Source organism: Quercus robur, chromosome 1, assembly GCF_932294415.1.
Source record: "Quercus robur chromosome 1, dhQueRobu3.1, whole genome shotgun sequence".
Lineage (NCBI taxonomy): Eukaryota > Viridiplantae > Streptophyta > Magnoliopsida > Fagales > Fagaceae > Quercus > Quercus robur.
Window position 1 is genome coordinate 49,505,769 of NC_065534.1, and position 72,089 is coordinate 49,577,857.

General features: G+C 41.6%; 2 protein-coding genes across 2 annotated transcripts; both read right to left on the reverse strand.

Moving 5' to 3' along the window:
• Window positions 1-6,440: 6,440 nt before the first annotated feature.
• On the reverse strand, window positions 6,441-8,046 carry LOC126712827 (uncharacterized). Its single transcript, XM_050412314.1, has 2 exons — window positions 7,250-8,046; window positions 6,441-7,182 (listed from the first exon to the last, which is right to left on the reverse strand). The coding sequence occupies exons 1-2, from the start codon at window positions 8,044-8,046 to the stop codon at window positions 6,441-6,443; spliced, it is 1,539 nt and encodes a 512-aa protein (XP_050268271.1).
• Window positions 8,047-37,171: 29,125 nt separating this feature from the next.
• On the reverse strand, window positions 37,172-41,005 carry LOC126691154 (tyrosine-protein phosphatase DSP5-like). Its single transcript, XM_050386222.1, has 5 exons — window positions 40,606-41,005; window positions 39,939-40,032; window positions 38,467-38,524; window positions 38,289-38,332; window positions 37,172-37,616 (listed from the first exon to the last, which is right to left on the reverse strand). Exons 1-5 carry the CDS (start codon window positions 40,758-40,760, stop codon window positions 37,359-37,361), a joined length of 609 nt encoding a protein of 202 aa, XP_050242179.1. The 5' UTR covers window positions 40,761-41,005; the 3' UTR covers window positions 37,172-37,358.
• Window positions 41,006-72,089: the final 31,084 nt, after the last annotated feature.

Here is a 72,089-nt window from a genome sequence, read left to right on the forward strand (position 1 = left end):
AATAGATCTTTTCCCCTCTCCCCACCACCAAACCATACCCCCTTTACCTCTTACCTCTGGCCCATGGCCCCATCACGTCCTATATTGGCTGGGTACAGGCTGGTGGTGCCTAGGCCTTGCGCATGCTTTCCTTTCAGATATGTCCAAGAGTCTGCCTGCTGCTCATGCGTTTGCCGTGATCTGGAGACTCTCCATCTGTGTTTTCTGACCTTTTATGTGGGTTTTTCTTTGGTTTCCAGCTCCATTCAAGAGCTGGGCTTTATCTGATGATGGGCCTTACATTTCTTTGGTCCACTCTTGATTTTCTTTATTTCTTACAACGTTGAATTGTTATTCCTGCCGTAATAACTTAATCCTACTGGACCTCTTTTGGGCCAACTGTTTATTCCTTTTCTCAGTGGCTTGTCATGGGCACTGCTTTGCTTTTACTTATGGGCTCCTATGTCCTTTTGGGCTTTCCTTTGGGCATCCACGGCCCGATCACTTTCTTTGGGCTTCCTTGGCCTGTTTGCTTAATTCCACACTCCCTTGGGCTTTTTACTAACTTCATTGGATTTCCCCGGCCCAAAAACCTTATTCTCATCCTTGGGGTTCATGGGCCTGCCATAAACCCCTTACTCTCTTAGTTTGCATTGCCTTGGGCCTGCGGCGGCCCTTTCTCGCTTTTCTACCTCATACACTGCCCATGGGATGCTATTTCTTTCTTTCCTGGCTTCTTTGAGCCCGCTTGCCTCTTCAAGACCCATTTGTTTATTTGTTGGGCCTGTGATCCATTATTCCTACTGCTTGGGCCTAATGATTTTTTGCTATCTATTTTGTCAATTCTTTGTTACCCTTATTATTGGGCTTTCTTTCTGTCTGCCTGGGCTTCCACAAATGGCCCTCAACATTTAGCCCCCAGAACATACGAAACGTTACTGCGATGCATATGTGAATGAAAAGGCGTTTCTGCCCTTCTCTCATCTTTTTTCTTCTTCTCTTTTTCGCGGGTCTTTTTTAAGCTGTGGACCCCTTCTTTTTATATATATATATATTATGTAGGTTTTCCTTCTTGCCGCGAACAGGGTTGTCTCTTCGAATTTCCCAGTTTGGTAGTTATTTTCGAAACAGAGCCGTCGCTTCATTAATTTCATCCCATTCTGATGGCTGACCCATCACCTTCTTTCGTGCTGTTATTAATGACTTGAGTATTTAAGGAAGAATCCTTCTGCACTTTAAACACATACTCTTTCTTTTCCCAGAACATACACTCTCCGCCTCTTACTCTCCTTTTTCTTTTCAAACACCTATACCCATTTTCTCCGACTAAGCCTCCTTACCATGTCGCCGGTGAAAAGCCAAGGCTCTTCCCGCCACAAAGGGAAGGCGATTGCTTCCGATTCTCTCGCCGTTCCTGATGTGGGCGAGGAGATGGAACGTTCCAATTCGGAGCGGTCCGCTGAGGAAGAGACACAGTGCGACCCCAACAGTGAATGCGCTCCTTTAATCGACCCGTGGTACGAAGTCAAGCCTTACTTCCCAAAAGTTCCTGGTGACTATGTACCGCCGCCGCCAGGCCGTGTATTGATTGCCCTTGTCCAGCGAAACCCCAACGTCTCTTGGGCTCCTTTAGCACCTTCGATCCCCGATCTGTCCATTCGCCAAGGTACCTCGCTTCCTGTACCCCTTCATTTTGAATTTGGGTCCGGCACAGCCTCGGGTTGGAAGGAATGGGTTGACAGTGAGCTTTCTGATACGAGCTTTATGGGTTTGTTGCAACGAGCCGGCATCTTGAAGGCTACAGTTTCATCTCGCTGCTTGTCGAATTTCCGGGACCTCTATAACCTCCGTCATTTGGTCCGACGTTGGTGTACCACCACCCACACCTTCTTTTTCTCGTGCAGCGAACTCACTGTGACCCTTGAAGATGTGGCTAACCAGTTGCTCCTGCCCATTCTTGGTGATGCCGATCCTGCCGCCCTAGAGCTTTCTCCGGAGGAAGAGGCCATTGAGGTTGAATTGAGGAAAAGGATGGCCGGAAACGCCAAGTTGTCATACTGGGTGAGTTCTTCCTCTAAGTTTTCTGTTGCTGCCCACCGTGCGGCTTTTATTGCATTTTGGCTTTAGAAGTTTGTTTTTGGGTCCCACCCCCACTACGCCATAAAGCCTTTGTACTTTCATTTGGCTATCAAAATATCTTCTGGGGTGAGCCTGCCATTGGCCCCTATGTTCCTGGGGCACTTGTATGTTCAATTAGATATTCTCCGTAGTGATGAGAGTCAGGCTGGGTCCTGCCACATTGTTACCTCTTCCGTTCACTGTACCATACTTCAGCAGCTGTTGTTTGAGCATTGTGCTCAATACTTGACTAAGTGTAGATCCGCTCGATTTGCCAGAGAGAAGTACCAGACATGTTCGAGAGTGATTACTGACTTTTGTGGCAAGTTTGAATCCTATTTTCCGCTTGCTTTTCGTTGGTCTGGTTTGAAGCCGATTGGCTATTCTGTGGTTGAATCTTTTGATGAGGGCGTCGGTTTTTCTTGGAGAGCCTATAGAAACTTGGGTGCAGATTACACTTGTAAGGATTTTGCCATGGGTTCGTTTGTTGACACCATTGGGACCACTACCCCATTGGTTAGTTTTGATGAAACAGGGATCACCTATCTTGCTGCAACCAATGCCGGATGGCTGCCTTACCTAGCCGATGAAGGCATTAGGTTTGTTCACTATCCTGCCAACCGGGTGAGGAGGCAGTTTGGGTTGGATCAAGACATCCCCGATGACATTTCTTTCCTCATGGAATCTCCTACTTCAGTCCGTCCTTTCCTGCGGCACACTGCCTTCGAGTTTTGGAGGCAGCGTTTCAACGCCATTACAGTTCCCGGTTCACTAAGGGAGGGTGTTTGTACTTTTCCCATGCACGGTTATTGGTACGCAGTGATGGATACATTTGTGGATGAGCTAGCGGATAGCCGTGGCTTCTCCCTTATTCCTCCTAATGGGCTAGGTATGGTTGTCTCAGTTAACCCTCGCCTGCTGCTTCCTTCTAAGTCTGTTTTGGTGTATGCTAGAAAACAAAGCCGGTCAGCCATCTTTGAGTGGGACGCAGAGAAGAAAGGATGGTACTAGCACGCTGGTGATTATCCCCCTGGTTGGGAGAAAAAAGTTAAAGTAATAAACATCCCTGTACCGAGCAAGAAAGCTCCTGCCAAACCCAAGTCCCCCGGCAAAACCAAGCCTGCCACCCCACTACCTCCTACAGGTGCTCCTTTGGCTAGCAGAACTCGTGGTAGCAAAAGAAAAACTACTCCTCACCCTGTATCTGCTGTTGAACGGAGGGTAAGTTATATCTCCCATTTTTCCTTTTTTTGACAAAACTTCTTAACTTTCTTGCGGCTAACTTGCTAATTTCCTCTGCCTCTTTCCTTTTAGTCCAAGCATAAGGAAGACTCGTCAGTTACCCGCCCTATGTTGCTTGACGAGCCTGAATCTGAGGTAAGCCTCTTTTCTTCACTTTTTTTTTTTTTTTTTTTTTTTTTTTTTTTTTTTTTTTTTTTCCGCATGCGCTCCCTCTGTCACGTGTCTTTTGTTTTTTGCTTAATAATAATTTTTTTTTTAGGAGGAGCCTGAGCCTTTATCCATATATCGCCCCACTGCCGAGGAGATTTCCGCCTCCATGGGTGTACCCATGGAAGGCTTTTTTGATGGGGCCGATGCAGTATTCGCAATGCTCGCTCCTTCTACTGCTGCACATAAGGCTCCTGCCAAAACTCCCGCCCCTTCCGTCGAGCCGGTACCTAGAGAGGGTACTCATGTCGAAGGGGTTGGTGAGACTACACCTTTGCCTGCTGAGAGACCCATTCCTTCAGAGGGAGCTATTCCTCCTGCCGCTGTTCAAACCAAGGTCACTCCTTCCATTCTGCCGCTTGTTATTTCAACTAGTGACCATTTTGCAGCTATCTCCCAGGCTGCAAAGGGCGGTGCCTCCCTTGTTGTTACTCCTTCCTCCATTCTCGGCTCCGTTACCTGTGGTCCTGATTCGGACTTATCCTCAGAGGGATCCGATGACATTCTTGAGGATCCCGATGATGCGCCCATCCTGAAGAAGAGGATTTCTGATTCCGATGAGGAGGGGAGTGCTTCGCCCGTGCCTGACTTCATGGGTATGTATATCTTTCCTCCCCTTCTTTTTTTTTGTTGTATTTGCGTTTCATTTGCATACTTATCTCCCCGCTTGCAGAGACTTCTGAGGTGCCAGAAATTGCAGCAGGCGTGGGAATGACTACTCCTGCCACACTTGTAGCGCCTATTACTGCCGCACCTTCAGCACCTGTTTTAGCCGTACCTATTACTCTTGCTTCTGTTGTGCCTATAGTACTTGTTTTTGCTACACCCGCAGCCCCCATTCCTGGTAACTTTGGCAAGTTTCCTTTTCTTTTTTTTTTATTTCATCCTTTTTTTTTTAAGTCTTTTCTTCCCGTGCCATGGCTTCTCATTTTGCCTTGCGTTTCCTCTTTTTTTTTTTTTTTTTTATAGGTCCACTTCCTACTATCCCTTTTTAGTTTGAGGCGGGTAGTAGTTCTACTACCGTCCTGGATGATGCTGTGACCTTCCTTACCTGCTTTGACTAGCCGGAGGTTAACGACCTTGGTCCGGCAGACTTCTAGGCTTCCAGTCCTCCTTACGTAGACTTTTATGGCTTCCGAGTCCCAGAGGATTGCGTTACTCACTTGGTGATGATCTATAGCCGTCGTGGCAACTTTATGCAGGAGTTTCGTCTTGGCCGTTCTGCTAGGGAGCATTTCTTGAAGATGTTGGGGTGCGTGCTGAATGATCTTGAGCATAACTTCATCGACTCTGTTTCTGCCGAGAGAATCCTGTAGTGGAGGGTTGTGATTCAAGAACTCATTAGTGTGGGTTTTGCCGTGGAGTTTGTTCTTGATCATCTTCGTGAGGTTGCTCGAGCCCTTTTTATGAGGAAAGTTCAGCCAGTCGTTGATGCCATAGATGCCCGTATCAAGCTTTTGAAGAAAAAAGTGGCAGATTTGAAGGGTCGTCGTAAGCGCCTTCTTTCCAGCGTTAGTGGGCCTAGTCATTTTGGAGATCAAATTCTCATTTCCAGACTTCATTGATGATGGTGTGGTTCCCTTTCCTTTTTTCTGCTTCTCTGTTTTTTTTTTTGTCACACAGAACACTTATATGTTTCCTACAGTAGTTATTTGGCGTGTGTTTGCCACAGTTTGGGTTTGTAATGATGCTACACTTTGCTACTCTTTTTTTTTTTTTACTATTACTATGACATGATGCTAATACTTCGTACTTTTTCATTGCATACTTATGAAAGCACGTTACAACTTTTTCTTCTGTGACATAGTCGCTTGGAGGAATAAAATAGAAAAAGTGAAGGAAACATAAAAAAAAAACAAAAGAAAGGGACAACCACATAACTTTCTTCTCTAGGCAAAATAACACTTCAGCCATTTTCCGTTGATGGGGTCCATCAAGTCCCTGCCATCCATTTGAGTTAGGCGATAATATCCACTTTTATGCGCTTCCCTTATCACAAGGGGTCCCTCCTACTTTGGTGCAAACTTGGATGGTCCTACCAGGCCTTGCCTGACATAGTCTGCCACCTTTAACACTAGTTGTCCTTCTGCAAACACTCTTTCCTTGGTCATCCTGCCGTAGGCTTTAGTCATCTTCTGCCTATATCTTCGGCTGCGTTCCTAGGCTTCTTCCCTCTTTTCATCAAGCTTTTCTAGGTCCTCAAACCTTTCTGCCGCGAAGACTTCTCCCTCTTTTTCTTTTTCTCGCATTTGCATGACCCTCAGGGACGGTGTCATTATTTCTGCCGGACTCACTACTTCAGTTCTGTAGACTAAGGAAAAGGGTGAAAAGCTCGTGGCTGACTTTGGTGATTTTCTGTAAGCCCAAAGAGCATCCGGCAGGTGCATCGCCCATCCTCCCGTATACTCTTGGCTCATTTTGCTGATGATCTTTATGAGAATTTTGTTTGTTGCCTCTGCCTGCCTATTCCCTTGAGGGTAATAAGGTGATGACTTGTGGTGCTTGACTTGGTAGAACTCTAGCATTTTCCTTACACCACTGTTGACAAATGGTGTGCCGTTGTCACTGATGATCCTGTGGGGCACCCCAAACCTCACAATTATATTTTCTTTGATGAAATTTGCCACTGCTCCCCCTATGGCCTTGCGGAGTGGCACTGTTTCTTCCCACTTAGTAAAATATTCTGTAGCCACTAATATCCATATGTATCCACGTGATGTTGGGTTGACTGGCCTTACCAAATCTAGCCCCCAAGTGTGGAAGGGCCATGGGGTGACCATGCTGTGCAATCCTTGTGGATGGGTATGAATCAAGTTGGCTTGTACTTGACAACTGTGACACTTTTTTACAAATTCTGCCGTATCTTTCTTCATGGTTGGCCAGTAGTAGCCCATCTACAGCAGGCATCTGTAAAGCTTTTTCTTCCCCTGATGTTCACCACATTCCCCTGAATGTACTTCTTTTATCATTTCTTTTGCCTCTTCAGGGCCCAAACACCTCAAAGGGTCTTCATCATATCCTTTTTTGAAAAGGACCATGTTATGCAAGAAGTAACGTGTTGCCAACCTCTTAAGCTTGTATCTTTCACTGTGCCTTTGCGGCAGGACGCCTTCTGTTAGGTACTGCATGAAAGGGCTTCTCCAATCCTTGCTAATGAACACAGCGTAACTTTCCTCCCTTTCTGTCGCAAGCTGACAGGTCCCACATTGGGTTTGGACTTGATCTGCGTCTTTACCCATGCTTGGCCAATAGAAGCCTGCTCTTTGAAGTTTGTGGTAAAGACTGACTTCTCCGCAAGACCCGCAAGTCTTGTCGTGTATTTCTTTCAATTTTCTCTGGGCTTCCTCCTGCCTCACACACCTGGATAAGACCTCACCTGGCATCCTGCGGTACAACTCTTCTTTTACCAAGGCATAGTCTTTTAATATCTTCAATTCTGTTGCATCGTCTCCCTTCACCAAGGTTTCTTTTATGGGGATTCGCCAATCCCCTTCGCCTTGTTCCTCCCGGAACTTTTCTTTCAACACCTCAATGATGGATTCTTCCCTCTTACTGACTTCTATGTTAGTGCTATTCCCTTTGAAGATTATTTGTGAACCCAGTGCAGCTAACGCATCCGCAAACCGATTTTCGTTTCTCGGAGCATGTTCTATTTCAAAGGTTGAGAATTTTTTCTTCCATTCTCTGGGCTATTGCTCTGTACGGGGCTAGGCTAGGCTCCTTTAAGGAAAAGCTTCCTTTGGCCTGGCGGACAACCAAGTTCGAATCTCCCAGTACTTTCAAATGTTTGACTCCCATTTCGAGCGCCGTGGCAAGCCCACTTAGATAGGCCTCGTACTCCGCCGTGTTGTTTGAACAGGGGAATTCCAACTTAAATGACAGCGCCACTGCCTTGTCTTCTTCACGATACAGAACTACTCCCACCCCTTTGGAATGGGTAGTAGAAGACCCATCGAATTTCACTACCCACTGTTCCTTGACTTCTTCTGCCATAGCTACTTCCCCTGGAACTTCATCATCCAGTGGGAATTCTTCCTCTCCTGGAAACTGCGCCAATAAATCTGCTATAGCCTGACTTTTCACTGCCCTAGGTGTCCCCATTCTCAAGTCGTATTGTGATAACTGCAGCAACCACTGGGATATCCTGCCGGAGAGGATCGGCTGTTGTAATAGAGCTTTAATGGCATGGGACTTAGTCATCAGCCATACTTCGTAAGCCAAGAAATAGTGACGCAACCTCTGCGAAGCGTATACAATGGCTAGGCACGTTCTCTCTGCCCTTGGGTAACGAGTGTCTGCATCTTTTAAGGCGCGACTAATGTAGTATATTGGCTGCTCGATACCACCTCCATCTTCCTGAGCGATTAGTGCGCCGATGGCGTACGAGTTGGTGGCTAGATAGAGTAGCAGTGGTCTTTTGTGAATGGGGGCCTGCACCGTGGGGAGGTTCATCATTATCTGCTGTAGCCTTTTGAAGGCCGTCTGCTGCGCTTCCCCCATTCAAAACTTTGCCCTTCTTAAGCAACTTGGTGAAGACAGAGGTGATTGATGCCAACCCAGGGATGAATCTCTAGATATATGAGACTTTTCCTAAGAAGCTCTTCAATTCTTTTACTGTGGCCGGAGGTCTTATAGTTGCTATGGTTGTGGCTTTGGCCGGATCCACGTCTATGCCTCTGCTGTGAACCAGGAAACCCAAAAATTTCCCAGAGGACACTCCGAATGCGCATTTGAGGGGATTCATTCTTAACTTAAAAGCTCTGCATCTTTTGAATACTCTTTTTAACACACGAAAGTGTTCTTCTCTCCTCCTTGACTTAACCACTATGTCATCCACATAGTCTTCTAGCTCCTGGTGCATCATGTCATGAAATATGGCCGTCATTGCTCGTTGATAAGTTGCACCTGCATTTTTTAACCCGAAGGGCATCACAGTATAGTAGAAATTGCCCATGGGTGTTCTGAAAGCGGTTTTCTCTACATCCTTTGGCGCTATCTTGATCTGATTGTATCCGCTGAAACCGTCCATGAATGAGAACATGGCGCTTCCTGCCATGGAATCTATTAGTAAATCCATGTTCGGCAATGGGAATTCGTCCTTTGGACAAGCTTTGTTGAGATTTCTGAAATCTACACAGCATCTTATCTGGCCGTTCTTCTTCTTTACCGGTACTATGTTAGATAGCCAGCAAGGATGCTGGATAGGCTTGATGAATCCTGCGGCTAGCAACTTCCGCACTTCTTTGACTGTCCGCCCTTCTATTTTTGTGTGAAATATCCTGGCAGGCTGGGCCACCGGCTTGGCCTCTGGGTCCACATTCAATGTATGCGCAACAAGCTCAGGATCGAGCCCTGGCATTTCATTGTAATCCCAAGCAAAAACGTCTTTGAATTGTTTCAACAACAGTATGAGTTCTGACTTCTCCTTTTCTGTCAGGCTTGCACTAATTGAGATAGGCCTTGGTTCTCGCGAATCAGACCCTAGGTCAACTTCTTCCAACTCTTCCTCTGCCATAATCTAGACGTCCTTTTCTGCCGCAACTGCCTCATCCTTCTCTTCTTCTTTTCCCAAACTTCCTTCAGCAACGCAACACGCCAAACTCTTGTGTTGCCCTTTTTGGGTGGGACCCACTAGCATCTCACCCGTGGGCCCCACGCACCTTCATAATTTATACACAATCCTACCATCAAGGTCTCGGACCCTGATGCACTGAGGTATGTCTTTTGGCTCTACGACAGGCGTTTTTTTCTTTTCTTCTTTCGTACCAGTAGTTCTCTTAAATTGAGTTCTGGGTCATCTTGAACATCTTCCCACCTAGGCACAAAGGTGCCTCGTGGCTTTGAAACCGAATTTTCCCCAGCGGAGTCGCCAATTTAATGTAGGGGCCTTTTGTGCGTATTGGGCTGGGCTGCCTCCTACGGTAATGGGCCCGAATGTTTTCTGAGTAAGGGAGTTAGGGCCGGTCCAATTATAACTCAACTTGGGCCGGTTTGTGCACAAACTTATACCTTGTCTATCAGGAGTAGCCTTACGGCAAGCAGAACTGTTTCAGATGAGTTACGGCAGACAGATATAATAATAATAATCAAAACAGAGTATTCTGACTATTTAAATAAATGACTATGTAATCCCTACTAATAAAGCATGATTATAGTTGTGATAATGTCATTCATAGAGAAAGTAAAGGAGAAAGAAAATAATATGAACTAATCAAGAATGGGCATAAATCAAGTTTTAAATTTAGTTTGCTGAAGCAAAGCCAAAGAGGGGAGAACGCCTCTTCTTAATGCAAATAATCTCCCAGGAAAAGATCCTGCCGTGGGGATTAATGGCTTTGAGGGAGTCGGACCTGAATGGTTATTGTTCAAAAAGGAGTCCTTGTTACGTTTTGGAAAGAGAGCAGAATTTGAAGGGGGAGAGAGGGAAACCGACCTACTGGTGCATGCCCACTGAACTATCTCTCTTTTTTCCTCAATTTCCTCTCTTTTCTTCTCTGTTTTCTTTGTTATCTTTTTTCTTTTCTTTTTACTCTATTTTTCTTTTTTACTCCGTGAATGCTCTGTTTTTCGATCTCCTTTTCAGGGCATGGCAAGGGCCCTTTTATAGTGCCTGCTGTGACCAATGTTTTACCACTTTGCCCCTTAACCGCCTTTATCTGGTCTGGGCGTACTTGCCGACCACCAAGTCTGTGCGACATTCACCCTTGCCAGACAAAGGCAGGTTTGTTTCGTTCCTCAGTCTACCGTAGCACTTCTTTCCTGCCACGGTATAAATGCTTTCTCTCTCTTTCCCTCAAGGCATGCACCCAACGGCTCCCCCCTCAAACTTGCCTCTTTTGGGTGGTCTGTCATCCTAGCAGGACGTATCTCCCAAAAAGGCTTGGGTAGGAGCTGCAAAATAGATTTTTTCCCCTCTCCCCACCACCAAACGATACCCCCTTTACCTCTTACCTTTGGCCCATGGCCCCATCACGTCCTATATTGGCTGGGTACAGGTTGGTGGTGCCTGGGCCTTGCGTGTGCTTTCCTTTCAAATATGTCCAAGAGTCTGTCTGCTGCTTATGCGGCTGCCGTGATCTAGAGACTCTCCGTCTGTGTTTTCTGACCTTTTATGTGGGCTTTTCTTTGGTTTCCCGCTCCATTCAAGAGCTGGGCTTTATCTGATGATGGGCCTTACATTTCTTTGGTCCATTCTTGATTTTCTTTATTTCTTACAACGTTGAATTGTTATTCCTGCTGTAATAACTTAATCCTGCTGGACCTCTTTTGGGCCAGCCGTTTATTCCTTTTCTCAGTGGCTTGTCATGGGCACTGCTTTGCTTTTACTTATGGGCTCCTATGTCCCTTTGGGCTTTCCTTTGGGCATCCACGGCCTGATCGCTTTCTTTGGCCTTCCTCAGCCTGTTTGCTTAATTCCACACTGCATGGGCTTTTTACTAACTTCATTGAACTTCCCCGGCCCAATAACCTTATTCTCATCCTTGGGGTTCATGGGCCTGCCATAAACCCCTTACTCTCTTAGTTTGTATTGCCTTGGGCCTGCGGCGACCCTTTCTCGCTTTTCTCCCTCATACACTGCCCATGGGATGCTATTTCTTTCTTTCCTGGCTTCTTTGAGCCCGCTTGCCTCTTCAAGACCCATTTGTTTATTTATTGGACCTGTGATCCATTATTCCTACCGCTTGGGCCTATTGGTTTTTTGCTATCTATTTTGTCAATTCTTTGTTGCCCTTATTATTGGGCTTTCTTTCTGTCTGCCTGGGTTTCCACAAATGGCCCTCAACAGTCCTAATTTCAAAGACGCTTTCACTCCTCTTGGTCTCTCTTGCGTTCCTTTCTAACACCAAATTAGAGTGGACAATCCCCTTCTACGTGCTGCCACTGAATTTTGGATCCCTACACAGTATATTTTCCAATTCAATGGCATGGAATTATGCCCTACTCTTGAAGAATTTGGTGTGATCATGGGTGAGCTTGACCTCGATGCTATTATTCTTCCTACTCTTAAAGAAGATCTCTCTGACTTAGCTCATCAACTCTTGGGTTCCTCTAGCTATGGCCAAAAGATTGTTCATGCTTGATAAGTTGAATGGTCACATGGTTTTCAAGTATTTTTCTTAGTAGGATGTCCCTTTGGCTGGGGTGAAGCGTTCTCAGTATCTCAATGCTATTTGTCTTTACATCCTTGCAAGGCACTTCTTGGTGCATGAGACACCTCAAGTAGGCCCAATAATTCTTCAAGTGGTTAACAATCTAGGGAGGGAAATTCCAATTATCATTATCTTAGCTGAAACTCTCAATGGCTTGGATGTCGTTCCTAAAGGGGAAGCAACATTCTTTATAGGGAATCCTTTCCTCCTTCAAATACAATCCCTAAATTTTGCCTAGCTTTTCGACCTAGTAGGATTCCTCTAATTTTGGCGGATTGCCTTTTAGTTTTCAACCCATTGAGACCCCTTATATCATCTTTGTATACACATTTATTTCTCTTTCTCTCTTTTATTTTTATTTCTCATTTTTTCCACTCAACACTCATGCTTTCTTTTCACTCTCTTTCAGATATGGCTATATAAGAGGCTCTAGTTACTTTATCCTCTCACTGTCTCTCCTAGTCAATATTAGTTGAAGCATTATCATGATTGGAAGCCCAAAAATAAGGAGATGGATCATGTTGAGTTCACTGAATTCCTGAAGCGTCTCTCCCCTTTAGGTATCCAATGGGTGGTGGAATGGTGGCACATCACGAATATGGTCAACCATGGTGTAGACACCACATTTTGTACCCCTTAGGACTCGGGCCCCGTTCCATAGTGATGTTGAAATTCTAAAGTCCAAGGTTGGTTTAGGGCCTAATAAGGTTGAAATTGACTTGAAGAAAATATTTTTGAAAAATATAACTCTTTTTATGAATAAAATAATCTATTTTTGAAAAATATAACTCTTTTTATGAATAAAATAAAAATTAAAGACCACGGAAACCCTAGGGCATGCTTACGCATACACGCGTATGCGCATGCATGCTCAAGCTTTGCGTATGCATGCTTCATGCATGCGTATGCATACATAGGCATGCATACGCATGTTAAGGTTCCAGAAACTATGAAAGACAAGTTTTTTTGCACTATAGATTGGTTTTGGAATGCATCCCACATCGTTTAGGAGACATTCTAAACCCTAATTTTCAAACTATAAAATGGACATAGTAGCTTTTCAAAAGACACAGAAAATCCTAAGGGAAAACATAAGATTCACTAGAAATAGTGAATCAAAGAGGGTGTTTTTCACAAAACATTCTCAAGTCAATATTTTTTTGATTGGGGCCTTTGCTGGCCTTTATCTTGGAGTTTTAAGATTACTAATCACTTCCTTATTTGATTGTGAATAGCTTTGGCTATGGGGATCGGTCAAAATCAAGCTAAGGAGCTTTATGTTTTGAGGTATATTTTCTAAGTCATTTTCTTTTCTTTTCCTGCTTTTCTTGCTTTAATCTTTTTGTTTTCCTTGTTTTTCTTGTTTAGTTATATTATAATATGTTTGTGTAGTTTAGGTTTTCTTTTTCTTCATTGTTTTAAGTTTCTATTTTGCTGTGTTCTTGTTTTTTGGGTTAGGGCTTAGGGCGTGTATGCATACGCATGCTTATTGCATGCATAGGCATACTCGAAGTATGCATACGCATACAACTGGGCTACGTACGTAGATCCTATGTATGCGCACTCATACTCATGCCCAAAACCCTTAATCTAACCCTTTTGCTTCTATTTCTTTATTCTGTTTACACAATATGCTTTTGTCTTGATCTAGTTTTATGTTTTTGAGTCTTTGCTTCCATATTTTGTTTGTTGTTTGTCATTTATATGTTAGATTAGGGTTTTCTTGCTTTGGTATACCATGAACATGCATATATGAATATAAACATGCATTGATATATAGGTGTTGTGATGCAGTAAGGTAAGTAAGTTAAGGCATGCATTTACATGAACATGCATTTGTTTGTGATCTCGTCTTGTCTTGATAAATATGATCTTGTTTTGCGTGAGCATGAATATGCAAGTTAGTATGCCATGCCTTGGACTTGATAATATGAATGTTTGAATCTGCCTTGTAATGTTTTTGCTCTTAGGAATATATGTTTAATGTCATGATAGATGTATGCTAGGGTTAAGATGTGAAATGCATGATAGATGTATGTTAGGGTTTGGGATGAAAATACCATGTTGTTTGGTTAGATGTATGCTTGTTTGTGTGTGAGTCTAGAATAACGATGTTTGAATATGACTTTAACAAGATTAAGACATAAGACACAATCAGTGGAAGCCGACCTGCAAGTCGTGTGGAGTTGGGTGCCTAACACCTCCCCATCCCCATAATTAAACTCTGGACATGTGCTCTTGTAGTATGATTAGTCCTTCCATGAAGGACATTATAAATATGGTTCCTAGACCTAATCTAGGTGGTGACTCCATCTTTTCTCCGCCTCGGTCCACTCGGCCAAGGCGTACTCCCTTCCTGCTGACCCACAATGGTGACTCCTCTATGGATAGAGAGTTTGATTCCATGAAGGACACTATACATATGGTTCCTAGACCTAATCTAGGTGGTGACTCCATCTTTTCTCCACCTCGGTCCACTCGGCCAAGGCGTACTCCCCTCCTGCTGACCCACAGTGATGACTCCTGTATGGGTAGAGAGTTTGATTCCATGAAGGACACTATACATATGGTTCCTAGACCAAATCTAGGTGGTGACTCCATCTTTTCTCCACCTCGGTCCATTCGGCCAAGGCGTACTCCCCTCTTGCTGACCCACAGTGGTGACTCCTCTATGGATAGAAATTTTGATTCCAATGTGTCTTATTTCTTAATCTTGATAAAGGCTTATTCAATATTTGTTTGCACACATTTCACTTGGTTCTTTTATCCCTTTCACCCCGGTTGGTGATGAGTGGGAAGATGAGTACGCTCCATTTGGGCCAAAGTCTTCCAGAGTTCATCCCACCAACTCACACTCTGTGACATTGCCTATAATGGGCTTTGAGTATGTTAACGGTTTGCCATCAATCCATTACAGTCCATTTAGGCCCAAGGTTGGAATCATGACCCATCTAATTGTGAGTGACCTACTGATTTGTCATTTTAGCTCTAGGGAGCTTATCAACACTTAGAGAGATCCTAGATCCTATCAATAAGAGGGTACCCTTTTATATCTCGTGTTCGTTCAACCATATATCTCGTGTTCACCTAATTCTAAAGGACAAATAAAAGATGTAAAAATTTGAGGATGACCCAAAAGTTTTGGCATACCCTAAGATGTTGGGATAAAAGAAAAGAAATTCTCGCATGTAAGAGGCTTATACTAAAGTCCAAAAGTATGTCTTAACTTGAAAGGTTCATAAGACCATATCCTAGTTGCTATCATAAGCCCAAATCAAAAGGTCTCTTGAAAATGAGAACCTTGGGCCTAAGATAACAAATATCCTATGGACTTAGCATCGAACATCCTACAAAGCCAATATGAAATTCTCTAATCTTGGGCCTTTTTGTATGCCAAGACCCAAAATGATGAGAAATTTATGGACTTTGAAAGGAAGGCTACAATATATTCTAGCTAGATGGCTACTTCAAAAAAAAAAAAAAAAAATGATGACAATGGAAAAAGGAAGAGCCCAGAGCCCAAAGGTGATGGGTACGTTGTAAGCCTATATTTAAGGCAAAGGGTTAAAAATCTTTAAGTACGTTCTAATGAAAGCCCACGAGAGTAAGATGAGAATTTTGTTGTAAATGGACTAAAGCCGAATGAAACAAGGGTAAGGTTCATAAGAGGAAAGCGAGTGATTTTGTAATGGGGCCTTTATTAAAATGGACTTAAATACTTTCTAAGAACATCTAAGTTAATGAAAAGAACCTTTTAATTGGGAAATGGGCTTAATAAAATGGGACTTCTTTTTAGGCACCATTGCATCACCAAGATTAAGAAAGCGCGTACCCTCTCCAATTTGGGTCCGAGAAAAGAACAGAATGCGTTTGGTCAAATTTGAGGAAACATATCAAGAAGAGGTATTTCAAGAAGAGACATTGCAAGAGTAAGTATCACAAGAAGTAAAGGCTACTCCAAGCAAAGTGATGCCCTCAAGAAGATAGGAGGCCATCTCTCCAAGCTAGAGGGAAGCAAGTTTAAGAAGCCCATACATGTGGAGATAGATGATGAAGATGAAGGAGAAGATCAAGATGAAGGGGATAAGGCCGAATATGGAAGGAATAAGCAATTTGAGAAACTCACCGCGAATACCGTGGCCATGAAGAAAAAGATGGACAAGATGCAACTAGCCTTTCACAAGGCTCGATGAATGGATGATTGTCTTTACAACATGGGTGGAATGGGCTCCAAGATTCCCATTACATTGCCTCCCAAGTTCACAATCTTGAATGCGAAAAAATATGATGGGACTGGAGATCCTAAGCAACATGTTAGGAGATATCTAAGCATTGCTGAAATGAAAGGATTGGATGAGAAGCAAACTTTGCATGCCTTTCCTCTCACTTACGGGAGGTGCATCAAGGTGGTACTATAGCTTGGACCCAACTAAGACCGAGGTGTGGAATGAGCTAGTGGAGTTATTTATGGATCAATTCATCTTCAATACCATGATTGATGTAACTTTGAGGGACTTGGAGACTACCAAGCAAGGAATAGGCAATACATTTTTTGAATACATGACAAGGTGCAAAGGAAAGACGTATAGGATGGTTAATAGGCCAAATGAGAAGGACAAAATCAACATGATTATCAAGAATTTGCTTTCGGCATATAATAGTAGGCTTCTGTCATCGCCTATTAGCTCTTTTGGTGAGTTGTATGATTATGGAACTAGGGTCGAGGATGCCATCACTAATAGGCAATTGGAGAAAGGTGAGAGCAAGCCTCTAACCAAGAAGACATATGGGGAGGAGCTGCTGCTTCTAAAGCACCTAATCCTATGAATGTAAGTGCCATCATACCTCAACAACCCCTAGCCTACCCAAGCTTCACAAAGAAAGCCCATGGAGAATTCTTCGACTTAGGAATGTCCCTTGCCCAAGCATATGAGAATTTAACTTCTAAAGGATTCATCGAACCCTTAGACCTTACACCTATGCCTAATCTTGTACCTCCTACTTAGAACCTCAATGAATATTGCCATTTCCATAAAAAATCTGCCCTAAAACCGACAATTGTTTCTGCCTTAAGCATGAGATACAAGACCTAATAAAAAATTGAACCCTTCCAAATCCAAACATCATTACTAAGCCTAACATTAGAAAGAACCCTTTGCTTTATTATCATAAATTCCTCCTCCATATTAGAATTGGGTGCAAGTGGAAGAGATTGATTGGGATTGTTCAAAGTTGATAGAAATCGTAGAGGTTAACGTGGTGGAAGTCTATGGAATAGAGGATTAGGAAGATGAGATGTTGAAGAGTGCGGTGGCTATGTTGGGAATACTCCTCAAAGGAATGACTGAATTGAAGAAGAGTGTCCTAGAAGACAATGTGGCAAATATCACTAGGAGTGGGAAACACTACAAGCCATCCTTTTTAGAGAAGGATCATCTTGGTAGGAACATGCAAGAAGGGTCCAAGCCTGTTGAACCCAAAGGGAAGGAAGAAAAAGAAGAGGAAGATAAGGTTTTGACTCAATTGAAGAAGACTCAAGCTCATGTGTCCATGTGGGGCTTGTTGATGGCTTCTCACAAGCATCGTAGTGCTTTCTTGAATGCTTTGAATGAGAACAAAGTGCCCATCAAAATTACTCCACAAGAAGTGCTATCTCTCATGGGAGTTAAGGTTCCATCTCATCCTTCCCTCACCTTTTCAGATGAAGAACTTCCTCCCAAAGGGGCCACTCACACTAGACCTTCGCAAATCACCATCGAGTGCATGGGTGCTAAGGTTCCAATGGTGCTTATTGATAATGGATCCGCATTAAATGTATGCCCTTTTAGGACCGCTCTTAAAATTGGCATAGATGTGGAGACAATCATCCCCTTTCCTTTGATTGTTAAAGCATATGATAATACTTGAAGGAAGGTTATGGGAACCTTCAAAGCTCCTTGCAACATTGGTTCGTTGGAAACAATTGTGGAATTTCACATGATGAACATCACTCTTAACTATACAATTCTCTTATGAAGAGCATAACTTCATCCCATTAGAGCTATCCCTTCTACTCTACACTAAAAGATGAAGATCCCATGGAAAGGAGGAACTGCTGTAGTGCTTGGTGATGGTAAGATCCTAGCTCCTGTCTATTGACTTGAAGGAGGAAATGAGCTTCAAATTAGTGGCTTTAAGTTTGTAAACATGGCTAATTATGGATTAAAGGATGAGAAGTATACTATAGATTTACTCCCATATTGTAGTCATGAGGTGATTGCAATGATGAAGAAAATGGGGAATAAGCCTAGTATGGGTCTTGGAAAAGAAGGAAGAAGGGTGGCTAAATTCCCTGACTTCATAACTCAACTAACCAAGGAAGGTTTTGGAGGCTACGATGTAATAAAAAAGAACCTTGGTACCCTAAATAGGAACTTTGTGAAGGAAGGAGGAGAATTTCCTTTCTATGGCTTTCCCGAGCTGTGGGTGGATAAGGACAGAAAAGTGAATCCCGGCTGGGAAATATTCTTCAATGAAAAGCTTACTTTCAAGGAAAAACCTACTGTAATGATCAAGGAAATTCAATAGGAGGTCGACTGGGTGGACTACATGGATGCTGAATTAATGGAGACTATGTTGAAAGAGGAGGGGGACGTGCTCACCATCATCGTTGAAGAGCCAAGTAATCCTTTTACCTTCATCACGCCTGCAGATGGGCAACTTAGCAATTTAGACTTGGGTCAAGTTTTCCAAAAAAATGGGAAATGAATTTTGTAATGCAAGTTTAGATGTACTTTTCAACATTTTCAATAAGATGAATTCTGATTTGGCTTATTTTGATGTGTCCCATAATATTAAAATTCTACACTTAAATGATTCTAATGAATTTGAAAATGAAATTAATAAACAATTGGAAAAGAAATTGAACCTGTGAAACCAACTTTTGAAACTCTTAATTTGGGCAATGATGAGAATCCACGCTTAATTAAAATTAGCTTAACCCTAAATAAAGAAGAAAGAAAAGATCTCTAAGACTTACTCACAAAATTCCAAGAGGTCTTTTCATAGTCCTATGAAGATATGCCTAGTATCGACCTCAAGATAGCCCAACACCACATTGATACCCATGCTCACACGATGCCCGTTAAGCAGAAGTTGAGGCGTATGAGAACTAAATGGCTCTTTAAGATTAAAGAAGAGGTCACAAAACAGTTGAAAGTAGGGTTCATCAAACCCATGCACCAAGCCGAATGGGTAGCCAATGTGGTGACTGTACCTAAGAAGAATGGAAAGGTAAAGATGTGCATGGACTTTAGAGACCTAAACAAGGCTTGCCCTAAGGATGATTTCCTTTTTCCTCATATAGATGTCTTAGTGGATAACACCGCCAGTAGTGCCTTGATGTCTTTCATGGATGGTTTCTCGAGATATAACCAAATCAAGATGGCTCCTAAGGATATGACCAAAACCACTTTCACTTCTGAATGAGGGGTTTATTGTTATACCATGATGCCATTTGGGCTGGCCACATCCCTATTACCTAACATGATGCACAATGAAGTTAAGGTATATGTTGATGACATGATTGTGAAGTCTGAAGATATAAAAGGCCACATAGCTAATTTGAGGAAGTTCTTCAAAAGGATCAAGAAGTATAGACTAAGATTGAACTTATAAAAATGCACCTTCGGAATAACTGCCGAGAACTTGCTAGGCTTCTTGGTAAGTGATAGAGGGATAGAGGTTAACTCATCAAAGATCAAAGCCATATTGGATATGCCTTCACCCAAGAGTGAGAAAGAGATAAGAGGATTTTTAGGCCTACTACAATACATCAGTTGATTCATTGCCAAGCTCACCTCCACTTGTGAGCCCATCTTCAAGCTCTTAAGAAAGAATGAACCCCGTACATGGAACGTTGAATGTTAGAAAGCCTTTGAACTTATCAAGGAATTCCTCCTCCATCCACCCATCCTAGTACCCCCGAGGCATGGAAAGCCACTGCTACCTTATCTCTCAATCATAGAGAATGCGGTTGGAAGTATTCTTACATAAGAGGACGATGATAAAAGTGAGAGAACCATATAATACTTAAGCAAGAGGTTCCATGACTATGAGATTAGATACACACTCATAGAAAAGTCATGTTAATGATCGACCCATTACATCGAAGGTCGGTCATCTGGTGGAAATCATGAGGAATCACCGTTATCTTCCTATCAACAATGTGAAAGGTGTGGGAAGTGTCCCACCATCTTTCAACCAAGGATTACACCAAGATGGTACTAGCATGGCTTTCTATCAGTAGATGGAGAATGGGCTCAAAGCCCGGTGCATGTACCAAGGCCCTCATGTCATCAGTTAAGGCCTTTTTACCACAAAGAAATGTGGTTAGTGCTTCCCCTCCCCGAGATCGGAGGCAGGACCTGCAAAAAAATATGAAAGGAGAGCACGAAAATCACTATTGGATTAAAAACTAGGTGAAAAAGGAGACAAAATAATGAAAATAAGGCTTTCTAAGTGCTAGCATGCGCACACAAGCCCGCGTATGCATACATAGGTTAGATCATGTGTCCGTATGAACTGAAGAACACGAACACATATGCATAACAGAGCACGCATACACAAGCCCGATACCCACAGCAAAACCTAAGCATTTACAGGTCAAAAAATAGATTAAAATGAAAGATCAGAGCAAGAGTTAAAAAAGAGGAAAACTTGAAAAACTCACTAATGTAGCCCTTGCACTCTTCGAGAGATGATCTTGCGGCTTGTAGATTAGTGGAGGTGAGTCATTCAGCCTTACAGCCCCATTCTAGTGGGTAAGGTTGAATACATCACCAAAAATCACGTAGGAGGTTTTCTTGGTTTTAGACTTGGGTGACATTGAAGAAGATGAGAGAGTTTGGGAGGAGATAAGAGGGTTTGAGAGAGGAAGAAAGGATCAGATTATGAAAGGATGAGGAATGAGAGAGAGGCAGAGGATTTTTGTAGAGAAAAAGAGGAAGTTGAAGAGTTAGAGAGGAAGTAAGAGGGTGAAGAAGATGAAGAGGAATAAGAAGAAGAAAAAGAAATAGTTGGTAATTGTTGGAGAAAAATGAAGAGGCAAGAAGGTCTGGTGACTAAACTACATGTAGTTTAGGCCCCCCCCACTAAACTATGTGTAGTTTAGCAAGCCAAAAAAAAAAAAAAATCAAAATTTTAGAATATCCCCAGTGAACTCCTAGAAGGTAGGAAATGCAAAGGAAAATTCAAAGATTCATCCAAAAATAACAGAAAGACCCTCAGTTGGGTAGAAGACACAATGACTCTCAAAGCATCCCTAGTGGATTGAAAGGATCAAGAACATCCCTCAACGGATTGAAAATCACTAGCAAAACTCCCTCATGAGTTAAGACCATCAAACAAAACCCCCCAACAAGTTACAAAATAGACAATTTTTCCCAAGTATCAAGGAGGATTCTCCTGAGGGTCCAAGGCATAAAGGCAACTCCCTCGAAGGTTGTGAAGAAAAGAATTTCCCCATGGAATTGAGGAAACTCCCCTGTGAGTAGAATCAACACCAGTTCCTGAATGAGTTATGAAGGAGAAGAAGAGAATTTTTTCCAATGGACTGCACATCGTTAGAGGCTTCCTCATAAGTCAAAATCACCAAGATAGCTCCCTCTTGGGCCACGACACACTCCTCAACAAGTCATTCTCCCCAGTAGATCACACACCAAGGACTTCCCCGTGAGTCAGACCAAGGTCACTTGTGCACATATCCTTTGGGAATTAAATATGTAGGCACAAATCCCATATAAGTTATAAAAGAAGAGTGCAGAACTTGTGCACATATCCTCCGAGAATTGAATATGCAGGGACAAATCCCATACTAGTGAAAAAAGAAGAATACATAACCTGTGCACATATCTTCCAGGAATTGAATATGCAGGCATAGATCCCATGCAAGTCAGAAGAGAAGAAAGGCAATATTTGTGCACATGTCCCAAGGGAATTGAATATGCAGGCAAAATAGAAGAGGTAGAGATAAAGATAGAGACCCAAGTCAACTTAAGACAAGAGCCTCACCAGAGAAGGTAGAGATGGAAATAGAAGACAAGTGTTACCTAGACACCCAGTGAAGTTTGAGGCAAGAGCCCCAAATGGATACCACAGATATATATCCTTTTAAGCTCGTAAAAGCACCTTTTTTGTTTGGTTGATGTTGCGGCTGTTGGCCATGTTTGTTTTTTTATTTATTTTTATTTTAGTGACTCTAGGATAGTGAATCATTCGCAGGTTCTAGGATAGTGAACCTTTCGTTGCTTGTTTCTCGAGTAACAAAGGTGGGACTTCGAACACACGAATCCCACACAACTTTGTGGAGTTACACCCTGCCCCATGTATGCGTGTTGTTTGCTGTGTGCATGGGTTGGGCCCAAGCCGTACGTTGAAACAAAATGTTTTTTCTCTTATTCTTTTGATTATGTTATCGGAGCTTACAAATCAAAAGAGGGGCATTTGTAAACACCACATTTTGTACCCCGTATGACTCGGGTCCTCGTTCCTCAATAATGTAGAAATTCTAAAGCCTAAGGTTGGTTTAGGGCCCAATTAGATTAAAATTGACTTGAGAAAAGTAATTTTGGAAAATATAACTCTTTTTATGAATAAAATAAGCTACTTTTGGAAAATAAAGATCACATAAACCCTAGGGTATGCGAATGCATACATGCATATGCATACTCAAGCTCTGTGTTCGCATGCTTCATGCATGCGTATGCATTCATGTGCATGTGTATGTATGTTAGGGTTCTAGAAACTATGAAAGACAAGTTTTTTATGCATTAAATATGGGTTTTGAAACAAATCCCACATCGTCTAGGAGTCGTTCCAGACCCTCATTTTGGAACTATAAAAGGCCATACATAGTAGCTTTTCAAAAGACATAGAAAATCCTAAGGGCAAACATAAGATTCACTAGAAACTGTGAATCAAAGAGAAAGTTTTTCACAAAACATCTTCAAGTCAATATTTTTCTGATTGGGGCCTTTTCTAGCCTTGATATTGGAGTTTTAAGATTACTAATCACTTCCTTATTTGATTGTGAATAGATTTGACTGAGAGGAACGATCAAAGTCAAGCTAAGGAGCTTTATGTTTTGAGGTATGTGTTCTAAGTCCTTTTCTTTTCTTTTCTTGCTTTTCTTGCTTTAATCTTTCTATTTTCCTTGTTTTTCTTGTTTAGTTATGTTATAACTTGTTTGTATAGTTTAGGTTTTCATTTTCGTCGTTTTTTTAAGCATGTTATGTTGTTAGTTTTAAGTTTCTATTTTGCTATGCTCTTGTTTTTTTGGGTTAGGGTTTAGGGCGTGTATCTGTGCATGCTTATTGCATGTGCATGCATATTTGAAATATGCGTATGTTTACAATTGGGCTGCATATGCAAACCCTATGTATGCGCACGCATACTCATGCCCCGAAACCCTAATTTGACCTTTTTGCTTCTGTTTCTTTATTCTGTTTACACAATATGCTTTTGTCTTGATCTAGTTTTATGCTTTTGAGTCTTTGCTTCCATGTTTTGTTTGTTATTTGTCCTTTATATGTTAGATTAGGGTCTTCTTGCTTTGATATACCATGAACATGCATATGAATATAAACGTGCATTGATGCATAGGTGTTGTGATTTATTTAGGTGAGTGAGGTAAGGCATGCATTTACATGAACATACATTTGTTTGTGATCTCGTCTTGTCTTGATAAATATGATCTTGTTTTGGGTAAGCATGAATATGCAAGTTTGTATGCCATTCCTTGGACTTGATAATGTGAATGTTTGAATATGCCTTATGATGTTTCTGCCCTTGGGAATATATGTTTAATGTCATGATAGATGTAAGCTAGGGTTGAGATCTGATATACATGATAGATGTATGTTAGAGTTTGGTATGAAAATGCCATATTGTTTGCTTAGATGTATGTTAGTGTGTGTGTGAGTCTAGAATAATGATGTTGAATATGCCTTTAATAAGATTAAGACATAAGACACAATGAGTGGAAGCCAACCTATGGGTTGGGTGGGGTTGGGTGCCTAACATCTTCCCACCCTCATACCTAAACTCCAGACACGTGCTCTAGTAGTAAGATTAGTCCTTTTTTGAAGGACGCTATATGTATGGTTACTAGACCTAATCTAGGTGGCGACTCCATCTTCTCTCAACCCCGGTCCACTCGGCTGAGGCATACTCCCCTCCCACTATGCCCACGTGCGGCTTCAAGGATAATTGTGCTCCTTTGGTTGGGCTTCGCCATTACTTTTACTACTATACATGTCGCATTGCAAGACAATTTGGTGACTGTCAAGGAACTCCTAGTAACCATGGTTCCTTCCATACCTTGGTATTCACTAAGAGCTGACTTCATTCCACATTCTTCATTCAAGTTCATTTACAAACTGAAACACATCTTACAATTTCCCTTCCACATTTAAGGATAATTTTTTTTTTCCAAATTATAAACATTCCATGGTTGCGGTAAAGGTATTTCTTCCATGTCCTCCAAGGAATAAGCCCTTGTCCCAACTACAGCTGTCACCCGATAGGGCCTGTCCTAACTCAGGGCGAGCTTTCCCGTACTCTAATCTTTCATATTCCCCACCGCTTTTCACAAAACACGGTCTACCGCTACAAATTCCCTGGGCTTTACATTCTTGTTATACCCCTGGCTAACTTTTGCTGATAATTAGCGAGCCAGACAGATACCATGTCTTGTTTTTCTTCCAAGGAGTCTAAAGTCCTAACCATTCTAGCATCATTATAACTTCATGAGAAATCTGTAACTCTCGTGCTTGACAATCTAATATCAATCGGTATCATTGCCTCTACCCCCTATGTAATAGAGAAGGGAGTCTCACCTGTCGATCTTCTTGGCCCAATTTCCTTTCGCTCCTTCCAACCTCTTTTTCATACCATTCATTATCGTCTTATTCGTTGCTTCCACCTGTCCATTGCTTTGGAGGTAAGCCAGTGATGAGTACCTATTAGTTATTCCTAGATTACTACAGTACTCCCGAAAGGCTTAACTGTCAAATTACAGTCCATTATCTGAAATTAGCACCCGGGGTACCTCGAATCTTGTGATGATGTTTTTCCACAAAAAATTTTTCACATCCACATCCCAAATTTTCGCCAAAGCTTCAGCTTCCACCCATTTTGTGAAATAATCAATAACAACCAACACAAACCTCCTAATCCCTGTAGCCCGAGGGAACAGGCCAATTATATCCAGACCCCACTATGTAAAGGGCCAAGGGCTAGTGACCGAGATCAGATTTTCGCCTGGTTGATGAATGATTGGGGCATGTCTTTGACACTGGTCACACTTTTTAACGTAGTTGGCCGTGTCCTGCTGTATACCCAGCCACCAAAATCCCTGGGTTATAGCTCGATGAGCTAGAGACCTTCCTCCCAAATGTCCACCACATATCCCTTCATGCAGCTCAGCTAGAAGTTCGGTAACTTTGTTCGGATGGAGACATAACAAATAAGGACCCCCAAATGAGCGTCGACATTCTCCTTACTTTCTTTGAATCTTTCGAATCAGTCAGCGAAGATCCATTAGATAAGAACAAAATATATGGATCCATCCAGCTTGGTCCCAGTACCATAGTTGATGCTACAATCACGTGATGCTCTATACTCGGCTACTCCAATAACTCCATAGAGATCATTCGGGGAATACATTCATCTGATTATGAAGCCAAAGTGGCCATTGAATCAACATGACTATTTTGACTTCACGGTATCCTGACCACACTCACTTTCTGAAAAGCTGCTTGTAGAGCCCCAAACAACTTCAAATACTGCTACATGCGGGAATCCTTTGCTTCAAAGCTCCCTTTAGTTTGACTTACCAAAAATTTTGAGTTTGAGAATACCTCAACTTCCTCGGCACTAAGTTGCTGGACTACCTTGAGACTGGAAATGAGAGCCTCGTACTCGATGTCGTTGTTAGAAGCCCGGAAACCTAATCTTAGTGACTTTTCCAATCGTACTCGTTCAGGAGATATCATTACAACCCTAATCCCAGATTCTCATGTATTAGATGCACCATCCACATACATGCACTATTTTTTAACCCTAACCTCGCATATCCCAACAGGGACTCTTGGATCGAGGGTGAATTCAGCCACAAAGTCTGCCAACACGTAACCTTTAATAGAATTCTGTGGCTTGTATCCTATGTCAAATATTCCAAGTCTGGTTCCCCATTTAGCTATCCTTCCAATGAAATCTGATCTTCTCAAAAGTGATTGCATAGGGGTACTCAGTCAACACCCACGCAGTATGGGCTTGAAAATAATGTGGCAGCTTCCTCATAGCATACACTAGCGCTAACACCATTTTTTCTAATGAAAAATACCGAGTTTCTGCATCCACTAATGTTTTGCTAAGATAATACACTGGTCTTTGGATCCCCTCCTGATGTCTTAGCAATACTGAGCTCATCGCATGATTGGAAACCGCCAAATACATATACAAATCTTCTTTGGGATCAGGTTGAGATAAAAGAGGTGAGCTAGCCAAATAAGACTTTAGGTCTATGAACACCGTGTCACATTCTTCCATCCACTGACAACCCTTCCACTTCTTCAACAACCGAAACAATGGTCTACACCTATCCACAGACCTCAAAACAAACCTATTCAGGGTGGCAATCATCCTGCTTTTGCACTTCTTTAGGGTTAGTGGGTGGTTTAAGTTTTTGAATGGCCGTAATTTGATCGGGGTTGACCTCTCTTCCCTGCATAGTTATCATGTAACCCAAAAACTTATCCAACCCTATACCGAAGGCACATTTGTCTACATTGAGGCATAACTTATGTTGCCTCAATATTTCAAAAACTTCTAGCAGATTAGGAACATGCTTTTTGTTACTTTTACTCTTCACTACCATGTTGTCAATATAAACTTCTACCGTATCACCGATTTGCTCTCCTTGAACATTATGGTAACCATTCGTTGGTATATAGCCCCTGCATTCTTTAATTCAAAAGGCATCATTATGTAATGGTAATTACCTTTGGGTGTAATGGAGGAGGTTTTCTCTTGATCCTCGGGTGCTAAAGCGATTTGAGGATAGTCTTGAAAGGCATCTAGAAAGCTCATTCTCTGATGTTTGACCATAGCAACCACCAACTGATCTATCTTTGGTAAAGGAAACGGGTCCTTTGGGCATGGTCGGTTGAGATCGGTAAAATCAACACAAACTCTCCATTTCCCGTTTTTCTTCTTTACCACCACCGTATTAGACAACTGCTTAGGGAAAAACACCTCCTTGATAGCCCCCGCCTGCTTCAATTTCTTCACTTCCTCCTTCATTGCTTCCACATGTGGTTTTTCTGACCTCTTGAGTCACTTCTTCGACGTGACTAGAGGATCTACATTCAACCGATGTGTAATGAAAGTCAGGTCCACCCCGAGAACTTCATACGAATTTCATGCAAACACATCCAAATTCTGTATTAACGATAGGAGAACTTCTACCCGATGTTCCACTTACAAAATTTTCCCTATTCGAAAGTACTTATTAGTATAAGGCAAAATTTGCACTTGAACTAATTCCTCCGCGCTGTCTATCCCTGATAGGCTTTTGGTGCCCTGTAATTGCTATAACTGCTCCATTTCAACTTGGTCCTTTTGCTTAATCTCATGGTTTGTCGTAGCCACTAAGCACTATCTTACCACCTTTTGGTTGGCTCGCACCACAGCCACCCCATCTTCAATTGGGAATTTGATCTTTTGGTGCAACGTAGAAGGTACGGTCCCCATAGCGTGAATCCAAGGCCATCCCAAAATTGTAGTGTATGGTGAAAAGGCATTAACCGCTATGAAATTTACCTCAAGCATTACCATCAAGCATTACCACTTTCTCATCAAATCCCACTAGCGGAGTATCATATTTACTTAAATCCTCTAACTTCAACCCTAGCCCCTTATACAGTTTGGGGTACATGATTTCAGCCTCACTCCCTTGATCTATCATAACTCTCTTTACTAAGAATCCACCGATCCATGAAGTCACCACTAAGGCGTCATCATGTGGCTAAGACTTTCCTTCCAAGTCTGCTTCACCAAACATGATCGGTACCGAGGTTCTCCTAGGCCTCTTCTTTGGTTGGTCTGTAATGTCTACTTCAAGTGGGGTCACCACACTTAATATGCCCCTCCGACAGCTCACATTGACTCCCATGCAGGTTGCATGAATGACCTTAATAATTCCCAGGGGCCGGGGAAGTGCATTGTTACTTCAGTTTCCCGAGCCCTAGCTTATACTTACCCCTTCTTAGTCGACCACAAATTCCTTCAAATGCCCTGCTTTTATGAGTTGCTCCAAGTGGTCCTTCAACACACGGCATTGCTTGGTAGTATGACCTTTCTCTCTATGGTAAGTGCAATACAACTCTGATTCCTTCTATCCCCACCCATCTTTCTTGGCCACCGAAAGTAAGGCTCATTCTTAATATGCTTGAGGATCTTATAGACAAGTTCCTTAAATGTCACATAATTCCCTCAGTCCGTTGCGTCAAGTCCATACTAGGAACCCTTGTCTCCCTCCTAGTTCTTTGCTGAAACCTCTCGGGATGATAATCTTTGTTATATTGTGAAAAGGCTGGGGCTTTGCCCTGTAGCTGATCGTCTTCCAATCTCTTTTACTCTTCAATCCTTCTCATAAGCTAATGCATATCCTTAGAGGGACACATGGTTAGAGAATCTCTCAGCTCCAACTCTTGAGGGAGCCCAAGCTGAAAGGTACTAGCGGCTACCCACTCATTTCCCCCTCCTATCTCATTATATAGCTCCAAGTATCTGTTTGCGGAGGATCTCCCCACTCCTCAACCTCTTGTATAACAAGTAATTGATCAGGTGAGGAACCTTGCTACATGTTATGAATTGCGCCTCGAACGCTTGTATCAACTCCTCAAAATTGCAAATAGAGCCTTTCCTTAAACTGTTAAACTACCTCATTGTCGTCAGCCCGAGGCTGGACGAGAACACCTTGCACATCAAACCATCGTTCTGGGAATAAAGTGACATCATCTGAATATAGTGTCTTACATGCTTCACCAAATTTTTTTTTCCATCATAATGGTAAACGAAAGGCAGGTGAATCACCTTAGCATTTCCGTGCATTCAATCTCATCGAAAAAGGGTGAACGGGTAGCTCTCCTCAATGCCCAGCTCATGGCGTCCAACACGATAATATGGAGCTCATGGCTATCACAATAGGGGGATTCATGACAATGCCCCATGGTTTCATGAGATCTGTCCCTCGATCTTTGTGAACCACCGCCCCAAGATGGCTCTCCCCTAGTGTAATCGAGGTCATTAGATGAGTCCTCCTGGTCCCTTCTACAGTATCGGCCTCTTAGCTCAATCTCCAGTTCATTAACTTACTTTTGTAAATTCTCCAACTCTCGTTCCTGAATGCTACAATGAGATCACTTGGGGATATAAGACACGGTTCGTTCCCCTTGCGAAGATCCCTCGTCTGAATCATGTTTGGTATGATTCCCTTCTTACATGCGTTGCTATTCCCTTCTACGCTCCATTTCCAACATCCTACGACCCCTTGAGGAAACCCTCGAATGATTTCCTCCAACAAAACCTTCTTTAGCATGCGGACCCTCCATAATTGGATGATATCAAGCTAGCTCAAAGCCTCTGGTTAAGTAGGATTCCCACAGACGACGCTAATTATGGTCCCCAAACCTACTAGGGCTGTGATACTAGGTGAAGGATTTGGGCCCCCAATTTATTTATTTGTGGGCTCTCTAGCAATCCTACGGGTAGGGCTCCAAGCACCAACTAGATAGTCCAGGCTGTATCTTTTCTGTGAGCTTTTAGACCTATAAATCTCACCCTCTGGCAGTTCTTTTTCTTCCCTTTTTGCTCACACTCCCTTCCCTCTATGTTTTCCCTCTTTTTCCTTTGTATTTTTACTCTTTTTCCAGTGTTTTCCAACCAGCCTTTCTTGTTTGCCTTCCCAACCCTTATATAGTCTCTCTTTAGTGAGGTACTAATCATTATCATTTCACTAGTTCACATGCATTTCCACTTTTGCCAGAATCCCAAGGAATCATCATGCCTTTTGAGGATTCTTTGAAACTTGTTCCAAATGCCAAATAGCGTTCGGTAGCAAGTTCCTTAAAGGCACTAACAACTCTGGCAACCGACTTTAGTTTAGTCAATTCTTCAACAATTTTCCATCATCTCATTAATCGGTGGTAAGCCGGGCACTATAGGATTCCCTCGAACGATAATTTCTATGTCCCCATACACATGTTATCGGGCTGAGCCCACTCCAACTGAGTTTGAGATTCACTTCCCTCTTATAGGCTGGTTTTGGCTACTTAGGTTGATCTTGGGCCTTAGTTAAATGGGTCGATACTAATTTTCTGGGCCCAAACCCCCCACAACAAATTTACAACTTATGAGAGAGAGAGAGAGAGAGAGAGAGAGAGAGAGGGATTAAAGAGCACAAAAAGTATGTATTTTAAGTTTACACACTTCAGATTCAAAGTTCACTAATGATATGGACATTTTCTTTTGCTTTAGTTTTGTTTTGTGCTAGTTAGACTTAGTGTTAGTAACTTAATCTTTGTATTTAACTCTTCTACTTAGTTTAACTCTTCTACTTAGTAGTTAACTTAGTGTTAGATGTTTAGTAATGTAGTCGTATAGTTGTCGATACTTTCTCTTGTATTTTTTTTCCCTTTTAAATAAATCTTTTTTTTTTAAATAAATGGGGACATGGCCATTGCTATAGATGGCTATTAAATGGCAGTAGTGTCAATGTAGTGCTTTATGCCTTTTAATTTCTATGCACCTAGCACCTTGGAATGTAGTCTTAATATTTTTTAGAATTTTTTTTTTTTATTATAAAAAAAAGGTTAAGTCAGAGGTTAGTTAGATCAGGTTGGTTGGCAAAAAAACTGGCTGGTCAGGTCAAAACAGGCGAGTTCAAATCGAGTCAGCAAATTTCGACCTGTTTTGCCATGTCTACTTGTATTCAAAGTTAAAATGAATACTTTCAATCATAAATTTAGTTAAAACTAAATTTCATGATTAAACATAAAATAGTAGATTAAGAAAATTTTACAAATGACTATTTGATTTCGTACATTGAAAAGGAAATTATTGCAAATTTAGTATATAATCTATTTGTTAGGTTCTAAAGACTTAGATTTTTATGTATTTAGAACTCTAATGTGTATTGTTGGCAAACCATGATCAAAACAATGTGTTTAGTAGTGTTTAGTCTTGCTTAAAGTTGTATCTTTTATGTAAAGTTGGAATCGAGCTAATGCAGAAGTTACTGTGCATTTCGGCCTGGCTCGATTGATTGAAGCTTAGGCTCGATCGATCGAATCTCGGGCAGAATGCGTTTTTTTGCAGATTTCCAACTCAGCCCTAGTTGTTTAAAACGTTTAGGGTTTTCTAATTTGTCCGAAGTATAAAAGGCAAACCCTAGCCACGTTTTAGTGTTGCTCATATTGCTGTTTGTGTAAATCTCTTGTGAGATCTAGAGGAGCTTTCCTTTACACAAACTTAGGGTTTTCAAGGAGGAGATTTTATCTACACCTTGATGATCAACTCGGTTGCTGCCATTGGAGCTTAAAGAAGCACAAGCGGGTGTGCTTGTATCTGGTGGTGAATCCAAGAAAGAAGGAGTCCGTGGATTCGGAACTTGCACATGGTCGTGTCAGTAAGTTCTACTGGTGGGTAGCAATAAGAAGTCGAGCGTGGGGGCTTGTAAGTCTTATTGTATGAACTTCGATTCTTTCAAGATAGTGGATTCAAGTTTACCTTGAGGATAGCTAGGTCAAATTCTCCCCAGGTTTTTACCGGTTTGGTTTCCTGGGTGATCATATCATTGTGTTATTTATCTTTCCGCTGCTTTGCATGATATGATCTCTGTGATTGTGATAACCTAGATTTGTTAAATTGGACTAAGTAACAACTTGGCTAATTACCTAGGTTAATTCAATTGTGTTTTAAGGGGTCTAAAAACTATCACTATTATTGATTGATTTCGAGATTTGAAAAGGAGATTCCATTTTAGGAAATGATTGGTTTAAAATGTACTGTGGAAGTCTTTTCTTTTATAATATTTAATATTTAATTAACATTAAAGGGATATTAATTTTATTTTCATGGTATATTTTTCATTTTGTGAATTCTATTTTATTTTTCCAAGTTTTTGTTGGAAAACATAGTTTTGCATCTCATACAAAAACACGCAGCGGAAATAAATGGATCTACTTTATTCATGTGAGATAACATGGAACATCTATATTTTAAAAACAAAGAACAAGAATGCATACCTTCAAAAAACAAACAAAGATTGAACTTGGGAAAACTTTCAATCTTCACCTCAATTCCACATGTGCCCAAGATGTGTGGTCTCTCAATAAGTTCTATATGTACTTGTTCAAGAGAATAAGAGAGTGTCTTGAGAAATTTGTATGTTTCTCTTTTAATCATACTTATATCTTATTAACTGCTTTAGCAGATATTTTTTTATTTTATTTTTTTGAGAAGCAAGACAGTAAATATTATTAACGAAGGCCACTCAAATCAGCCAAGTATACAGAGTTAAGGTCTGGTGGTATTTCTTCCATCCAGATTGACAAATCAGGGGTAGAGGATGCACAGTGTGCTAAGGCATTTGCTAGACTATTACAATTTCTCTTAACATGAGATAAACTAAGCGATGAAAACCGAGTCATGAGGACATGAATGTCTGCAAGTAAATGACCATAGTGAGCCAAAGAATTGCCGCCCTTTGCTAAGGAGTTAATCAAAACTTCAGAGTCCCCCTCAAGAGTGATGTTGTCAAAGCCAAGCTCAATTGTAAGCTCCAATGCTTTCCGTGCAGCCAAGACTTCCACCTCTATCACTGAACCGGGTTATGGTATTTGCTGAGTAAGAGAAGCCATGATCAGTCCATGATCGTTACGGATCGCAACTCCCAAGCCAGCAAGTCCGTCTTTTGCAAATATCGCGCCATTGAAGTTGACTTTATAAGCACGTTGAACTGGTGCCTGCCAAGCCGCTACCTGGTGGGGTCGTGGTTGTTGAAAAGCAGCGTTGCAAGAAGCTCTCTCCAGGATTCGGTCTTGAGCAAAATCCACCACCTGACCGAGTGAGAGTGCAAGCTTGCCCAAGCGCAAATTATTCCTTCTATTCCATAGAGTCCATAGCACAGCAGCAAAGAGTTCGGGTTCCCTATTACCTGCAAAAATAAACTCAAAAATATCAGTGAAAGAGGAGCACGCCTGAAGCATGCTGTGATTCCATTGAGTTCGAGACCTCCAAACGGATTGCAAGGCTGGGCAACGGAACAAAGCATGAACCACATCCTCCTGGTGCAATTTGCAAGCATCACAGCAGCCCTCAGTAATGACCTTTCTGCGAACCAGATTAGTCTTTGTTGGCAATGAATCCTTACAAGCCTTCCAAGCCAAGTGCTTGACTTTATTTGGAACTTGAAGCCCCCAAATTTTCTTCCAAAGGGGCGTGAGCACTGAATTGTCTGAGGGTCCAGGTAAGCCACGTTGCTGCAGCTCATGTAAATACCGGTATCCAGATTTGATAGAGTAGTTGAGTAGACTCCATCAAGGGTAAAAGGCCAAATTAGGATGTCATCTTGTATGGTTTTGCAGAAATGCATATTTTTTATATGGTTGCTTCAAAGTCATAGAATAGAGTATCAATGACATTCACCTTCCACTCCTTAAAGGCCGGATCAATCAAATCAGCCACCAAACTCACTCCCCTCCCTCCCTTTAACCCGTGGTGATAAGACCTTAGGATGACTTGAGTTGGGCAGCCAATTCTCACCCCAAATATGGACAGACCTGCCTGACCCAATCCTCCATTTTGCTCCTCGTTTAATCATCGTCCTACCCTTCATAATACTCTTCCAAGCATACGAAGAGTTGGCTGGAATTTTTGCCTCCATAACCGAGGTATCAGGGAAGTATTTTGCCTTGAACACACGGTAGAATAAAGTTGACTTGTCATGGAGCAAGCGCCAAGTTTGTTTGGCCAAGAGCGCATCATTGAATAGAGACAAATCTTTGAACCCCATACCGCCCTTTGTCTTGGGCTTACAAAGTTCCAACCACTTCACCCAATTGACAAATCATGCTCTCAAGCTCGTGACAAAGTGAAATAGGAAGCTTGAAACATGCCATGGTATAAGTTGGGAGGGATTGCGCCACCGCCTTAATTAGTATCTCCCTACTCGCCTAACTGAGTAACTTACCCTCCCACCCTTGAATTCTTTTCCAAACTTGCTGCTTGATGTATGTGAAACTTTCCTTTTTATTACGGCCCACTAATGAAGGAAGTCGAAGATATTTCTCATAGTGTCGAACAGCATTAACACCCAACAAATTTTGAATTGTTATTTGAGTGTCTGCATTGGTGGATTTACTGAAGAAAATAGTGGTCTTAGTACGATTGATTTGCTGCCCATAAGCTTTCTCATACTTTGTCAACACCTCAAGCAAGCTTTGACACTCCTCTTCTCTAGCTCTGCAAAAAAAAGAGGCTATCATCGGCAAAAAATAGATGAGTGATCCTAGGTCCATTCCGGCAAAGAGATACACCCCGAATGTCACCATTGTGGGCTGCCTTACTAATTAAACCATGTAGACCTTCAGTACACATGAGGAAAAAGTAAGGGGACAATGGATCTCCCTGGCACAAACCACGTGTTGGAGTGATATGCCCATGCGGCTCCCCATTAATTAGCACCGAGTAAGAGGCTGTAGTGATACACATCATCATTAATTGTATCCACCGAGCATGGAAACCCATCTTTGTCATCACTCTTTCCATGTACTCCCACTCCACCCTATTATATGCCTTGCTCATATCAAGCTTCAAGGCCATAAAGCCAGATTTCCCCTTATTATGGTTCCGCATATAGTGTAGAGTTTCAAATGCCACCAATATATTATCTGAAATCAACCTATCAGACAAGAATGCACTTTGATGCTCTGAAATAAGATTAGGCATAATAGCTTGCAACCAGTTAGTGAGAACTTTAGCAAAAATACGGTACAAAACATTGCTCAAGCTAATAGGTCTAAACTCAGAGACATATGTGGGATCCTTTACCTTAGGAATCAATGTAATAAAAGAATGGCCAAGGGCTTGGGGGAAAGAACCCGAATTGAGATAGTGCAAAATAGTGGTTGACACATCAGACCCATGTAAGGACCATTAACTTTGATAAAAGAGAGGAGGCATACCATCCAGACTGGGGGCTTTTAAGGGTGCCATTTGCTTCAGAGCAACCTCTACTTCCTCAATATGGAATTCCGCCATAAGCATCTCATTCATCTCATCAGTTACAACATGTGGAATAGTCTCAATAACCTCCTCAAAATTGCTAGGGCTACCCGAGGTAAAGAGATTATGATAGAAGTCTACAATGTGGCATTAACTTGATCTCGGCTTGAACACCATCCTCCATTAGCATCATGCAACTTGGTAATATAGTTCCATCGACGGCGTTGAGAGGCTTTGCTATGGAAAAACCGAGTATTACGATCACCATCACGGAGCCATGGAATTTTGGATCGCTGCCTCCACATTTGGCTTCCTTATCAAGAAGTTGATTAACCTCATCCTCCAGCAACCTCATGCGCCTTGAGTCTCCAGACCAGATAGCATGGTTTTCAACTCTTATTAAATAAACAACTGATTATCTAATCAGGTTAGTCTTTTGGGCCAGCCCAATTGGACTTTAGTGTGTGGCTTGGGGTGGAACCAAAAAGGACAAATAAAACTCTAGCTCCAATGGACTTTGGACTTATTTGTCAACTTTTGACAAACTCAAAGTTACCATTAATTATATTTAATATCATTATATAAATATAATTGCACTCTAGACCTTATTAATAAATTATATCCCAAGACTTTATTATCTAAACATTTAACTCATTCATGAAAATATTCGTAGTAATACAAAGTCATAATATATAATTGTCACGTTGAAAATTACCACCACTTGATCTTTGAGTACTCAATTTAATCATTTAAGTTATTCTCATATATTTATGAAATCCAATTTCATAAAATATAAACTTTAGTAAATATTTACTAAAGTGGTTAGGCCTAACACTTTGAAGAACCAAACTCATTAAACTTATCTTAAGAGAACATTTTATATCTCTATAAAGAGATTATGAATTTCATCTTGAGAATATGTGTTCCTTCAACATTATATGTGGTTGCCCAACATACTAAGGTTTTGATTTCGTTAGATTAGATCTCACTTCTGATATATCAAAACAACCTACATTTCATGATCGGGTTCACTATTCTCTTAGAATTGAAAGTTTATGTAAATAAAAGTTGTGAGATTTATTATTCATTTGATAGTCATTAATAGAATAATAAATCTCACAGCGGTTCAATTCAATATGTCTTATACACTTAAAACATATTAACACATCTACTAGGAGTCTCCACTTCCATAATCAAGACAAATTATCTTAGTTGACATGTTAAAGTCTTCGCATGAAATGCCCAATTTCATCACCGACTACGAATTAAGATTTTTAGTTTACAAAGAACTTGTGATTTACATATTCTGTGACTAAATTACATACTATGCATCTAAAATATATATATATATACACACACTATGCATTTCAAGGACTTTATGATAATGTCCAAATATTCATGTTATCAATATTTTAGATAATAAAAAAACTTTATTTTTTATAATATAATGTCATACATAGCATTATACAATAAGAATTTAGGACATTAGTCCTAACAGTCCCTAAAACTATAATCTGGGTTTTGTGCGACAATTACACAAACAGTTAGAAGCAAACTGCATACCCTGTCCTTTGAAACATAACTTGATACTGGTTCTGTTAAACCAGGCAAAGTATGCTCATTTGTGATCAATCACTGACTGATTGAGTTGATACTGGACATTCTTCGGTAGCAAAATCTAAACTATAAGAAAAGTTAAAAAGCGGCTCATCCTTGGAACACAACTTGATACTAGCTCTGCTAAACCAGGCAAAGTATGCTCATTTGTGATCAATCACTGACTGATTGAGTTGATACCGGACATTCTTCAGTAGCAAATCTAAACTTTAAGAAAATCTCAAAAGCGGCTCATCATTTAATATGCTAGGTTACATGTTCCATCTTAAAAATGGCTTGGTTACTTGGAATCGTAAACATGGCACCCATCATTTTTCTGTGACCATGCACTGGATTACATGAATAAATCATCCAACCAAGCAAAAATAAACCAAAACATGACATACTCGAGAGAGAGAGAACCCTGGAAAATTATTTTTTATATATTTTTTTTATTGTATAGCATTACAAACCAGAAAAATTGGTTTGCATTAATGGTGCTTGTATTAGTTTGCACCAGTGCTTCACATGTGCGTAAAAAGAAAGCGATCAAATATGAACCAAAATATATTTGATCAAAATAGGAGTGTCCAGTGAATACTTTGAGATAAGAGCGCGCCTTAATTTTAAAGCTCATACATGTAATGATGAATAAAAAGATAAGTATAGGCAACAAAGGGGTGTGTGACTAAAAGCACCTCAGCAAAACCCAACAAAAAAAGGGTCATCCAAGCCCTGCTAAACTGATGTGACTTGGGGCTTTTGTAATTTATCTTCTTTATACAGCAACCGCCTCTTGTTTGAACCATATCCTTGATACTGGTATATAATGCTGTAAAGACACTGCCGCAGGCACATTACCTCAAATGTTTCTATAAACCTCAAATCTGTTATCCTAGATTTCACGCCAGCAAAATGTTGATACTCCTCAAACACAGATGACAAACACCAATTCTGAAATTTTCTCAGGCAACCAACAAGACAACCTGTCCGATGCTGCAGGAAAAAAAAAAAAATGAATACACTGTTAATTTTTTTCTCTTGTTTCTTGGGTAAAATAAAAGGAAGGTTAAACCCTTCAAAAGAGATCTTCCGAGAACATAAAAGAAGAATGATGAGAAGATGTGACATGTGCCAATAGAACAGATTCCTCTTTAAAAAGCCAATAGAGTAAGAGTTGATACAAACAACTAAGCAATCTATTCATAAATTATTAACCGGTAGGAGACCAAAGGGGTGGGCTGAAGTCATCTGATAACAATCCTTTAACAGCAGAGCCCCCAAGTAATTTTTTCCATGGAAAGGAATAACTAACAATAGGCTAATGCAGAAGTTGAACAGAGGAGAAAATTCCTCTTAGAAAATAAAATAATGAAAGCAGGACCAACCATATAGTAATTTTTATTGAAATTCCTCCAGAGGGTCAATTTGATCAATGAAGAACGAACCGGTTGCAAAATCAAATTTAGAAGAGATATCATTTTGATAGTAATGTCTCTCTATGCTGTTACAACAGAAATTTTTGCCTAGATTAATAAGTTACTTGTATGAATACTGATCACAATAACTTCCCACTAGTTAACTTATTTTTAATATGGATCATTACTACTGGCTAACAAAGACACAATTTCAAGAGATGGAAAACTAAAAAATAGATGTGAACCATACCTTTCCACGCTTACAATGGATCAAAACTGGATGATTTCTCACATCTGGAAATGCCAAAAAAAAAAAAAAAAAAAAAAAGGAGAGTAAGAAATACAAAATCAAATGGCATACTGAAACAAGGATCTAAATAATTATAATGAAAATTTAATTTAAAATTTTTCAGATCATAATCCACTACCAATTAAGACTTTCAGAGCCTCCATGATAGTATCCTTGGGAATAGATACACAAGTCTCCTGCAAATGCAATGGTTATAAGCAAATTAGCAATATAGCTAACAAAGAAAATCTATGCCCATATTCCACCAGATGACATTAGCATCAATAGTATTCTAAATGCAACATAGAATAAAAAACAGACAATTCACTAACTATGCTTTCTGTATCTTTATTGGAAATCTTCCAATATTTACACAGCAAGGCTTTATTTTCAATAACAAGAAATTTCAAATTACTATCCATGGATAAGTTTCCTAACAGCCAGACTATAAGTGGAAATAGTAATCCATACTAACAGCTGTGACAATCTGTGGTGGCCGCCTCTAGAAAGAGTCACAATCTTAATTCTTCTGAGAACTATTATACTTAGCAATTAAAAAAAAAAAAGGCCTGATATAAAAGCATGGTTAGATAAACTAAAATTAAATTAGTATAACCCTGAAACTTCAGCACACAGCACACAGCACATAAAGCTGCACATTTAGAAAAGTTATTTAATAACCATCATGAACTGCATTCCTGTTTTTTTCTCAGGGTCAAAACATAAAGCTCCTTTTATTTTTCTTGGTCATACACTAACATTAATTGACAAGTACTTAGCCACTCAATATATGATTTTTTATATTTGATAAGTCACTTGATAAATATATGATTAAATGGAAAGATTCCAGAAAATCAAAATAGAATCATGATTTCCAAGATATGCTTACACCAAATCTCCCCCTTAGACTATAACTGCTATTTTGTTGTTTTTTGTAATTACTATTTCATATAAGAGACCACTACAACTAACAGTCCACAACCATAATCTCTGACTTCTAATACCTAAAAAGACACATCGACAAATGTTTCTATTTTAACCTTTTTTTTTTTTTTTTTTTTTTCTGTTGCTTTCCAACAAAAATATTCCAAGTCAAATTATTCCTCCTCTTTTTCCTTTTTTTTTTTGTTTTTTTTTTTGTTTTGTTTTTTTCGGTAGCAGCCAACTAACAATACATTATTAAGTTCATATAACCTTTCAAAAAGACCATCTAATAAAGATCAATAAAGTCTAAACTAATTATTAAGTTCAAAAAAAGAATCTTGGGACAAAATCCTATAGATATTTTTCTTAAAATAATTGTCAGGGTCAAATTCCAGCATGAAATTCCCTCTACCAAAAAAAAAAAAAAAAGAATGGCAGCATGAAATCGATAATTAACTATAGTGCATATTACAAAATTTTCAGCATTGTAAAAAAAATCTACAACTAATATGTAAGTTAAATACCAAAAGAATAACACAAAATTCCAAATCGAACGCATCCATACATTAACATTTGCACAATTAATATATTGACATTAAACAAATTTTGCATATTGATATTACAACAAATAATTCCAACTTCGTAAAACACACACACTTTTCACCAAAGAAATTTGAGAGATTATACCGTCTTGCCCTCAATTCCAAACTGAAAGAGCCGAATATTCCGAGACTGAAGAAACTCCAAGTTCTCTTCTGGGTAAGGCTCTGGACACAAATATCTGCTCCATGTTCCAATCACACAAGTCAAAACTCTTTCTTGCAAAAGACACTAACACATCACCCCATGTTTGTTTCTCGAGTAAGTTCAAGAAAAACTTAATTTTCTTCAAAGACATTAACAATAACAACCTCTGCCTAACAAAAAAATTAAGATTGTGTATTCTTTACTTCTTTTTCTTTATTTTTTTTCTCAAACTTTTTCTAAGTGACCAAAAAATCTCCAAAGAAGAAAAAATAAATCTCGAAATTCTCTTTTCTTTCACGTCAAAATTTCCTATCAACAAAACAAACTCCAAGAAATTCTACAAACATCGAAATTCTGTTTTGTTTCCCATCAAAATTTCCTATCAACCAATAAGACACCAGAAAATCGAAATTTTTAAACAGAATTATTATTATTATTATTTTTGTTTAAAACGTAAATCCGAAGCAAAAAAGAAAAAAAAAAAAAAAAAAAAAGAATTTATCTATAAGAATTTTCTTATGAAACAAACAAACCCTTCAGAAACAACGTTAAAAACTCAACATTGGATACATAGATATAGAGAAGAAGAAAAAAAAAGAAAACATACATGATGGATCGAAGATTAAGGGTATCAAGGAAAGGAAAATTGTGAGGTTGAGGAAAGCCCGATCTGAAAATGGCGTCCTCCACCATTGAGAAATTCGACGGAGGCAGCAATACCACGTCGACGTCGCTCTCTTCCTCTTCCACTATCAGTCCCATATCGTTTTCTTCCTCTACCAAATCGAAAGAATGAAAGAAAAACAAAAAATTGATGGGTTTCTAAAATCTAACTAATGTTAGAGAAATTGAAGAAGAAACAAAAAAGAGGTCATGGTTTGAGAGATGGAGAAACAACGCCGTTGTTTGTTAGGATTCTCCTCACTTTCTGTTTCGGATTCCAACTCTCTTCGCTTTCTTTGTCTTTGTGTTTGTGTTTGTGTTTCTGTGTGCGTGTCATTAAATATTGTTACGTGCCTCTCACTGGCTGCTATTTTTTTTATAGAATTTTTTTGAACATTAATTAATTATTTTTTGTTTTTTGCTTTTTTATAACAAGTGGGAAAGCAGGGGTCAGACCAATCAAGAAGCTCGTGCCTCTGTGGGCAGTTTGTAATGTTTGTTGCTGGTTGTTTATATAATATCTATCTGTCAACCAAAAAAAAAAAAAAAAAAAATTTAATTTTCTTAGCTTATAGAAAAACACTTTTTTTTTTTTTTTGAGAAAATATAGAAAAACACTTTTGGTTGTTTTTTTTTTTTTTTTCATAAAGTAGAATTTTAAAGAGTAAAGTTTTCTTACAAACGGTTGTTTTGACCAATTCTTACTAATTTTCATTAAGTATACCCTAACATTACTGTGGGGTCCAATAATTTATGGGTTAGGCCCACTTGCTCATGGGAAATCTAAAGGCCCAAGCCGAAGAAGGCTATGGCTCAAGCTCAATAATATAAAGCACAAAATGGCCCAGGGATGCAGCCGAGGACAGCCCAATCCTCGGCAGACCCAAAGTTCCACCGGGAAAATGGGCAAAAGCGGTATAGGAACAAACTTGAAGGAAAATCTAAAATATCTCGGGAAAGCTGCCCTTACTACCCTTCCCAGATAAGACTCTGCACCTAACAGAACCGGATTCTTCGGCTTTTTCGACCACCCCCAACGATTCTGGGATTAGACTGACGGGACAAATATCAGTCTTAGAAAGGTTGACCCTACACGTGGATGAAGGATAGCGAACGTAGGCTAGTATAAAAGAAAAGGTAAGTAATTTGGAGAGGGGGGCTGGAAATAATGGCCAAAAAGTAGAGCCTCCCATCCCACCTCCAAAAGAAAGACTCCAGGGGTGAAAACACCTTAACGATATATGCACACCACAAAAAACCCACCGCCGGGTAACCGGGGGAAGAACCTAATGCTCCTCGGACTAAGTCCGAGGAGTCCAATCCCTCAGGTTACGAAGCTGTAGAGTTTGGATGTTCAGGTTGAACCCTTTTTTACGTGAGTTCGCCTAAAATCAAGTCCGGACCATCGCCCCGTGATCAAAAGCAAGCCTTTTAAGCCCACTCTCTACAAATCATATTGTGAGAGATCTTTCATGTGCGAGCCCAACAACATTCTTGGGTCGTTAAATAATCGTGCCCCTACAATTGGCGCCGTCTGTGGGAAGGCTTGCGCGTTGGCGCAGGTGGCGTTTGAGTCAACTCTCTAGCAAGCAAAGATTCGCGGGTTTTCCCCCATCTCCGGTGACATGCAGTTGTTGTTCCGACATAAACTTATGCCAGGGGCTACGTCCTGCAGTGCCAACGGCACGGACAGCTCTAGGGGCTTCCGACCTCAAGTCAACTCTCCCCGCCATGGTCAAGGGGCTGACTTGCGAAAAAAGCAAATAAGTACAAAAAAGTACTCAAAAAAGTTTTGGACAGAACCAAGGCCTTGCATGGTCCTCGGACTCAAGCCTATGGGGAAACCAAGTACTCAAAAAAGTTTTGGACAGAACCAAGGCCTTGCATGGTCCTCAGACTCAAGCCTATGGGGAAACCAAGTACTCAAAAAAGTTTTGGACAGAACCAAGGCCTTGCATGGTCCTCGGACTCAAGCCTATGGGGAAACCAAGTACTCAAAAAAGTTTTGGACAGAACCAAGGCATTGCATGGTCCTCGGACTCAAGCCTATGGGGAAACCAAGTACTCAAAAAAGTTTTGGACAGAACCAAAGCCTTGCATGGTCCTCGGACTCAAGCCTATGGGGAAACCAAGTACTCAAAAAAGTTTTGGACAGAACCAAGGCCTTGCATGGTCCTCGGACTCAAGCCTATGGGGAAACCAAGTACTCAAAAAAGTTTTGGACAGAACCAAGGCCTTGCATGGTCCTCGGACTCAAGCCTATGGGGAAACCAAGTACTCAAAAAAGTTTTGGCCAGAACCAAGGCCTTGCATGGTCCTCGGACTCAAGCCTATGGGGAAACCAAGTACTCAAAAAAGTTTTGGACAGAACCAAGGCCTTGCATGGTCCTCGGACTCAAGCCTATGGGGAAACCAAGTACTCAAAAAGGTTTGGACAGAACCAAGGCCTTGCATGGTCCTCGGACTCAAGCCTATGGGGAAACCAACTACGTGGATGGGGAAAGTCCTCGGCTCAAATACTGTAAAAGGTTAAGGCCAGTAAGAGTGTTAAGAAGATGGCGAAACGCCCCACTGTTCAGTGGCCTAAGGGGGCTGTTCATTTTGCGGGTGATATGTCTTCGGATGGTTACTTCATACACCGCATCGAGCACTCAGTTCTCATCTCGGCTAGTTTTGGGGTAAGTATCGTTCTTCACAGGTCGGCATTGTTGTGCCAAACAACTCTATTAAAGTTGTGGTTACACCTATTTCTTAGCAAGTATTTTGGCCCTAGTTGTCATTGATTCAAATGCTATATTTTTGTGCCGAACAGCACTTACAAATTCGTAAAAACGCCTTTCTCTTTGATAAGGGGTTAAAGACCCAAGTATTGTACTCTAAGGTCGGCAGTATTGTGCTCGGCCGATTCAGTAAGCTCATCATAATATCCTTTCTGTTCCTGCCTAATGGGAGTTTCAGCCCTAAGTATCATTTGTTCGATTCAGTATTATTGAGCAGGATTATTTTTATAAACATAGAGTAAGATCTTTTTATTAACTGGAACTTTGGTCCTAGATGTCGGTCACGGTTTAAAAATAAAAAGAATTTACAAGACTGTATGTCTATGCATTGCGTTATCATTTTGGAAACATAGAGATATAACATATGAAGTAAAATGATAACAATTTTTATTAATATAAAGATGTATTACAACGTACAAAGAGGGGCTTAAACAAGCCTATACAAAAGGTGAACTGCCGAAAGAACGATAACATCAGCAATACAGATAAGTAAACAGTCAGGTGTCTTTTAAACTCGTCTTCAAAGTCTCTCCAATTTCTGCCTCAGTATCGCCCATATTGAGAGAAGGACCTTCTTTAGAAAAAGATGGAGGAGATGGGAGAAGAAGATGGAGGAGATGAATGAGGAGGATAGAGGAGATGAATGAAAAGAAGGAGGAGAAGAAGAGGGAAGAGATGAAAGGGAAGAAAAAGGAGCAAAAGAGGGAGAAGGAAAGGCACCAGGATGGATCTGGTGGTGGAAAGAAGAAGAAAGAGAGGCAAAAGGAGACACCAGTGAACGAAGAGAGGAAGAAGCAGGGGCACTTAGTCCCTGCCCCAGTCCTAACTCCTAACACACTGGTGCCATGTTAGATATGCTCATAAGAGAGCGGGTGGTACTGATAATGGGTGTCCTCGACTCAGTCACGCCGAAAGTGAGACGTGACGAGTCCCTGCTTCGGATTTTGGCTGAAAGGAAGGTGAGACAAATCTTGAGTCTCCGCCATCCTTACCCTGACCGAGCCATTTCGAGCTTTATTAGAACATGGTGTTTTTGGGAGGGGAATGGCTTCTTCATTGCTTATTACTATGGTGAACGTATTACAGGTTAAGGTATAACCAGAGGGTAAAAGTAAACTCTGGAGGAATCTAAGGGATTCAGGTATGAGAGAACCAGTTCTTGTCTTTTCTCTTTATATGAGGGACGAAGAGGAGGGTACTTAATGTGTTCAAATCTCCAAGGAAATCCGCCAACAAGAATATGCCCGTTCCGCTCCCCCACACCATCAGTAACCATTAAATCTGAGAGGTCTCGTGAAGGGAAACTATTAAAGACACGCTTCGAATAACCAAACGGCATGAGCGCAGCGTGAACAAATTAAGAGGAACATCTCGTAGACCGGTACATTTCCTGGGCAGGTGAAGAATCGCCAACGCCAGTCAAAGGCTGAATTAAATGAGCCATAATAAAGGCTCGGTATTACCAAAACCCCCCTCTCCAACCAGGAGGTCGGACAGCAGGGTTTGGAGGGGCTATTGTGGGGCCCAATAATTTATGGGCCAGGCCCACTTGCTCATGGGGAATCCAAAGGCCCAAGCCGAAGAAGGCTATGGCCCAAGCTCAATAATATAAAGCACAAAATGGCCCAGGGATGCAGCCGAGGACAGCCCAATCCTCGGCAGACCCAAAGTTCCACCGGGAAGAGGGGCAAAAGCGGTATAGGAACAAGCTTGAAGGAAAATCTAAAATATCTCGGGAAAGCTGTCCTTACTACCCTTCCCAGATAAGACTCTGCACCTAACAGAACCGGATTCTTCGGCTTTTTCGACCACCCCCAACGATTCTGGGATTAGACTGACGGGACAAATATCAGTCTTGGAAAGGTTGACCCTACACGTGGACGAAGGATAGCGAACGTAGGCTAGTATAAAAGAAAAGGTAAGTAATCTGGAGAGGGGGGCTGGAAATAATGGCCAAAAAGTAGAGCCTCCCATCCCACCTCCAGGAGAAAGACTCTAGGGGTGAAAACACCTTAACGATATATGCACACCACAAAAAACCCACCGCCGGGTAACCGGGGGAAGAACCTAATGCTCCTCGGACTAAGTCCGAGGAGTCCAATCCCTCAGGTTACGAAGCTGTAGAGCTTGGATGTTCAGGTTGAACCCTTTTTTACGTGAGTTCGCCTAAAATCAGGTCCGGACCATCGCACCGTGATCAAAGGCAAGCCTTTTAAGCCCACTCTCTACAAATCATATTGTGAGGGATCTTTCATGTGCGAGCCCAACGACATTCTTGGGCCGTTAAATAATCGTGCCCCTACAATTACTTTTTTGAAGTATCAATAATCAATCACCACATTAGCAATTTGTAAAAACTTTTGTATTTCTAGCATTTTCTAAATTTAAATTCTTAAATGATAGATTTATTTAAAGTAAATAATCTTATCTTAATTAATAAGATATTGAAAAATAATTTATCTAAGATAGAATTTTATTTAGCCTAATGTATATGTGTATGAAGTTCTCTTCTGCAATGGTGGCTTTAGAAATTTTTTCCAAGTAGTCATATGAAACTTAAATTATACAAAATCTAATAAAAATATAAATATATTAACCCAAAAAAAAAATGCAAATACATAAAGTTTTATAATTTCCCTCTATAAATTTTCTTATTTTAAAATTGTTGTATGTTAGTTTCATTATCAATTCAGCAAGTTACATCTCTTTCAAAATTTTAGTTCAATAAAAATTTTCTTGGACTTTTCCTATTTGTTTATAAGGGCCTAATATATTATTAAGGGAACCAAAGTTTAAGGATAAAAAGTTTGGTTGGTTACAAAGTTAGTTGTAACCTTAGGCTACAACTCTCATTAAACAAATTAACATAGCTAAACATTTTGGAAATCTAATAGTTGAATTTTTTTTTTATAGAAATATCTAATAGTTGAATTGTATGGTCTTTATGTTTTTAAAACACATGTCAAATTTTATGTCAATCAAATGTTATTTACTATTCGATCCATAAGACTACTAAAACTCAAAATTTAAATATTTGATTGATGACATATCTATTGATCTTTGATCTTACTGAAAATTTTAAGCATGGAGGATATAAGAAGAAAATGTAATCCAATTGTGGATTTGTCAAAATGCACATTCAATAAAATATATATATATATATATATATATATATATATTTATATTAAATGGAGTTGAAACCTTAATTTACAACTAAGTTTGTTACCAAACTTTGTACAAAGTTTAATTACATTAGGCCTAAAAACATTTAGGTGGTCACAAAACTTTTTTTAAGGGTAAAAAAATCATAAATTTTTTAAAATTTATATATAATATATATATATATATATATATATATATATATATATATATTTTTTTTAAGGCCAAGGTGGTCTTGTAACCGCCCTTAATTCAATGTGGAGCCACCCTTACCCTCCAGCTAAGGGTGCGCGGTGGTAATAGAGTAATGGAGTTTTTAACTTAATTAAAATAATATTCTAATAATTCTAAGAAGATAAGTTAAGTAAACAATTATTTAGAGTATGTACTTGTAGAGGAGATGGAGAGAGAAAGGTTGAAAAGCTCTGAAGAGGAAAAGGATACACTGAGACGTAGCACAAAGAAATTCAAAGAAAGCCAGCACTTTGGTAGGGTAAATGAGAAGTCATAGATAGCAAAATTGAGTAACTATAAGGATAAGTTGGTAGGAGCAATCCCTAGTGCCTTCGAGCAAGCCTTTGGGTTTGAAAGCTTAATGTAGGAGGACTTAGAATCAGATACGGAAGAAGAAAATCCCCATGAAGGAAGTACAAGGGTCTGCTTCTCAAAGGAAGAAAAAGCACGTATCAGAGCACCATGGCAACATGCACTCATCATCAAACCTTTTGGAAGGAAAGTTGGATTTTTATTCCTAAACTCCAAGATTCACAATATGTGGAATCTAGTAGGGAGAATGGACTACATTAATTTGGGTCTTGATTACTTCCTAGTTAATTTCGAACTAGTTGAAGATGTGGAAAACATTCTCAAGGGAGGTCCATGGTTCGTTGGCCAACACTCTTTTTAGCTATTAGGCAATGGGAGCCGAAATTCAAAGCATCCTAAGCAACCTTCTCATCTGTTGCAGTATGGGTAAGACTTCCTGAATTGCCTATCGAATTCTATGACCTAGCCTTACTCCTAAAGATAGGTAAAGCCATTGGGCTAGTCCTTTGTATTGATTCCCCACAGTTAATGGGGCCAGAGGCCAGTTTGCTCGTCTCTGTGTGTAGGTCAATCTGGATAAACCCTTGATAAGAACTGTGTATCTTGGTAAACTAGCACAAAGCATGCAATATGAGGGCATCAGTACCCTCTACTTCTCGTGTGGGAGAATTGGACATAAATAGAGACATGCCCTTACCTCATTAAAGAGCCTGATAAAAAGATAGAGAAGGAACAAGAACAGAGTTCCAACTCAAAAGCCTTTGAAAACCCCCAGCATGGGATGAGTAAGATGAAGGAAAATTAGGAGAAGTATGGTGCTTGGATGGTGGTCACTAGACGTAAGCCACTATGCAAGGCCAAAGCAAAGCCTCCGATGCATGAAGGAAGTGACTTGGCTGAGTCAACATTGTGGGTTGGTGTGATACCTACTCCTAGGGTAGTGGACCAAGAAAAGAAAGAGGGGAAAAGGAAATCCAATCGCCTATAACCTATGGTGTCCCAAAGTGAGGCTAAGAAGACCACCATGTCTAATCGTGGGATATCTAGCTTTGGCAAGAGTTCTAAGGACTTTGAATATCATGGGAAATCTAATCAAAAGGCTAAAGAGGTAGTTAGGAACCAACGAGAGGGAGTGGGCCCTAGCAAGTCAAGTGGTTTGTTTGACTTTGGGGTTGGGCCAGGCTTTTTAAGCGAGAATGAGCCTAACCATATCCCTTTTTGTTTCTTCAGCCTAGCAAGCCCGTGTCCTAACCCTATAGTTAAAAAGAAGTCATCTTGGAAGTCAACCCCAATGGAGAGAAGGGACAAGTGGGCAATCTGCTAAAAAGGAAAAATCATTTTGATGGGGTACAAAATGATTCAGTGGATACAGCGAGACCCAACATAAATATAGGGGTGGGGTGGTTCGAGCTAGAACTGATACTAGCATGGAAGAACTTATTCCCTCTCACGGAGACAAGCAAGAAACTAGGGTTTTTGCCAATGAAGGACGAAGCTTGGTGGATAACTTCGAACCCATAGTGGAGATTTCTCATGGACAGGTCGGCGGTTCCAGTCCCACTATTGATCAGCACCAGGTCATCAGCACCAAGATCAAGTGTGCAAACTTTGAAAAAATACCTATCAGAGGTAGAGAGAGAGTGGACCCAACCGGCGATCACAGTAAGGAAGATTCTCCAAGACAGGCCTATAGAGTGCATGATGATGGGCAACCTCTATCGAGTGAAGCTCCTCCAGTTTGTAGAACTGGAGATCAATGGGACTATTCTCATTAAAGCATCTCAAGATACAATGGCAATAATCAAACACTCAACAACTTTGTTCCGTGGGAAACTTGAGTCGAAGATGGAGTTGATGGAAGCATAGAGGTGGAGGGACATTGATGACTACTCCTCACTAACCCATTTTGATTCTGCATCTATCCCTTTTAAAATCATGAATATCCTAATATGGAACTGTAGGGGGCAATGAAACCCCAGTTCAAGAAAACAATTATGGATTTGGTGGAATGGCATTCTCCGCTCTTGATGGTGATTACTTAAATAAGGCTTAGTGGGGCAAAAGATGATGAAATCATTGAACATCTCCCTTTTAATGGTGCAACAATGGCTGATACAATTGGCTTTGCTGGAGGCATTTGGTTGCTCCAACGCTCTGACTTGGTGCAGGTGGATGTCTTGGCAATAATTGAACAAGAAATCCATGGTCTCATATGGATAAGATCTCAAACCTTTAATTGGCTTCTTAGTTCTATATATGCTATTCCTAGGTTTGTTGAAAGATGTATTCTTTGGGATGACTTGAAAATGTTAGCTTCTCTCCATAATCTTCTTTGGGCCCTCATGGGAGACTTAATGAAGTTTTGTCAAAATGGGAAAAATTTGGGGGGGAAATCCTATTAGCCAAAGAAGGGTAGGGGCCATCCTAGATTGTATGAATGGTTGTCATATGATGCACCTTGGCTTCTCTAGGCTAAAGTTCACTTGGTCAAATAGAAGAGAGATAGGTGACTTGATCTAGTGCACGTTGGATAGATGTTGGGCCAATCTAGAGTGGAAAGAGTTCTTCAAATAAGCAAATGTCACCCATTTAGCCAGAGTCAACTCAAACCACTATCCACTCCTTCTAAACCTAAACCCAAATACAAGTTCATCAGCCAACAAACCTTTTAGGTTCCAATCTGTGTGGTTAAGCCATATGAATTTCCCTAATGTTGTGAGAGAAGTCTAGGTAGGACAGGAGGAAAACTTGGCTAGTGCTATATCAGGGTTTACCTTAAAAGCCCCAAGATGGAACAAAGATGTGTTTGGGAATGTCTTTGCTAAAAAAAAAAAAAAGGCAGATCATGGCAAGGCTATTGGGCACCCAAAAAGCACTGGCCAACAGACCCAGCTCCTTTTTGATCAACTTACAAGACCAACTTGCTGAAGAGTATAATCAAATCCTCCAATTAAAGGAGATTTGGGCCATGAGAGCTAGAACTAACTAGACCATCTTTGGGGAAAGAAACACTGCCTTCTTTCACATCTCTACCCTTGCTAGAAGGAGTAAGAACAAAATTACGAGCATTCAGGATGGTGAAGGGAATTAGATTCATAATGTTGAGGAAGTAAAGGAGTTGTTTGTCTCAAATTTTAAAAAGCTCTATCAGTCAAAGGAAGTTTTTTGCACTTTTGCTCACCCTTGGAACTCAAATTGATGTGCCAAATTAAATGAGGAGGAAGCATCAGCTATGGCTCACATTCCCTCAGATGGGGACATTTGGTTTGCCCTCAATTCTATGAAACCATACAAAGCCCTTAGAGTAGATGGGTTGCATGCGTGTTTCTTCCAGAGGTTCTAACTAATAGTTGGTGAATCTATCAAGAAAGTGATGAAGAATATTTTAGAAAGTGAAAAAGTTCTTGAGTACCTGAACCAAACCCTTATTGTACTCATTCCCAAACAACTGGGACTTGAAACTGCTGGCCAATTCAGACACATAAGCCTCTGCAACACTATCTACAAAATGGTCTCCAAGATCCTTATCTGTAGAATCAGACCTTTCTTACCATCCCTTATCTCCCCAATGCAAGCAACTTTCTTGAAAGGAAGGAGGAGTTCAGACAATGTGATAATTGCTTAAGAACTCATACACTCCCTGAAGAGTAGAAAAGGGAAGGATGGGTGTATGGTGGTTAAAGTTGATTTGCAGAAAGTCTATGATCACTTGGAATGGAGTTTCATTAAGATGGTGTTGGAACACTTCAACTTCCCCAAAAACACCATAAATTTGATAATGAGTTGTATTGCTACAACATCAACATCAATTCTCTTTAATGGGAGTAAATTGGATCCCTTCCAACCTTCTGGGGGAATTAGGCAAGGTGACCCCCTGTCCCCGCATTTATTTCTCCTCGGCATGAATTTTTGGCAGCCTAGATCACAATATGTGTGAAGAGAAGAAGTGGGACAAGATCAAAGCATCCAGAAATGGACCAAGCTTCTCACATGTTTTCTTTGCTGATGACCTTATGCTTTTTACATAGGCAAATTCCAAGAACTATGAAGCTAGAATTGAGGTGTTGGAAAACTTCTATAACCTTGCTAGGCAGAAGATGAGCCTAGGCAAATCTCGCATATACTTTTCCAACAATGTTACTAGAAGAAGGAAGAGAAACATATGCAAGAAGATGGGAATCAATACGACAAATGACCTGGGAAGATATTTGGGCTTTCCCCTCCTCCACAAGGGCAAGAATGGAAATGCTTTCAACTTTGTAGTGGAAAAAAATTCAAGGCAAACTAGCAAGGTGGAAAACGAAGCTTTTGTCTAGAGTTGGAAGACTTGTTCTTGTCAAGGCAACAGTTTCTCCCATAGCAGACTACTGCATGTAATGCCATGCTCTCCCCATTAAAGTGTGCAATGCCATTGGTAAGACTATAAGAGACTTCCTATAGGGATCTACAGAAGAGAAGAGGAAGTTACACCTGGTAAATTGACAAATAGTAACCTTGCCAAAGGAACTGGGAGGACTTGGACTGTTCCAAATGAGGTATAGGAACCTTGCTTTATTGGCCAAGCTTTGCTGGAGGTTAGCAAATGAGCACGAAGCCCCCTAGGCAAAAATGATTGCTGCCAAGTATTTGTCTCCTAGAAGATTGACGGGGGAGGGGAGAAGAATATGGGCTACCTGTAAAAGGAGGACTTATGTATGTCCAAGGCCTAAAGTGGACAATGAAAAATGGTGAATCAATCATTTTCTAGAAGGATTTATGGCTGCCCATGGGTACTATTTGAAATCTTATAAAAGGCCCCCTGAACCGTGAGGAAGTTCAATTGAGAGTTCAACTTTGTTTTGACTCCAATAGTGAGTGGAACCCAATCCACATCTCCTTTGTTCTGATAGAACAAATTACCAATGCAATCAAAGTCACTCCATTCTCCCATGACCAAGATGCTGGGGAGACACTCACTTGGGCTTTCTGTAAGGATGGCTACTTTTCCCTAAAGTCAGCCTACCTATTGGTAAGGGGCTTAAATCCCTTGAACCTAGATACTATGTCACTGGCATAGATATGGAAAACTGAAACTATTCCCCGTATCTAATTCTTTATTTGGTTATGCATGCATAACAATGTACCTACTGGGAAAGTGCTAGGTTCAAGGGGGTTAAGCCTCAATCCTTTATGTACTTTATGTCACAAGAGCAACGAGTCTATAGACCACCTTCTTAGGGGTTGTGCGGTAGGCCAAAAATTTTGGCAGAGTTTAAAGGTTCCCCATTGCCTTATGGAGTCCTTTAATCAAACAGTTGGGGTTTGGATTGAAGCCAACTGCAAGGTTGGAGTAGTTTCTAGCTTTCTGGGAATACCGTGGGAAATTCTATTCCTTATGGGAATCTGGAAATGGCTCCATAGAAACAATTTCGTTTTCAAAACTAGAATCATTGATAGGTCTATCAATAGCCAATGTATCAAGATTAGAGCTAAGTTCTTCTCCATTGGAACCAAGTGTAAAACCATTAGGCCTAAAAATACAGTCCTAGTGTCCTGGGAAAAACCACTTGAAGGATGGATGAAGCTAAACACTGACGGGTCGACTCTAGGGAACCCTAGAAAAGCAGGGGGAGGAGGGTTGATTCAGAACCACCATGGGGATTGGATAAGGGGCTATGCCAAAGCACTCGACAACACCAATAGTTTCATGGTAGAATTATGGGCTTTAAGGGATGGCCTAGCCATTGCTAAGGAGCTTGGTTTGAAAATTTTAATTGTTGAGATGGATGCCTAAAGTGTAGTAATGCTTATGAACATTAATTCTGTAAATTTGTTAATGGAACTCTTGTTAACTAACTGCAGGAACCTATTGTAATCCTTCCCTAGCAAACGAATAGTCCACCAATAGTTTCATGGTAGAATTATGGGCTTTAAGGGATGGCCTAGCCATTGCTAAGGAGCTTGGTTTGAAAATTTTAATTGTTGAGATGGATGCCTAAAGTGTAGTAATGCTTATGAACATTAATTCTGTAAATTTGTTAATGGAACTCTTGTTAACTAACTGCAGGAACCTATTGTAATCCTTCCCTAGCAAACGAATAGTCCACACCTTCTGTGAAGCTAAACAATGCGCAGATGCGCTAGCCAAACTTGGGGCAAGATCTAATCCCTCTTTTGTTGTCTTTCTGAACCCACCGCCCGTGGTGGCAAGCCTTTTGGCTTTTCTCAAAATTACTTTATGTTGTACTAGACTTGTCCATTCCTAGTTTTAATACAATCCTCATGGTTAACCAAAAAAAAAAAAATTATATTTAGAGTATTAAGTTTTAAGTATATGATGATATATGACCATGTGTTTTTAAAACCAAAGAATTTGGGTTGGCTGTTGTGCATCACCGGATCATGGTTTTGAAATCCGGACCGGATTGTATAGTCCAACCCGATTAGCCATGAACCCCTCTTCTTTGCGGTACTTTTAGCCTTAAGAACCTCTCTATGCAAGAAAAGCATGGACTCGTGCGAACTGCAGTTGAATCGCACGGTTCTTAAAACCGTGAACAGTTCTCACGGTTCCTTTATTTTAGCAAATATCGGCTGAAATTAAAGATTTGGCCGGCATGCAAATTGAGAAGAAGAAGATGACAAAGTAGGGGCTATGCGAAGTTGAAGCAGCAAGCTAGCAACCTAGCACAGATCGCTAGTCATGGCCTTCATCTTCATCTTCATCTTCGTCTTCTGCTTCTATTTCTTCTTCTTACTTCTTTTTCTCCTTCTTCTCTTTCTTCTTTTCGTCTTCACTGCCGTGGTTTCCGTTTCTCACCCTCTCTCTGTTTGTGTTTGTGTTGATTCTTTTGAATTTCTTTTTTATGTTTCTAAGGCCCCTTCCCGTGACTTGCATTGGGTAAGAAGAAAACTTTTAATTTTTGAATTAAAGATGGCAAAATGTTTCAACCATTAGATTTTTGCAGCTGAGCCCGTGATGTGACTATTGATAGATTGATATGTGACAAGCATTTGATGACAGTCAACCTAGCCCACCAGTGAATACAAAAGAAAAATCAAATTGAGTAAAAAAACCCAAAAAAAAAAAAAAAAAACGTATAAGGCCTCCACTAGTTATTGAGGACTTGGCACACTCAGGTGCACTCATTATTATATACAATTAAGTATATACTAATTATTAAATAATTATTTTGATTTAAAATTACCAAGTGTCCTTCTAATTCCTATATTATTACAATATTACTATCACTAGTTTAACTAATCAACATATAAATAAATAAATAAATATTATATCTGTGGGGGTAAATTCTGTCAACCGATGTTGGGCCATAGCACATGTACCAAGCCCAACCACGACAAGAAGAAAAGGGATGGGCATAGGTTATCCCATCCCAACCATGTTGGGCCGGGCCTGCTTAGGGGCGTCCGAGGAGGAGTACCTCCTCGGACTCGCCAAGTGGGTGTTCGCACTCCATACATGGCGAAAGGTCACCCAGTACGAAGGAATAGTGCGTAACGTTCAGGAAGGGGGGCAACCACAACTGCCGCATTAAATGCCAAGGAACTACTTTTCCAGCCGCATTAATGTGGAAAGGATAGGAACGCAGAGTTATCTTGGCCAGTGCAACTCACAGAAAAGTGGGAGGATGACCTATGGGACAGGCACTCAAGTGGAGGGCCAGATGGTTGACAAGTGTAGGGTCGTGATCTTAGGAAGGATGCTATATAAGAGGGGGAAATCCCCATGGAAAGGGGATCGCAAGCGAAAAGAAGAAAAAGATAGAAAAAGAGAAAGGAGTTAGAGACAAGAAGCAGAAGATACAGCCCCAGGGACCGTTATTCCAAAAGCTTGGAGGAGTATCCTTACGTCCAATTGGTTGCATGGCTTGTTCATAACTACGTTTCCTCTGTAAAAGACCTAGTTTTGTAACCTACTCTCTACAAATTCATTGTTGAGGGACCTTTGGGCCGGAACCACCCACCTGTTGGGCCTGAGCCCCAAAACCGCCCCCTACAATTGGCGCCGTCTGTGGGAAGAACTTGTGTCTCGACAAGTGAAACGGTAAGGGATGGAAGGATTAGGTCCGCGCCAAACCGGACGTGCAGAATCTCAACGACAGGACAACTTTGTAAACCTTGAACGAGCAAAGGACCAAGATAATCAACGAGAGGGCAGTGTGAACACCTCTCACACGAGTAGAAGTCGCTCGAAAGGGAAAGGTCACGCGTCCCACCAGCACAACGAGCGGAAGGCTCTACAGCAAGAGATTGAGGATTTGAAGAAAAAGCTGCGTCGAGCCCAGCAAAAACATCCTTCGCCCATTTCAGATACTAGCAGCGGTGAGGATGATGAATACAGACGAAGGACGAGAACCCCTCCGAGTGAGACGTTCTCCTATGAGGAAGAGTGGCCTCACAAACGCGGTCGCAAAAGCCCACCTTACCAAGGCTTGGTCAATGACGCCATGAGCAAGGCCTTGGATCGAATCTCCCAGTCGCCATTTACCCGTAGAATAGAGCGGGCGGTGCTCCCTCGGCGGTTTAATCAGCCAACGTTTACCCTGTACAATGGTCGAACTGACCCAGTGGAGCACGTGAGCCAGTTCAACCAAAGGATGGCCGTCCACTCCAGGGACGAGGCGTTAATGTGTAAGGTGTTTCCATCTAGCTTGGGGCCCCTGGCCATGAGATGGTTTGATGCCCTCCCACCAAATTCCATAGACTCCTTTAAATAGTTGACGCAGGCTTTTGGCTCCCGCTTCATCACCAGCACTAGAGTCCCTCGGCCCCTCGATTCCCTCTTATCCCTATCCATGCGAGAAGGAGAAACGCTGAAGGCCTACTCGGACAGATATTGGGAGATGCACAACGAGGTAGAAGGAAATCACGATGACGTCGCCATCAGCGCCTTTAAAAGGGGCTTGCCGACAGAGCATGGCTTGAGAAAGTCTCTTACTGGGAAACCAGTCACCAGCGTGCGGCAACTCATGGACAGGATAGACAAGTATAAAAGGGTCGAAGAGGATCAGCAGACTGGGAAGGGAAAGGCGAAGTTTGTCCCTCAGGAGAGAAGGGACTTCAGGTCGGACCGCTTCAGTAGCAGTAATAAGCCGAGAAGAGATTATACGGAGCAATCGGGATCTACAGGGGCTCAGGTAGTCCACGCTGTGTTCCGAAAGCCATTGCACAAGATCATGGAGAAGATAAAGCACGAACCCTTTTTTCAATGGCCGAATAGGATGGCAGGCGACCCCTCAAAACGCAATCAGAATCTATATTGTGCGTATCACCAAGAGCCTGGTCACGTCACTGACGAATGTAGGAACCTGAAAAACTACTTGGATCGACTTGTCCGAGAAGGAAGGCTAAGGCATCTGTTGCAACGCCCTGAGCAGTCAAATGTCGATACCAGGCAAAGCGCCTTGAGGCCACCCATAGGCACGATAAATGTCATTCTTGCCGCACCTGGGAGAACCGGTTCCGGCCCGTTCAGAGTGATGTCAGTGGGTAAGTTCCCGACAGAGCTAGATGAAAGGGAATCCAAGAAAGCTAGAGGGAGGGCCCTGCCATTAATTGGGTTCATGGAGGAGGACAAGGAGGGAACTATTCAACCCCATGAGGATGCCCTAGTCGTGACGCTCAGAATAGGAGGTTATGACGTGAAGAGGGTGTTAGTTGATCAGGGTAGCGCCGTGGAGGTGATGTACCCAGACTTGTATAAGGGGCTGAATTTGAAGCAGGAGGACCTGTCGCCATACGATTCACCCCTGCTTAGCTTTGAGGGAAAAATCATCATCCCGAAAGGCATGATTAGGTTGCCAGTGCAAACAGGCATAGAAGTAGTGGAAGTGGACTTCATCGTGGTGGACGCATACTCACCCTACACAGCTATTGTGGCACGACCATGGCTTCATACACTAGGGGCTGTGTCGTCCACCCTGCACCAGAAAGTGAAATATCCGTCAGAGGGCCGAATCAAAGAGATAGTGGGGGATCAAGGAATGGCCAGGTAATGCATGGTATCGGCAATTGCTCGACAATTAAGCAGCGGGCCCTCCACTTCAGCCGGGAATAGCTTATAGCAATCAAAACCCCCGGTCCTAGCTACGGGTAATGAAGGGCCGGCCATGGGGGTGAGCTGTGAAGAGCTAGAGAAAGTGCTCGTCGGATCAGATCCCGAGAGATTTTTCCAGATTGGCTCGGAGTTACCAGCACAGGAGAAGTCGGCGCTAATTAATTTTCTACGACGAAATGAGGACGTATTCGCCTGGGATCCTTACGAAGCCCCGGGGGTTGACTCAGACCTAATACGCCATCACCTTAACGTTAATCCGGCTATTACCCCAAAGAAGCAGCCTCCCCGGCGCCCGTCGAGGGAGCATGCAGACGCTGTGAGAGAGGAAGTGGCAAAATTGAAAAGAGCTGGGGCTATCAAGGAAGTATTCTACCCCGAGTGGTTGGCGAACACAGTCGTGGTGAAGAAGAAGAGCGGGAAATGGCGAGTCTGTGTGGACTTCACGGACTTAAACAAGGCCTGCCCGAAGGATCCCTTCCCGATGCCGCGGATAGACCGACTGGTTGACGCAACTGTCGGGCATCCCCGAATGAGTTTCTTGGACGCTTTCCAGGGCTACCATCAGATATCCTTGGCCACCGAAGACCAGGAAAAAACTGCTTTTGTCACCCCAATTGGTAACTATCATTACAAGGTGATGCCTTTTGGCCTGAAGAATGCCGGGTCGACCTATCAAAGGATGATGACTAGGATGTTCGAGCAACAGATGGGAAAAACTGTCGAGGTGTATATAGACGATATGGTAGTAAAGAGTAAATTGGTGACCGACCACATCAGGGACCTTGACGAAGTGTTTCACATTCTGAGAAGGTACAAGCTGCGATTGAACGCATCCAAGTGCTCATTTGGAGTGGGATCGGGGAAATTCCTTGGCTACATGGTAACCCACCGGGGGATCGAGGTTAACCCTGACCAAATAAGGGCCATTCATAGTATGCAACCTCCTCGGAATCCCAAAGATGTCCAGAAGCTTACCGGCATGATAGCAGCTTTGAACTGTTTCATCTCCCGCTCAGCGGACAGATGCAGACCCTTTTTCCTCCTATTGCACAAGTGGAAGGGCTTCGAGTGGACTGAAGAGTGTGATTTAGCATTCCAACAGCTCAAGGAATACCTCGCCCGACCTCCGATCATGTCCAGTCCGGAGGTCGATGAGGTGCTGTATGCATACATCGCAGTCGCCGATCATGCGGTGAGCTTAGTACTAATCCGAGAGGACAACGGCACGCAGCGGCCCGTGTATTACGTAAGCAAGTCGCTACAGGTGGCAGAGACCCGGTACCTCCCCCTCGAAAAGGCAATATTGGCTGTCGTGCAAGCTACAAAGAAACTTCCCCACTATTTTCAGGCACATACAGTGGTTGTGCTAACCCAGCTTCCATTGAAATCAGTCCTCCGTAGCGCCGACTACACGGGGAGAATAGCCAAATGGGGAACCATCTTGAGCGCCTTCGACATTAGATACATGCCACGCACCGCCATAAAAGGTCAAGTCCTCGCCGATCTGGTAGCTGAATTTGCGGAGCCTACCTTGGAAGGGGTGGAAGTGTCGGGACCACCGAGTGACGATAGGAGATTGGTTAGCACGATTTCCCTGCAAGAACGCGATAAGTGGAGAGCATACATCGATGGTGCAGCAAACTAAAAGGGCTCCGGAGTGGGGCTCGTTCTAATCTCTCCCGAAGGTATAATCTTGGAAAAGTCGTTGAGACTGGGATTCCCAGCAACAAATAACGAAGCCGAGTATGAGGCACTGCTGGAAGGGATGTCCATGATCCGGAGGTTGGGTGGGAAATGCGCGAGCATATTCTCGGATTCGAGACTCATAGTGGGGCAGGTTAGCGGGGAATTGGAGGCGAAAGATGAAAGAATGCAGCGGTACCTTGCCCGAGCTAAACGCCTACAAGCCCACTTCGACGACTTCCATTTAACGCATATACCCAGAAGCGGGAATACCCACGCCGATTCTCTGGCAACCCTGGCCACATCCTCGGCTCAGCCCCTTCCGCGGATTATTTTGGTCGAGGACCTCTGCCGCCCCACGGAAGAGGAGGCTAACGGTATTCGGGTACATAACGTCGGTGAGGGACCGAGCTGGATGGACCCTCTTGTCTGATTCCTGAAGTACGATTCCTTACCGGACGACAAAGTCGAGGCCGACAAAATCAGGAGGAGAGCTCCTCGATTCTGGTTGTCCGAGGACTCCAAGCTTTACAGACGTTCATTCTCAGGGCCATACTTGCTGTGTGTGCACCCAGGGGCTACTGAACTCATTCTGGAGGAGTTGCACGAGGGGATTTGCGGAAGCCATACGGGGGGTCGGTCCCTCTCCCACAGGGCTATGACGCTGGGTTACTGGTGGCCGAGCATGCATAAGGAGGCTCTGGAATATGTGAAGAAGTGTGACCAATGCCAAAGGTTCGCTCCGAATATACATCAGCCGGGTGGGGTACTTAACCCATTGTCCAGCCCTTGGCCATTCGCACAATGGGGCCTAGACATATTAGGTCCGTTCCCCAAAGCTGCCGGGAACAAGAAGTTTCTTCTTGTCGGCACCGATTACTTCACGAAATGGGTCGAGGCTGAAGCGCTGGCAAACATAAGGGATGTTGATGTCAAGAAGTTTATTTGGAAAAACATCGTCACCCGGTTCGGTACCCCACACACCCTAATCTCGGACAATGGCCTACAATTTGATAGCAAGGCCTTTAGGGAATATTGCAGTGAACTGGGGATTGTCAACAGGTACTCTACACCAGCCTATCCGCAGAGTAACGGACAAGCAGAGGCAATCAACAAAACCATAGTGAATGGGCTGAAGAGGAGGTTGGACGACGCGAAAGGGCGGTGGGTTGAAGAGCTCGCCCATGTCTTGTGGACGTATCGCACCACGCCCCGCCGATCCACGGGAGAAACTCCCTTTTCATTGACCTACGGGGCCGAGGCCGTCATCCCATTAGAGATAAACTTTCCCTCCCAGAGGACTGCTACATTCGACCCCATTGCTAACAACGGGCTTCTAGAAAAAAGCCTGGACCTCCTTGAAGAGAGAAGGGATTGCGTGATGGTGCATCTAGCTCAGTATCAACAAAAGCTCAAGCAGGGCTATGACGCCAAGGTGAAGTCAAGACCCCTGACGCCCGGGGACCTAGTGCTGAGGAAAGTCCTGGGCAACGTGAGGAACCCTGCATGGGGAAAGCTCGGACCAAACTGGGAGGGTCCATACCGTATCACCTCGGTGGCCGGCATTGGAGCGTACTTTTTGGAAGACTTGGACGAACGTGTAGTGCCACGCCCATGGAATGTAAATAACCTGAAAAGGTACTTTTATTAATGAAAAATACTTTACTTGATGTCGTTTTACTGTACCATTATCTCAGTAAGCGTTAAACAGAACCCAAGTCCTGCATGGCTCCTCGGACCACAGACTTGGGGGAAATTAACCATGCAACGATTCTCAGTAAGCGTTAAACAGAACCCAAGTCCTGCATGGCTCCTCGGACCACAGACTTGGGGAAAATTAACCACACGACTCTCAGTAAGCGTTAAACAGAACCCAAGTCCTGCATGGCTCCTCGGACCACAGACTTGGGGGAAATTAACCACACGACTCTCAGTAAGCGTTAAACAGAACCCAAGTCCTGCATGGCTTCTCGGACCACAGACTTGGGGGAAATTAACCATGCAACGATTCTCAGTAAGCGTTAAACAGAACTCAAGTCCTGCATGGCTCCTCGGACCACAGACTTGGGGGAAATTAACCACATGACTCTCTGTAAAGCGTTAAACAGAACCCAAGTCCTGCATGGCTCCTCGGACCACAGACTTGGGGGAAATTAACCACACGACTCTCTGTAAAGCGTTAAACAGAACCCAAGTCCTGCATGGCTCCTCGGACCACAGACTTGGGGGAAATTAACCACACGATTCTCAGTAAGCGTTAAACAGAACCCAAGTCCAGCATGGCTCCTCGGACCACAGACTTGGGGGAAATTAACCACACGATTCTCAGTAAGCGTTAAACAGAACCCAAGTCCTGCATGGCTCCTCGGACCACAGACTTAAGGGAAATTAACCACACGACTCTCAGTAAGCGTTAAACAGAACCCAAGTCCTGCATGGCTCCTCGGACCACAGACTTGGGGGAAATTAACCACACGACTCTCAGTAAGCGTTAAACAGAACCCAAGTCCTGCATGGCTCCTCGGACCACAGACTTGGGGGAAATTAACCACACGACTCTCAGTAAGCGTTAAACAGAACCCAAGTCCTGCATGGCTCCTCGGACCACAGACTTGGGGGAAATTAACCATGCAACGATTCTCAGTAAGCGTTAAACAGAACCCAAGTCCTGCATGGCTCCTCGGACCACAGACTTGGGGGAAATTAACCACACGATTCTCAGTAAGCGTTAAACAGAACCCAAGTCCAGCATGGCTCCTCGGACCACAGACTTGGGGGAAATTAACCACACGATTCTCAGTAAGCGTTAAACAGAACCCAAGTCCTGCATGGCTCCTCGGACCACAGACTTGGGGGAAATTAACCACACGACTCTCAGTAAGCGTTAAACAGAACCCAAGTCCTGCATGGCTCCTCGGACCACAGACTTGGGGGAAATTAACCATGTAACGACTCTCAGTAAGTGTTAACCATTTGTAATTGTCAAAAGCGTTAAAGGGAGCCCAAGCCCTGCGCGGATTCTTAGCCACGGACTTGGGAGAAGTCAGCATTGTAATCACTTTTGCCCAATTACAAAGTGTCGCCATTCTAACGTATTCATTCATTATTGCTTGATTTTCAGCAGTGAAAAGGCAAAACCAATATCCATTCATGATGAAAACAAAATAGAATAAAGCAGCGATATATGTAATGAAATAACTTTTTTCATATAATGTTCAAAGTAACTTAGTTCAGAAATATTAGCGAGGATCAAACAAAACGAAGTACAAAAAGCAAAACAGACGAATTCCTATTCCACGTCCCTAAGGGCCCTGAGTCGGGGCAGGCTGATCATCCGCTGCTGGGTTCTCCGGGGTGATCTCCTGGGCCTGGGCAAGGATCTCGCTGATCCGAAGACTGTCCTCGGGTGACTGGCCCTGAGTAGCTTGCTCCGTGCCCCCAGTCTTGGGAATGGAGGAATCTGCTGGAAGAGGCTCAGTGGGGGCGACCTCGCGTATTTCCGCAGGGAAAAAGATGTTCTCAGCTCTCCTGAGATCAAAATCTGCGGGGACGGTTGCCCGATCCATGGCCAATCCCCAGGTCGAGGTGACGTATTCCCTGCAGGCGGTAGCAACTTCCTCGGCCAGTCTCTCCTCAGTATCGTGAACTCCACGTTCATACGAAGCCGCCACAGCCTTCTCGGCAACCTCCCTGGACAAGCGAGCTTCCTCCTTGGTCCTTGCGAGCTCAGCCTTAAGCTCCGAAACCACCTGTTGCTCCGCTGACAGTCTTTCCTCAGAGTGACGGAGCTGCTTGCGCAGCTCGTCGGCTTGCTTTTCAGCATTCTTCAGGCCGGCTTCTGCACTCACATTGGCCTTCTTCACCTCTTTTAGCTCATTATCCTGACGATCAAGATCTTGTTTGAGATCGCCAGCGGCCCTCTCAGCCGCAGCACGGGACTGAGCCTCCCTATGCATATCCTCACGGGCCTTCTTGGCCCACTCCTCAGCAACATAAATTTGTTGGGTGACCTGCGCTCGGACGGAAATGAAAACGATACCAAGATAAGACAATAAGAAGGTTCTCAACATAAAGACAAGATGGAAGATTCCACTTACCACAGCCATGTCCCTCTTCAGTGACATGAAAAGTTCTGGCTGACGGATCTTCCTAAGGCCTTCCATATCACGGGGCAATAGAAGAGGCTGCTGCAGCGCCTCGGACATGAACGAAGCCTACTCTCGCTGGAACTCCCATAGGGTCGCATCCCAGAGGATCGGAGCGCCATCTAGCTCAATCCGAGGAGACCATGTTCGTGGTCCCCTCGGAGTGGCCGCCTCATCTCGGCTCTCAGTGGACCTGGTCCTTTTCTCTCGGGGCTCTTTCATTTCCTTGCCCTTCTTTTTAGGCCCGGCTTTCTCACGGGCAACCTCTCCCTCCTCCGTCTCTTCTACAGGCCTTTTTCGCCTTAGGTTAGGCATAGGCTTCAGCGCTGCACCCGACGAGGGAGGAGGAGGAGGAGCGGGGGCTTTGGGGACGATCTGTCCCTTCGGGACTTCCTTGGAGGTCTGCCCTTTGGACCTGTTGGATAGAAGACCCCTGAGGCCAGTCCTCGGCTGGAGGTCCATTCCTTCTTCTTCTTCTGTGTCCTCGCTGATATCAGGTTGTGCGATGACCAAACCAATACCAGGAGCCGCTGAGGCACGGTCTAAATCAGCGTCAGAGTCGGAGATCTCTACTACTCTGACCGAAGCCTCCCCTTCCTCAGTAAATTGGAATTGGTCTATCTGATCCTCTAAGGATGAATGTGAAGAGCCGGCCTCCTCCTCTGGGATAACTACTGGGGGAAAGACACGTTGGGGAGGTAACTGAACAGGAGGCAAGTCTGTATCAGCGAGGAACCCTGGTATAGAAACGTCAATCCGTGCTAATCTTGGACTACCGGCCCTTATAGCCTGTCCGGCTTCTACCTGGGCTCGAGTGAGTGGAGTGTAATCCAAAATCAAAGGAGCCGACCGTAGTTGTCCGTCCTCGCTAACGAAGATCTTGGACCTTAGGAGGTAATTTAGGGCTGGGATATTGACTAGGCTCAGCCGAGGGGATGTTCGTCCCTTGTCTGCAAAGGCCGTTAAAAAAGATTTATGTTAGTCCGAGGAGGCATGTAACCAAACCAACAAGTTTAAAATAAAAAGGGAAAAAGGAAGGGGAGGAGCTTGAAACCAAAGTCCTCCCCACGGAATCTAGTTCTACGACACCCCACCTGGCGTTCCCGCCCTAGTCGGATAGTGAGGGCCGTCATACCATGGTCCGGAGACGATCAAATGGTCGTCCTTCAAGCCTTTGCTGGACTTCGGAAGGCAGGATATCAACCTCACTTCGTCAGTCCTAGACTTTAGATAGTATGTGTCGCCGAGCCTATGGCATTCATAAAGATGAACCACGTCGTGCCATGAGAGGCCGAGGTTCATCTGATCGTTCAGGGTTTCGACACACCCCAGGATCCGGAACAGATTAGCGGTGCATTGATGGGGGGCCAATCTATGACCACGTAGGTAATCCCTAGTTATTCTCCCCATTGGAATAGTCATTCCTCCTTCCACGAAGGCTATCATTGGAATTGCGACTTCTCCTGTTCTCCGTTTGAGCAAAATGTCCTCCAGATGACAGTACTCTAAACCTACCTCCGGTGGGATACGATACTTCGCCCTGAAGCCCGCCATACCGGCCGGAGAATCTACCATTTTCTCAAGCCTACCCATCCCCTTTAATCCTAAAAACAACTTGAAGGCAGTATGATTAATGAAGAATAATGGAGAAGAAGCGCGCACTTATGGGTGAGAGGCTCGAAGGAGTCTTCAAGAGTATGGCAGCGGAAATAAGAACGGACTGAAGGAGAAAGCTCTGAGAAGTTCTGAATATTGGAATGCTCGTCAAAAATGAGGGACAGACGCCCTCAAAGCCTATTATACTCGGTAGAAGTTGAACAGACGCACTCACGTCTAAGGCATGTGAAACGCCGTCCACCGTAGATCCTGCCTCCAACCGTTGGATTGGGCGAGTGTAAAACCTCGAAAGCTGCGGTTACTTTCCCCTGGGTCATTAACTGCCCACAACATTAATGAGGCACGTGAAGGCGTGCTTCCCCCCTACACGTGTGAAGCAGTGATTCACCACGAGCCGTCTAGTGAGCATCAAAATCCCGCCTTTTCTCCTCGGACCCAGAAAAAAGGCAGGCATTTTGAGGGGCTATTGTGGGGGTAAATTCTGTCAACCGATGTTGGGCCATAGCACATGTACCAAGCCCAACCACGACAAGAAGAAAAGGGATGGGCATAGGATATCCCATCCCAACCATGTTGGGCCGGGCCTGCTTAGGGGCGTCCGAGGAGGAGTATCTCCTCGGACTCACCAAGTGGGTGTCCGATTCGCACTCCATACATGGCGAAAGGTCACCCAGTACGAAGGAATAGTGCGTAACGTTCAGGAAGGGGGGCAACCACAACTGCCGCATTAAATGCCAAGGAACTACTTTTCCAGCCGCATTAATGTGGAAAGGATAGGAACGCAGAGTTATCTTGGCCAGTGCAACTCACAGAAAAGTGGGAGGATGACCTATGGGACAGGCACTCAAGTGGAGGGCCAGATGGTTGACAAGTGTAGGGTCGTGATCTTAGGAAGGATGCTATATAAGAGGGGGAAATCCCCATGGAAAGGGGATCGCAAGCGAAAAGAAGAAAAAGATAGAAAAAGAGAAAGGAGTTAGAGACAAGAAGCAGACGATACAGCTCCAGGGACCGTTATTCCAAAAGCTTGGAGGAGTATCCTTACGTCCAATTGGTTGCATGGCTTGTTCATAACTACGTTTCCTCTGTAAAAGACCTAGTTCTGTAACCTACTCTCTACAAATTCATTGTTGAGGGACCTTTGGGCCGGAACCACCCACCTGTTGGGCCTGAGCCCCAAAACCGCCCCCTACAATATCTATGTATGCTTAGGATATGATATTTCTTATTTTTGTCATGGGAAAGTTATGATATGATAAAATAGATTTGAAAGATAGATTTATATATTTAATTGGGTAATTTAATTTAATTTTTCTATTTATACTAATTTAATATATTCATTTATATTTAAATAATTATTAAATTAATTATGACGTCATCATGGTTCGACCCCGGTTTAACCTTAAAAACCTTGAACATCTCCCTTTTACGATTCAATGAACGGTCCGAGTCTAAAAACCATGCACCGGATCTTCTTTATTTATTTTTGTTTCACAACATTAATTGAATAGCTTTCGATAAATAAGTATTAACTTTTGTTTTAATTTTGTTTAGTTGTTTTTGGTAATAAAATTTTAATCAGAAAAGGATTTTAAATTTCTTGAACTTAGACAACGTAGTTTTAACTAATAAATTCAATTGTTCCAACAATTAATAAAATAAATAGAATTTTAGTTGGTGTAAAATTCTTAATTTATTGGAAATTAAAGGTCTTAACTAAACGAAACTTATTTAATAATTAATGGGAGTATTGTCACCTCTAATGATAACTACACTTGACATAACTACAACTTTTAGAATCCAGTATGATTTGATGTTGTGTTTTTTAATATTTGTTTATATGCAACAATATTATGCTAACTTTTAAGTGGAGCTTGCGGCAAGAAAGTAAATACTGTAAGTAACATACCGAGGAAATATATGGTATAGGCTATTAAACCAGTACTAATATTACTCCAAAGTATACCCAAAAAAAATACCAGGGTGTACTGGCTTGTACTAGCTATGCCAGAGATATTTCGGGAAGTCTGGTTTGTTTTGGCGTTTCGATCAGTACATTCAAAAATTTTCTATTAAAAAACATGTTATTTAAACTAATATATTGGTTAATATACTTAGGTTAATATTTAGCCTTTCAAAATATGTGGGTTTTAAATTTTATGTTGAGAAACTCATACTCACATTAATAAATACAAATATATATATTTTTATAGAAATATATTGTCACGCCCTGAACTCAAAAGCATCCAAAACATGAGAAAAACATCTCAAAGGTACCTGTAGGTTTTTCCTTTTTGACAATTCAATCCAAAATTCATTATCAAAGAACCAACATCAAGAATTATCATATTAATTAGGCAAGCCTAAGTATTTAACCTCACAAGTAATGTATCCCACTTCCAAAGTTACCAAACAATTTAATTTACAAGGCATAGACTCCCATTTATAAACTTAAGTCATTCAAGGTATTATCTCTAACATCAAAACCTCAACACCTTATAAGTACTTTCCACAAGATTTACACCACATCAACAAGAGACCCATGATACCAAAAATCATAATATCCTCCTAGACAAACAATTTGAATCTTTAACTAGCTCCAAATAATCAATAAAAATTGTATTCACCATTTATTTCACATTAAAAAAAGCCAAAATCCCTAATTCTTCATCACTTAGATAGCCACCATTGTAAAAACTATCAAAACTCACTCATCAAATAATTCCACCAATACAAAACCCATACATATAAACAAATGAATATCATTTTAAAATCTCATAAATCACATGAGTATTATTATCAAAGCTTAGATAAAGGGAACAATAGCAAAAGCATAAAACCCATCAAAAAGATTAGAAATCTTTACCTCAAATAAAATGGATGAAGATGCGTAAAGGTTCCTAAAGAGTTTTTCTGGTGATCTTGCCGGAAAAGTGATGGTGAAGATGGTGGTGTGGAGTGAAACCCGGTGGTAGAGTGAGGGAGTTTGAGAGAGTGTACGGTAGGACAGGGAGGGGGCCATTGCCCCCCCCCCCCCCCCCCCCCCAAAAAAAGAGCTAGTATATATATATATATGTGTGTGTGTGTGTGTGTGTGTGTATGTTGAAATTTTAAATTTTGGTCCTAATACCCCCAATTAAATAAATAAATAAATAAACTAGTATACATATGTAATTTGAAAAATTAAGATTTGCCCTTAAATATATATATTTTTGGATCTCCTCTAAAATAGCGTTGAGTTCCATTTTGATAAATATGTTGAAATGTTTAAGAAACACTTATTTTATATGTTGTACTTTGTTGACATTTTTATAATATCAAATGTTTAAGAAATACTTATTTTATATGTAGTATTTTGTTGAATATGAAATAGATGTTAGTTTTTATTTTCATAAAAAAAATTTGTTTTAAGCTTTGGCCCCCCTCAGGTTCGAATCCTGGCTCCGTCCTTGTGGCTGGCCAAGAGATAATGAGAGATTGAAAATGAGTGGTGGGAAATAGAGTGGTAGGTGGTGTACGTGTGTCTTAAGAAAAATTTGACCATTTTTTTTTTTAAAGCTGGGACGTTACATTCTTCCCTTCTTATAAAAATTTCGTTCTCGAAATTGCATATAGTAAACTTAGATCTCTTTCCAATATACACCTTATTCATGATTTTCATCAACCACAGGTCACTACCTTGTAACAATTTAATTTTCTTTACTAGAGTTGATTGAACTCTCAACTAGCCTAGTAAGGCTCAGAATGGCCTATACAACCTCAACTCTCCCATCCTTTCTAGATCAATAATGAATTTCCTCTAAGTGGCATGTAAAGTAGTTGAAAAATAACCGGAGACTTTCTACTAAGTGCACCAACAATGACTTAGCCTTACGGAGATGATAGTTAATAAAAGAATCATAGTCCTTAAACAATTCAAATCATTTCATGGTCTCATATTTAGCTCATTTTGGTTAAATAAATACTTTAAACTTTTATAATCCATACAAATATCATCTCTCTTATACAAATCATGTCTCCAAATATTCAAGCAAACATAACTGCAGGCAACTCCAAGTCATGTGGGGTAACCTTCCTTGTAACTCTTATATCCTACTAAGATCCAAGTAATCATGAAATGTCATATTCATTAATTCCATAAAGGTAGTAGGGGCATTAGTTAATCCAAACATCATCATCAAGAACTCGTAATGACTATACCTAATCCAAAAGGTTGCCTTTGGTATGTCCCAAATTTTCAACTAGTGGTAACCAAAACAAGATCAATCTTAGAAAATACTTGTGCTCTTTGCAACTAGTCAAACAAGTCATCAATGCAAGGCAAAGGATATTTGCTCTTAATAGCAACTCAAGCTGATCCATGCCTAGGATAACATAAAATAAAAAAAAAAAAAAAAAATAATGCTTATCTAGCAACACCATTTTAGCCAAATAACTCTCTACCCCCAATAAAAGATACAAGACTTAAGCACGAGATTATTCCATATAATATCACCAATTGGGGTAGAAGCTAACAACTTAAAATCATGTAGTTCCAAGCTCTTATCACAACTTTTAGTAAGGCACTAGAAACAAAATAATGCTTGGAACCAAGATCAAAAGAACTCTTGTATGTGTAGAGAACAAAGGAAGTATACCATCACCATTGTATTCGTGACTTGAGCATCTTGAGTAGTCAAGGAGTACACTCTACCTTGCACCCTTTTCCCATCATCATTATTCTTAACAGACTGGGGTGTGGAAGAGGAACCTGCCCTTGGTAGTTGGGTATTCTCTAGCAAAGTGTTCGAGTTGCTTACAAGTGTAGCATAACTTGGCTCCCAAAGTACAAGGTTGACCTTCATAGGTCTTACCACAACGAGTTCAAGGCCATTTCTTACCAAATTGAAGAGAGGCACCCTTGCCTTGCCCATTATAATGACCCTCATTACCGGACTTCTTAAAGAACCCCTTCTTGGAATTTCGCCCCCGACCTTCTACATGCAGAAAACCAGAGGGTTCTTGATTCTTTTCATCCTCCTTGGAACTAGGGTTGCACTTAAAGTCCTCTTCAAGTCTCATTGACCACTTCACAGTCTCAGTAAAAGTGCCCACTCTAGAGGCTATAATGTGGGTGCAAATCCTATCATTAAAATCTTTTTGAAACTTACTTACTTTCTTGGGCTCATCCGGAATCAAGTAAGGAGCAAATCAAGAGAGCTCAACAAACTTTGTAGCATATTCTTCTATAGTCATAGTCCCCTGAACCAAATAAGAAAATTCTCTTGCCTTTTGATCCCTCACTACATCGGAAAAATATGTCTCATTAAAAACTTCCTTAAACTTCTCATAAGTAATAGGAGTATTCTCTCCCAACTCCATCCTTAACAAGTGCTCAGTGCTCGTCCACCATTCCTCAGCAGAACCCTGAAGAGCAAAAGTGGCATACACCACCTTTTGAGCATTAGCACATTCAAGGGCTCTCAATAAATTTTCCATCTTAAGTAACCAATTCTTTGCTACCATTGGGTTAGGCTCACCATTAAAAGTTGGAGGGCTTTGCTTATGGAACTCCCTAAAGGAACAACCCTCCCTCCTATGCTCACCACCTTAGACTGCTCTAGCATCCTAGCATAGATCTTGTTTGCCACCTCACCAATCTCACCATTAGGAGTGACAGATCTCTCACGCTCTTGGCATTGCCTAGGGCCATGTTCTGGAGCTGCAACCTCATCTACATGCCTTACTTTACATGCTTTCTTTTTAGGAGGCATAGTGTACAAAGGTACTTATACCTATACCCAAGAAACAAAGCAAGTAAATCACAAGGCAACATAGAAGGTTAGCATAGGCAAGCTAGATAAGGATAAAGGAATAGCATGTGAAAGATTCAACAAATGCACTAAAAAAATGATTCATTTAACTCTAATGCTTTGACTTATATCAATATCAATTCCTATTTCAAAGTCTATAAAATCATATCCTAAGCTCTGATACCATAACTGTCACACCTAGAACCCAAAAGGGTCCAAACACATGAGAAAAACATCTCAAAGGTACATTTAGATTTTTCCTTTTTAACCGTTCACATCATCTAAATATCTCTATCACAAAAGTCCAGCCTTTGTCAGTAGTTAGTCTAACTACTGCTAGCCACAAAAACTTGTCTCAAAACGATCATTGCCTACTCTGAAAAAGTTGTAAAAGAATGGGATGAGATAGAGCCCAATAAGTAGCATAATTAATAGGGGTGGGGGAAATGGAAGTTTCATAATAATTATATTATAAACATGCACTAATTTGGGAATTCCAATTTTATTTTTGAAAAATCAATTCCGGTAATAACATGACACGAATGATTTAAATAGTTTAGCAAAAATCTTCTTAAAATGTTTACCATGAAACTACATAATATCTATATATATATATATATATATATATATATATATATATATATATATTGTGAGCAGTAACAATATCATTCCAAAACTAAGAAGTTTAACCCAAGGCCACAAGACAAGCCATCATAAAGACGTTAAGTATGCCACAAAGACATCAAGTTATGCCACGAAGACATTAGTTATGCCACAAAGACAACAGTTATGCCACGAAGACATCAATTATGCCACAAAGACGGGGTACCAAGATACCAATGTCACAAAGACTACATCATTTGACTGGGTAATCACCGAGTAATCACATGTCACAGCCCAAGGGTAAAAACATAAAGAGCCCAAGGGCAAAAACATTGTTCAATTTCAAGTACTTTCACAAAAACCTTCGAAGTACCCAATATATTCACAAGAGTCTTAAATTTTCCAAAATCATTTCTTGTCAATAAGATTTTCTATCAATTTCCCAAATATCACAAGTCAAGACAAAACATCTTTAGAATTTGCAAATAATGCAATAAATCCATAAAATCCATTCCCAAGAATTTTATAAAAGATGCTTATCATTTCCAAGCTAACAAATAATGCATTTCCCCATTCGCATGACCAAATGTGATGCACTATTCATAAATAGTCATATATAATAGGTTCATAACACAATACTTTTAAGAAAACATAGTTCCACAAATAATTTTTCAAAATGTGTTTGACCCAAAAACGACGTTTATGCAACATGATTATTTTCCAAAAAAAAGTCCCAATAAAAATCTACTTACCTTGCGACCTTCAAAAGACTATATCCAAAGCTCCAAAGGAGGTTAGCTAGAACCTAAACGATGTCAAGCAAACCTATCACGATGAGTATCAAGCTTGATATTGCATCTAGCTACAAATTAGAGATCACTAAATAAACAATTAATTAGGCAAGCCTAAATATTTAACCTCACAAGTAATGTATCCCACTTCCAAAGTTGCCCAACAATTTAATTTACAAGGCATAGACTCCCATTTATAAACTTAAGTCATTCAAGGTATTATCTCTAACATCAAAACCTCAACACCTTATAAGT

Excerpts from the sequence above, each read along its gene's own strand:
- LOC126691154 (XM_050386222.1), bottom strand. The coding sequence starts at position 40,760 with ATGGGACTGATAGTGGAAGAGGAAGAGAGCGACGTCGACGTGGTATTG. Across the intron at positions 38,525-39,938 it reads TTGGAATTGAGGGCAAGACG|GAGACTTGTGTATCTATTCC; the intron begins GTATAATCTCTC and ends TTGCATTTGCAG. Across the intron at positions 38,333-38,466 it reads GGCTCTGAAAGTCTTAATTG|ATGTGAGAAATCATCCAGTT; the intron begins GTAGTGGATTAT and ends TGGCATTTCCAG.
- LOC126712827 (XM_050412314.1), bottom strand. The coding sequence starts at position 8,046 with ATGGGGGAAGCGCAGCAGACGGCCTTCAAAAGGCTACAGCAGATAATG. Across the intron at positions 7,183-7,249 it reads AAGGAGCCTAGCCTAGCCCC|AAACGAAAATCGGTTTGCGG; the intron begins GTACAGAGCAAT and ends ACATGCTCCGAG.